We start from the raw sequence: 72089 nt of genomic DNA on the forward strand, positions 1-72089 counted from the left end.
TGTTGTATTACACCTAATGCAGACTAAATCAACTTAAGAACTTGGCCATGAAATTCTTGGTTATGTGGTCTATGATGTCTTATGTCATGTGAACTAAATTATAGAATAAAATCAATTGGGCCTGATAGCATGTTCAGCGTAGCATATTTTGAAATTTTGGATCCTACAATTGCATGTGTATGAAGAACAAAGGTCACATGACCTGCATAATGACAACAGTTTCTATTCAATGCTAGGTTGCAGTGGGATATGGGCCATATACAGGCAAATGGGACTAGCGCAGATGGAGCAATTTGGTTTGCATGGATAAGTGAGGCCGAAGGGCCTGTTTACATGTTATATGTCTATGACTCTACAACTCTATTTTGGATAAACAAGAGACTGCAAATGCTGAAAACATGAGCAAAAAGCAAAATGCTAGAGGGACACTGCAGGTCAGGCAGCATTGTGGAGGGAAAAGGACTGACAGTGATTCGGACTGGGATCCTTCTTTAGATTGATAGAATAGGAGGGAAAACACTTAAAAGAGATGGGGATGGGGCCAACACTGGAAAGTCATAGATGCACACAAAGTTGGAAGAATTGCAAGTGAATGCCTGTCTCACCTGAATGAAAGTGAGAGAGAAGATGGAGGGCCAGGTATTACATCTCCTGCAGTTGCAGGGAAACGTGCTTAGGGCCTTCCCTTGTGAGTTTTTGTCCCCCCCCCCCCCCCCCCCCCCCCCCACCCCCCCCACCCCCCCCCCCCCCCCCCCCCCACCCCCCCCCCCAGCTTTCTCCCATCTCCTCCATCAAACTAAAAAAGGACCCCACACCGAAATATCAACTGACTATTTCACTCCAAATATGTTGCCTGACCCACTCTGTTCCTCCAGCACTTTAATTTTTGCCCTGCCATGCTTTGCCTGGAGATAAGTTCATAGGTTCATGTCATAGGAGTAGAATTAGGCCATTCAGCCAAATGAGTCCACTCTGCCTTTCAATCGTGGCTGATCTATCGTTCCCATTTTCCTGCCCTCTCCCCATAACTTTTGCAGATACTTCCTGTATTTCTTCCCGAAGGTCCCCTTTGTAATTATAAAATCACTTCCTTTGTCCCAGACCACAGGACAGTGGTAAAATATTTTCTCTATCTGCATTATCAATGCCTTTCAAAATCCTAAAACACTCAACCAGAGTCCTGACAGTTAATTTTTGGGTAATAACGACAAGATGAATTGTGGACAATATACGTGTTGAAAATTCTATTAACCTTCAGAGAATTTTCAACACTTAAATGGCCCACTCAATCCATCTTGTCGAGGCACTGAAGAGAAAACATTTTACCACAGTATTGCAGTATATTCCAGGGAATATATGCTCTTCCACACTGTCCAGCCCTTTGAGTCAGGTAACAATATGTAAAATTTGAACAATTCTCCTTTCACCCCTAATGTATTCCTTTAAATGTGCCTTGCTCACAATTTTATACAGTGACCCAGATATGGACCAAACAGTATGTTTTCTATAGGTGTAGCGGCACAGTGGGTGACACAATGGTGCAGCTGGTAGAGCTGATAGCTCACAGCACCAGAGACCCTGGTTCGATCCTGACATCGGGCGCTGTCTGTGCAGAGTTTGCACTTTCTCTTTATTTCCTTCAGGTACTCTGGATTCTTCCCACATCCCAAAGACACACAATGTTTCTCAGTTAATTGGCCTCTGCAAATTGCCCCTAGTGTGTATGGAGTGGATGAGAAACTGGGCTAACATGGAACTAGTATGAACGGGTGATGGAGGGTTGCTGTGGGTATGGTGGGCCGAAGGGCCTGTCCCATGCTATATCTGTAAACTCTAAACTAAGCAATAGTCCTTTTATGTTATTCCATATAAAGGATAGGTTTTGAATAACCTTCTTGACGATATGTTTATATCTGAAACCAATGTTATAAAGATCAGTATATTTCAACCACCGCATCACTATGGAATTCTACTACTCCTAGCTTTACTTTTGAATGCTCCAAAATGGACGGCATTATACTTTGCTGCATTGAGTTTTATCGTTCAGAGTTTTACTCATTTACTTTTTCCCTCGCTCATCTCCATCCTGTCACTAATGCCACTAATCTATTGTGCAACTAAGAAACATAAGAATATGACTCGTTGTCTGTTTTATGTGGGTTATTCAAGATATTAATAAGCAATGATGTAACTGATGTTATCCTGTGTCTTGGCATTATAACCACTCTATTACACTTTGACATTTGTTTTTAATTTCCCACAGAACACAATATAGTTCATGTAGGAAGGAACAGCAGATGTTGGTTTAAATTGATGATAGACAAAAAATGCTGGAGTAACTCAGCGGGACAGGCAGCATTTCTAGAGAGAGGGAATGGGGAACAATATAGTTCATTGTGGAACATCATTGATCAATCCGTTCCAATTTGAGTATATAGTCACAATCCCTCCTTTGATCTTCTTATGCATAACAAATCTCTTAACCAAGCCATTCATTTCCCTTCAGTTGCAACAGCTTTAATTTAAAGAATATTCTCTTATCTGGAAACTTATTGAATGAAGTTCATATAAACGACATTTCTCCAAAAATTCAATGAGAGTCATTAGACATAACCTATCCTGTACAATGCACTTTCTCTCTCACTAATCAGCTCAGATTTCACTAAATAGCCAGTCAATTTGTCCTTAATTATAGATTCCAATAATTTTCACACAACAGATGTTAAACTAACGGGTCAGTAATTGCTTGCTTTCACTTTCACCTTCCTGTAATGATGAAGTAACATTTGCAATTACTCTAATCTAAAGTGGGAATTCCTGATTCAGCATATCTTTGGAAGATTATGGTCAAAGCTTCCCATTTTCCAATACACCCTTTAAACCTTCAGGTGGAAACCATCAGTTACTGTGGAATCTATGCTATTATTTTCTCTTACTGTTTTCACGTTTACATTAACTTTAATGAATTCCACTCCTTGATTTACTATTAAGTTCCCTGGAATATTGAGTACATTACCCTTTCTTCACCTACTGTGAAGAATGAAACAAAGTAATTATTCAACAATTAAGCCATATTTCCATTTGCAATACCCACAACTGATTTTAAGCACTGTTCACACCTCTTCCCTCCATAGCAAACATTCTTAAAAAACCCAACTCTTTGAAGAATCTTTTTGTTAATTATATTTGCATATCCTTCTCTGGCTTGACATCAAGTTTGTTCGATAAAGCTCATTTGTATTCCCAGAAACATTTCCTGGGTTAAAGTTGCTATATCAATACAAATTTACATGAAATCGACTACGAACCAAGAAAGTTGAACTTCATTACACACAATCATGGTCAGTATATTTCCAAAGCACTGTGTACGATGCACACTCACCCTCTTCATACACTCCTTCAGGACAAATTTGCAGTCAAGATATGGAGCTGTCGTTGATTCGTGAGGGGCATCTGGAACAATGAATTCCCTAAACGTTGTTATAAATGGTGCAACTATCACTGAGGTGATGCCAGGAGCAAAGGTACATTTACTGAAGGGGTTGATAACTTCATATTTATATGCCCCTCCTCTCTGAATACCCACTTGTACGACTTTGGAGTATGGGAGAAAACCGGAACACCCGAGGAAAACACATGCAATCACGGGAAGAACGTATAAACGGCATACAAACTGCACCCATGATCAGGATCGAACCTGGGTCTCTGGTGCTGTAAGGCAGCAACTGTACTACTGCACCATTGTGTTGCCAGATTAATGTATGCTACTTGGGTAGGTTGCTTATCCTGGCTGATGTTAAATTCATATGCTTTTTGTTGCAAGAGATTTCACAGAGAAACATAGAAACATAGAAAATAGGTGCAGGAGAAGGCCATTCTGCCCTTCGAGCCAGCACCATCATTCATTGTGATCATAGCTGATCATCCCCAATCAATAACCCGTGCCTGCCTTCTCCCCATATCACTTGATTCCACTAGCTCCTAGAGCTCTATCCAACTCTCTTAAATCCATCCGGTGATTTGGCCTCCACTGCCTTCTGTGGCAGGGAATTCCACAAATTCACAACTCTCTGGGTGAAAAAGTTTTTTCTCACCTCAGTCTTAAATAGCCTCCCCTTTATTCTAAGACTGTGCCCCCTGGTTCTGGACTCGCCCAACATTGGGAACATTCGCCTTTGCAAACGGAGAATATTCTTGGATGTTTTGGGAGATGTAGATACCTAAATGGGTGAAGGTCTTGCATTTCCTTCTCCTCTGTGGGTAAACTTCTGTTATCTTCCTTATAAACGGGGGGTCTTCAAATTGAGATGTCTGCAACATCTGGCTGGAATAAATGAAAATAACCGGCCTGAACCGAGCTGCCTTGCATTGCGTGACTTATCCACGATTCTATGACAGCAGTCCTGCCACAGAAAGTGGCTGATCGCACAGTTCTTTGTCTCCTTGAGCCTCTTACCACACTGCTACTCTGCCAGGTTCCCACATTACCTCGGCTCATTGAATACGTTCGGTTGGCACCTCGTCCCACTCTGCTTTATACTTGTTTTGCTGAAATGGCTGTGTCGTCGAGCCCCACCCTTCTACTCCCAGTAATGCTATGGCCCCAACAAGACGGTCACTGAATCACGTGTTTAAACAGAAGGCACTTGTGGCACAGACAAATATCTCAACTATTCAAACAGATGGGGTATCTCAGATGGGGTATTTTGGTGCGTCTGGACAAGCTGGGCTGAAGAGCCTGTTTCCGTGCAATGGGATTCTACGTGTCTACCGTGAAGCTCTTGTTTTGCACAATTCTTTTAAACTACTGACCTCGTAATCAATCCCCAAATCCCCAAGAGTTTTCAGGATCTCTAAGCAGAGGGTTTTGGAGTGCATTAGCTTGATGGTTGCAGGCCAAGTGTGCAGAACACAAAACAAACTAGTGCCACCTGGGTCATTTCATCACCAGCCACACATTTTCATTCCATTCATTTGACAAGTAGTGACCAAAGCACCTCAAACGTGCACTCACAATTTATAATCAAACTTCTGAGCAACCTGGAGCCTGTGTTTGTGCAAAAAGTCTATTTGGGAGACTGGATTTCATATTCAGATTTGATATTTGTTGCCCATGGCCTTAACTTGTTATTTGCTTGGAGTTGCTAGTCCAGAATCTCCAGCAGGTTAGCATTTGAGCATTCATTGGAGGCAACTTACATGAAGCCGTGTGTCTGGGCTCTGGTGAACACTTCCAATGGGTTCCAACTCCTAATTGTGTAGCGAAATAGTAAGTGAGGGGAAAGGCACGCGGGCTCTCAGATATGTCAGTGGAGAAGCTGACAGAGGAGGAGGGATATCCCACACCTGTCAGAATCTTCATCATTAACTGCCTCCACTCACTCCTTCCGAGGCAGATGATGCTGCTTTCATGTCCTCCTGCCATTCGGTGGAAGTTGGCCAGTCATGACCAACCTTTTTCTTGCATATAGTAAATCCCATTAGATATAATTACTGTTGGTAATATCTCGTAAAGTGCTTCAATAAGTGGCTTAATGTGGATCAGTAATCCTCTTCACAGCTCCAGCAGCAATAAAGAGGAAATATTGGCTATTGCTTTAGAATCAACACCAATGCCTCACATTTATTCCCCAAACACTTTGCTGGATATCTGTTGAATTACCCACCATAAAAGTACTGCATAACTCTTGAATGAAGGCTGGCGGCTATTTCAAATTACTATACATTGTTCAGCAGGCCTCCACACAGTCATTTATAAGCCTAGCTTTAACTAATTTGAACTCATCTGTCTATTTCTCTCCACAGGTGCTGCCTGGCCAATTGAGTTCCTCCAGCAGTTTGTCTTTTGTTCAAGATTCCAGCATCTGCAAACTTGTGCCTTTATTTATCCTAGGGCAATAAAGAACCAAAGGACCTAGGTTTAAGGTGAGCGGTGAACAATTTAATAGGAACCTGAGGGACATTCTTTTCAGGGGGGTGGGTATATGGAACGAGTGCCAAAGGAGGTAATTGAGGCAGATACTCTAACAGCATTTAAAAGACACAAACAGGTTAAGCTAAACTGTTAAATGAGATGAGATAAACTCAGCTAAAATAAGCTAAACTAAGATGTTAAAATAAGCTATACGAAACTAAGGTCAGCTCAGTTCAGCTAAATTAAGGTAAACTAAGGTCAGCTAATCTAAGCTCTGCTAAACTAAACTCAATAGATAATAGAGAATAGATGAATGAGTAGGCCATGCGGCCCTTCAATCCAGCACCGCCAACTCAGCTCAGATAAACTAAGATACATTAGGCTAAGCTAAACTACACCAAAATAAGCTAAAATAAGCTAAAACTAACCTAAGCTAAACTAACCTAAGTTAAGCTATGGTATGCTAAGATAAAATAAACTATGCTAAAATAAGGTAAACTAAAATAAGCTGAGTTAAGGTGAACTGAGCTGAGCTAAGATAAGGTAAGATAAAGTTATTTTATCTCACCTTAGCTTGTATTATCTTTAGCCTAGCTTAGCCTAGTGTAGTGCATCTTAGCCTAGTGTAGTTCATCTTAGCTTAGCTCACCTTAGACTAGCTTAGTTCATCTTAGCTCACCTTAGTTCATCTCGGCTCAGTGCAACTCGCGTCAGCTTAGTTCAGTTCAGCTTAGCCTACCATAGTTTATCGTAGGTAGACAAAAATTCTGGAGAAACTCAGCGGGTGAGGCCGCATCTATGGAGCTAAGGATATAAGCAACATTTCAGCCCAAAACGTTGCCTGTTTCCTTCGCTCCATAGATGCGGCCTCACCCGCTGAGTTCCTCCAGCATTTTTGTCTACCTTCGATTTTTCAGCATCTGCAGGTCCTTCTTAAACATAGTTTATCGTAGCTTAGTTTAGCTTACTTTATCTAACCTTAGCTTAGTTTAGTTTAGTATAGTTTAGCTTAGCTTAAAGATACAGTATAGAAAAAGGCCCTTCGGCCCACCGACTTCACGCAAACCATCTAAAATATGCTTTAGTTTAAAAAAAAAGGATTATTTACATTTTTGCATAAATCGGATCTGTCATACAAGGTCCACGCTGTATCTCTAAAACTAAAACGAAAACTCATCACTATGTGGTATGGACACATTGCTTTCCAAAGGTATTAAAATAACATTTTTTGCAGCTAATTTGTCTCTATTATAGTAAGGTTCACTCAATTTGTTCCAAACAGCACCTTTAAAACCCAACAAATATTTGGAGCACCACTTTATATACATTGTAAATTTAAGCAATCAAACTGGCTAATGAAATTATTGTTATCTGACCTTGACTGCAGTAAAAAAAAAAAAAATTTCACATCAACTGTTTAGTATGACCCCATCAGAAAAATTAAGACATTCTTTTGATTAATAATAGTGAAATTATTGATCGTGATAGAGGGCAATGTTCAAGTTAACATTTCAAAAATGAAATAGGAAATAATGTTTCTACAAAGCACCAATAAGATTGGCAGAATGAAACTTTCAGCAGTTACGCTGACGTCCGCTAAAAATTATACCTAATTCAATTAATTCAACTCCCCTAGTTATAAACTCCATTTTATTCAACCTCTCAATAAGACTTCCTCATCTCTGTATTCAATCGACAAATCTCTGCTCTATATCTTCAAAGGCAAACACATCCTTCCTTGGCTAGGTAGAATAAACTTCTACAGAGGTATTTTCATCAAAGGCACATGTAATTCCACCAAGACGTCATTACTGTTTCACTGCAATCTATTTGTAATCAAAGATAACACACCATTTGCCTTTTAACTGCCTGGTTAACCTGCATGTTCATCTGTTACACTCAAATACGCTAAATCCCTCTGAATACCAGTTTTTATTAATCATTCACTTCCTCAAGTTTTTATTAATTTGTCCCTATAATGGAGATAATTTCATTTTTTTGCTACACTATATCACATCTGTTTGCCCATTCACTTAATCAATCTGTATCCCTTTGCATTCTCCTCTCAGCCTTCTGCCTCCAAACTTTATATTATTAAACTATAATATCTATGGTATCCGTTGTTCAAGGTGTGGACTCTTATACATTGGCGAGACCAAACACAGACTGGGCGATCATTTCTCTGAATACCTTCACTCAGTCTGTCTGGACCTACCTGATCTCCCGATTGCCAAACACTTTAATTCCCACATTGACCTGTCTGTCCTAGGCCTCCTCCGTTGTCAGAGTGATGCCAAACATAAATTGGAGGAACACCATCTCATATTTTGCTTGAACAGCTTATAACCCAGAGGTACGAATATTGATTTCTCTAACTTCAAGTAATCCTTGCATCCCCTCTCTCTCCATCCCTCCCCCACCCAAGTCCCACCAGCTTCATAGTCGTCTTGTTGAGTTTCATTGTCTGTAACTCGTTTTCACCTGGCACACAGCTAACAATGGCCTGTCTCCTTTATTATCGTAACTTTTTTTGCATACATTTAATTCATTTGTTTTATATCTCTCTACATCACCATCTATATCTCTCATTTCACTCTCCCCTGAATTTCAGTCTGAAGAAGGATCTCAACATGAAATGTCACCTATTCCTTTTCTCCAGAGATGCTGTCTGACCCACTGACTTACTCCAGCTTTTTTTGTCTATCTTACCACATTCAAGTCATTAAATTGCTTGTATCCACAAGTTATTAATCACATATGTTATCCATCAAATCATACTGAACAACACAAATTTATCATTTTAAGTTCAATGCTGTCTTGGTCATCAATGCATCATTAAAAACAATGGTCTCACGTGTCTGTTCTATATTCCCATATAGAATGTACGCGTTTATATAATCATTCAAAACTGTCACAACTAAAGTGAAGTCAAACTGATTAACGAAAACTTGTTCTGAATTTATTTCAAAGTTTATTTTGAATGTTCAGATGTATAAACTGAACAATAGTGAGTTGACAGCCTTAAATGCAAGGGAAATCAACATTGAGAGGGATGTGAAAGATGATCTCAATATGATTGTATGAAGTCAAGATCTAATGCTTGAGATAAACACAAAATGCTGGGGTAACTCAGTGGGACAAGCAGCATCTCTGGAGAGAAGGAATGGGTGACATTTCAGGTCAAACCCTTCAGACCCAACCCAAAACATCATCCATTCATTATCACCGGTAATTGAATCTCTGGTAGGCGGCGCGACTCCCGTCAGCAGCGGCCTCTGCAGCCCGTCTGCGTTTTTATTATTTTTTGTCTATGTTTCTATGTAGTTTTTGTTATTTTTTGTTGGGGTGTGTGTGTGTGGGTGGGGTGGGAGGGAGGGGGTAACTTTTAAATCTCTCCCTGCACGGGAGACCCTTTTCTTGTCGGGTCTCCGTTGTCGTTGGGGCTGCAACGAGGAGCGGCCTCCAACAGGAGAAGACCAGGGACTCTGGTGCCGATGACTCACCGTCACCGTCGCGGAGCTGGCTGAGTCCAGAGCGGGTGGAGCAGTGGTGGAGCGCTGCTGCTGCGGCGGCCCGACCTCCAGAGATTCGGAGGCTGCAACTGCGGGTCTGGCGGATGGCGGCACCGGGAGCCCGCGGGTCCCTGGAGGAAGACCGCTTTTCAAGGCTCTCGCAATGGCGACTTCTCCCGCCTGAGTTGCGGGGTTGAAGAGCTCCTGGAGCGGGGCCTGACATCACCGCCCCGCGCGGCTTGGAATGGCCGCGGGACTATGCGAGCGCACGCCGGGGGCTCTAACACCAAGACCCGGTGTGCGACCTCACACCACCCGGCGTGGCTTTAATGGCCGCGGGACAATCACCATCGCCAGCCAGGGGCTTTGACTTTGACTCTGACATCGGGGGGGGAGAGTGCAGTGGAGAGATAAGTTTTCTTGGCCTTCCATCACAGCAATGTGATGGATGTTTATGTAAATTATGTTGTGTCTTGGGTCTATATTTGTTTGTAATGTATGGCTGCAGAAACGGCATTTCGTTTGGACCTCAAGGGGTCCAAATGACAATTAAATTGAATCTTGATCTTGAATCTTGAATCTTGATCTTGATCACAGAGATACTGCTGAGTTACTCCAGCATTTTGAGTCTATCTTCTGTTTAAACCAGCATCTACAGTTCTTTCCTACACATCTAATGCACGCGTTTCCAATTTGGAGATGCTGATCTATACAGCACCCACAATCTATTCGAACAATGTAAGTAATTGAGTTGCTATAAACCAGATATTGCATTTCACAGACTACTGCATCTGACAATATCCAAATACCTGGTGGAATATGTCCAGGCTAGACAACAAGAAGAATTTAGGGAACTACATCTACCAATTTGCTTTGAGTTCAGAACTGTTTTATCAGTTGCAAGAAGGCCAGCAGACAAAAGCGATAGAAATAGCAGTGCCAGGGTAGCCATCAGGTTCACTACTACTTTCAACCATTATGCCCAAGGCTCCTTCAAGATATTTCAAATTCAATTCACATTGGACACATGTCATCAATACATTATTCAGTAAGGTCAGCTTGTCCATTACTTTCCCACTGAATGGATTCAGCAGCCTGACAGCCTGCCCGATTTCATTGCACTGTTAGCTCTCCTTTAGTGCCGTGGTACTCGTGTGGGCCCCTAGCAAAAGTAATTTGCCTATGTGAATCTTGAAGGAATTCCACTCCATCACCATGTAGCTGGTCAGCATTGAGCAAGATTGAATCAGTCAGATTTTCAGGCTGCAGTCTCAGTGATTTCATTCCAAAGTGCTCCTGTTGCTATAAAAATCAAAGTAGGCTTAAGGCATGATTTTCAGGAGCCAAAACTCCTTTCTTCAGAACTGATTACCCCCACCCCTTGTGAAAAACATAGACAAAAGCCCAGCATACATGCAACAAAACCTTTGGTGGAATCAAAATTAATCCATCTTTAAATCAGTAACTATCCTGACAGCAAACTGAAATCATCATCAACTTTTTTGTTAAAATATGCATTAATTCTCACAACATAGTGACCACTGTTGGTGGTAGACTTGCTAGGCTACTTTAGAGATGACCAAGTTGGAAAAAGTCTGAAGAAGGGTCTCAACCCGAAACGCCACCTATTCCTTTTCTCCAAAGATGCTGACTGACCTGCTGAGTTACTCCAGCTTTTTGTGTCTATCATCGACCATGTTGCTGTGTGTCGTGAGTTCACATGTACAGTAGCTTGCAAAAGTTTTCATACCCCTTGAACTTTTCCACATTTTGTCACGTTACAACCACAAACGTAAATGTATTTTATTGGGATTGTATGTGATAGACCAACACAAAGTGGTGCATAATTGTGAAGTGGAAGGAAAATGATACATGGTTTTCAAATTTATTTACAAATAAAAAACTGAAAAGTGTGGCGTGCAAAAGTATTCAGCCCCCCTGAGTCAGTACTTTGTAGAACCACCTTTCGCTGCAATTGCAGCTGCAAGTCTTTTGGGGTATGTCTCTACCAGCTTTGCACATCTAGAGACTGAAATTTTTGCCCATTCTTCTTTGCAAAATAGCTCAAGCTCAGTCAGATTGGATGGAGAGCGTCTGTGAACAGCAATATTCAAGTCTTGCCAGAGATTCTCAATTGGATTTAGGTCAGGACTTTGACTGGGCCATTCTAACACATGAATATGCTTTGATCTAAACCATTCCATTGTAGCTCTGGCTGTATGTTTAGGGTCGTTGTCCTGCTGGAAAGTGAACCTCCGCCCCAGTCTTAAGTCTTTTGCAGACACTAACAGGTTTTCTTCCAAGATTGCCCTGTATTTGGCTCCATCCATCTTCCCATCAACTCTGACCAGCTTCCTTGTCCCTGCTGAAGAAAAGCATCCCCACAGCATGATGCTGCCACCACCATGTTCCACAGTGGGGATGGTGTGTTCAGGGTGATGTGCAGTGTTAGTTTTCCGCCACATATAGCGTTTTGCATTTAGGCCAAAAACTTCAATGTTGGTCTCATCTGACCAGAGCACCTTCCTCCACATGTTTGCTGTGTCCCCCACATGGCTTATGGCAAACTGCAAACGGGACTTCTTATGGCTTTTTTTCAACAATGGCTTTCTTCTTGCCACTCTTCCATAAAGGCCCGATTTGTGGAGTGCACGACTAATAGTTGTCCTGTGGACAGATTCTCCCACCTGAGCTGTGGATCTCTGCAGCTCCTCCAGAGTTACCATGGGCCTCTTGGCTGCTTCTCTGATCAATGCTCTCCTTGCCCGGCCTGTCAGTTTAGGTGGACGGCCATGTCTTGGTAGGTTTGAAGTTGTGCCATACTCTTTCCATTTTCGGATGATGGATTGAACAGTGCTCCGTGAGATGTTCAAAGCTTGGGATATTTTTTTATAGCCTAACCCTGCTTTAAACTTCTCCACAACTTTATCCCTGACCTGTCTGATGTGTTCCTTGGGCTTCATGATGCTATTTGTTCACTAATGTTCTCTAACAAACCTCTGAGGCCTTCACAGAATAGCTGTATTTATACTGATATTAGATTACACACAAGTGGACTCTATTTACTAATTAGGTGACTTCTGAAGGCAATTGGTTGCACTGGATTTTATTTAGGGGTATCAGAGTAAAGGGGGCTGAATACTTTTGCACGCCACACTTTTCAGTTTTTTATTTGTAAAAAAATTTGAAAACCATGTATCATTTTCCTTCCACTTCACAATTATGCGCCACTTTGTGTTGGTCTATCACATAAAATCCCAATAAAATACATTTACGTTTGTGGTTGTAACATGACAAAATGTGGAAAAGTTCAAGGGGTATGAATACTTTTGCAAGCCACTGTACATAATCTGCTTTCTGTCCAAGAGAACATTAGTAAATGAAAAACAACAATCTAATAGTCTCCTGATTATAGCCCTGTTACTGGCTTTCTATCTCCAGATTACTCATATCAATTCATTTACTGTAAATTCCTCATCTTGCTTGCTGGAATTTGAATATTGGCCACAGAGTATTAATCCAATCAAATGGATGATCAGTCACGTAAAGGTTTCAACCAAAGGATTAACTCACAACACAACATCAATTTGGTCAGGGACTGCAGATGTTGGTTTAAGCCAAAGCTAGACACAAAAACCTCAATGGGTCAGACAGCATCTCTGGAGAAAAGGAATAGGTGATGTTTCAGGTCTTGACCTGTCTATCGCTCGACTTAGGTGTGATTCTGCATCTTTTGGCTCCGATGTGAAAAGAAGAAACTGAGCACTATCAATATCACAACTCCATTTCCAGCCACTGTTAGAAAGTTAGATTACAGAATTAGAAACATAGAAACATAGAAAATCGGTGCAGGAGTAGGCCATTCGGCCCTTCGAGCCTGCACCACCATTCAATATGATCATGGCTGATCATCCAACCCAGTATCCTGTACCTGCCTTCTCTCCATACCCCCTGATCCCTTTAGCCACAAGGGCCACATTTAACTCCCTCTTAAATATAGCCAATGAACTGGCCTCAAGTACTTTCTGTGACAGAGAATTCCACAGATTCACCACTCTCTGTGTGAAAAAATAAAATGTTCATCTTGGTCCTAAAAGACTTCCCCCTTATCCTTAAACTGTGACCCCTTGTTCTGGACTTCCCCAACATCGGAAACAATCTTCCTGCATCTAGCCTGTCCAACCCCTTAAGAATTTTGTAAGTTTCTATAAGATCCCCTCTCAATCTTCTAAATTCTAGCGAGTACAAGCCAAATCTATCCAATCTTTCTTCATATGAAAGTCCTGCCATCCCAGGAATCAGTCTGGTGAACCTTCTCTGTACTCCCTCTATGACAAGAATGTCTTTCCTCAGATTAGGAGACGAAAACTGTACACAATACCCCAGGTGTGGTCTCACCAAGGCCCTGTACAACTGCAATAGAACCTCCCTGCTCCTATACTCAAATCCTTTTGCTATGAATGCTAACAAACCATTCACTTTCTTCACTGACTGCTGCACCTGCATGCCTACTTTCAATGACTGGTGTACCATGACAACCAGGTCTCGTTGCATCTCCCCTTTTCCTAATCGGCCACCATTCAGATAATAGTCCACTTTCCTGTTCTTGCCACCAAAGTGGATAACCTCACATTTATCCACATTATACTGCATCTGCCATGCATTTGCCCACTCACCCAACCTATCCAAGTCACCTTGCAGCCTCCTAGAATCCTCCTCACAGCTAACACTGCCCCCCCCAGCTTCGTGTCATCTGCAAACTTGGAGATGTTGCATTCAATTCCCTTGTCCAAATCATTAATATGTATTGTAAATAGCTGGGGTCCCAGCAGTGAGCCTTGCGGTACCCCTCTAGTCATTGCCTGCCATTCTGAAAAGGACCCGTTTACTCCTACTCTTTGCTTCCTGTCTGCCAGCCAGTTCTCTATCCACATCAATACTGAACCCTCAATACCGTGTACTTTCAGTTTGCATACTAATGTCTTATGTGGGACCTTGTCGAAAGCCTTCTGAAAGTCCAGATATAATACATTCACTGGGTTCTCCCTTATCCACTCTACTAGTTACTTCCTCGAATAATTCTATAAGATTTGTCAGACATGATTTACCTTTCATAAATCCATGCTGACTATGACCAATGATTTCACCACTTTCCAAATGTACTGCTATCCCATCTTTAATAACTTACTCTAGCATTTTCTCCATTACCGATGTTAGACTAACTGGTCTGTAATTCCCCGTTTTCTTTCTCCCTCCCTTTTTAAAAAAAGTGGGGTTACATTAGCTACCCTCCAATCCTCAGTAACTACTCCAGAATCTAAAGAGTTTTGAAAAATTATCACTAATGCATCAATAAGACAGTTAACTAACCATTCCTCATTACTCAATACCCAGTCTAGAATAGCCTGCTCTCGAAATAAAATAATTGGATCTTATTCTCCATCCCCAGATGATACTTCACCTACCGAGTATTTCCAGACTTTTCTGCTTTTTTTCAGGCTTCCAATGTTTGTATTCAGTTTATTTTCAAATTATGTTGATGCTTGGTTTATACTGATATTGGTTCTTTGTTTTTTTTGGAAGAAAAGGCGAAAATGATCAAAATGACAATTGACCCATGTCAACATGAGCTTTGTAGAGACTGACATTGGTTTCTCCAGCGGTTAATGCTTAATCTTTACCAACATGCCCCTAGTCCCCATGAAACTAAACTGTGTTGTGACAGCACAGTGTATAATGCTTTAATGAAATCATAATGTCTGGTGATATTTAGCTATTGGATGTATGTAGCTGAGAATTACTATCTGCACGACCACATAAATGAGAAACCAAGCAAAAATGGGGGGAGGGAAAGGAGCTAAGGAGAGTAGACAAAAATGCTGGAGAAACTCAGCGGGTGAGGCAGCATCTATGGAGCGAAGGAAATAGGCAACGTTTCGGGCCAAAACCCAAAACGTTGCCTATTTCCTTCACTCCATAGATGCTGCCTCACCCGCTGAGTTTCTCCAGCATTTTTGTCTACCTTCGATTTACCAGCATCTGCAGTTTCTTCTTAAACAGCTACGGAGAGTAGTTTTCTGACATAGAAGCTCAATTGGTGGTGACACAGATTAAGAAACATTGTAATTAAGTCTTTAGAACCCAAATCAAACTCCAGCCTTCTTGCATTTCATGTGAGTGGAGGTAATTATATAGAGAGGAAAAGCAATGAACCTTTTATTCTTACTGAGCACTGCATCAGGATGATGTGTCCTCTGGAAAGCATATGTTGAAGGAGGCGACCCAGGTCATTTCTGAGCAATGGCAATTCTGTCCGAGTAAACTTGAAAACATTGGGTAAGACAGCATTTATGTCAAACTAATATTAAACCAGTATACAATTAATTCCAGTCTTTTTCGAAAAGAACAAAAGAACTTGACATAACATTTTTCACATGTTCAACACACTCCAATGCAATTGGTAGATAGTGCATTATTTTGCTTCCAAAGTGTTGTAGAGGCAGATTTAACAACTTTTCAGCACAGATTCAAAACTTCAGGGAAACAATAAGATGAATGATCAAATAATTTGCTTGCTGAGTTTGTGAAAAGCATACCAGCCAGAGTTTATAAAGATTCAATTTATACCTTCCTTAACATAACACTACACCCCAGGGATTTTTGTGTGCAATTGCTCTATAATTTACTTGAAGACATTCTGTGGTTCATGGCGTTTTGTAATGTTTTGAGATCAACATCAGCATACAGCATATTTAAAAGCCAACACTCATGACAGCAACAAATTCTCTTCCCCTTTTTATCGTAATCTGTGTATAGATTTTGAAGAAGACGTCATGCTAAAGGGAAGATGCCTGCTGTTAAGATGCAAGATTAGCAATGTGGACTACAAACGGGTGTCAAGTGTTATGGGGAGAAGGCAGGAAAATGGGATTAGGAGGCAGAGATCAACCATGATTGAATGGCAGGGAAGACTCGATGAGTCAAATGGACTAATTCTATTCCGATAACTTGTGAACTACTGCTAACAATCCAAAATAGTAACACAGGTGTGAGCCCACACTGAAATGCAGTTCCCATCAAGATCATATCAACCTTGTGATGCAGGAGGGGAGTAACATCAAAACATTTATAATTCTGCAATCTGGCTAAACAGTAAGAATTTAAGGTCATAGTCATAAGTGATAGGAGCACAATTAGGCCATTGGGCCCATCACATCTGCTCGGCCATCAATCATGGTTGATCTATCTCTCCCTCCTAACCCCATTCTCATGCCTTCTCCCCATAACTCCTGACACCCATACTAATCAAGAATCTTTCTATCTCTGCTTTAAAAATATACATTGATTGTATTAAAAAAGAATATTTAAACAAAACTTTGTTCTTAGAAGAAAATTAACGGTAGTTTGCATGATTTTCAGATTTTACAGGATAATTTACAGTACTTCATTTTCATAATTATGCAATTAATTGATATGAATTTCCAAGAAAATTAAGTTATTTCACCTTGCATTTCCATAAAGTGCCTGAATTTGTTTGGCATGACATTCAAAATGAAATGCAACTATGAAAATAATAATAAGCCATGCTGCTGAAGAGGTTCACGTGTTGTATAAACACTCAGTATCATAATTAGTACAAAAGGGCAAGATGTGTGTGTTAATGTGTTGACTGTGATGTGAAGACTAGCTCCCTAGTCCGTTGCACCCCGCCCCGTTTCCCACCCAGGTTGGTGTTGATTGGTCGGTCCAGATCATGCCAGGTCCACGCGGGTGCTCGAGCTCGACGGACAACGGTTCGAGACGAAAGTGGCTCGGCCCGACACACTGTACTGTTCTATGTGCAGTATTCAATGGGCAGGTATTAATTAAATTACTCCTTTCTGTACCATCTCAAAACGGAGATGAAACAATAAGGAACATTCAGTTTGCTTTGCTGCTTCCTCTCCAAATTGCTACAGTCCATCAAACCTTCATGAACTGGTTCTCTGGAACTCTCAGAGCTACAAAATATTCTAAAGTGGCCAAAATCAATCAAATCCGACTTCTAGCAGCAGCAATGTTGATTTAAGAATACATTATAAATAAGAGAAGAAAGGGACGAAACATCTATAGCAACCTGCTCCAATATGAAGCAAAGTAAAGGAATTGTCACAACTTCACTTCATTTTAAATGATCTTCTGCTCTCTTTAACCCTGCATGGGACAGTGGAGGGGTGGAGAGTTCACCAGGGCTTGTGACCTTTAGAAAAACATTCCAACTTTCCTGGGTTGCTGCTTTGAAGCTTTGTGAGCATAAGAGTCATGTCATATGCAATCTTTCAGGCGTCATTTCAGGTTTTGCTGGGGGGGGGGGGGAGCAAGCTAGTCTCCCAAGAGAGTCAAGCAAGATTATAGCCTATCACTACATCCCAGTGTATAGCTAGTACAATAAAACATATAATACTTAATTTAATAATATGACAAAAGGCTGCACTCGCTAATTATCATGAAATATAATTATCAAGCAAGTAAAGAAAAAGACGGGGATCATGTATTTTTACAGAAGTACCGGCCCGGACTTGCCCTGACTCTCCCACAGCTTTGGGCCTTCACACGCACTCACACTCACTCACACTCACACACTCACACTCACCCACTCACCCACACACACACTCACCCTCCCACTCACCCTCCGACTCACCCACACACACACTCACACACACTCACACTCACCCACTAACTCACCCACACACTTGCCCACACACTCACCCACACACTCACCCACACACTTGCCCACACACTCACCCACACACTCACCCACACACTCACCCACCCACACTCACACAGAGTTGTCACCTCACCAGAGTTCCAGGCTCAGCACCAGGCCCCCAACCTCCACGATGCAGACAGCACGTGGTCTGACTGCTGGGTCCTATTGCTTCCCCCCCACCTACAGGGAACCTCAATAGTGATGGGTCTTCCCCTTCCCCTTCTTTTAATCAAGTTACCCCAACCACACACCCGTTAGTTAAAATTGTGTTGGCTTTTTTTACAGAGGTGCCGGAGCGGCGCTCTGGTGAGCTCCGGCAGCACTGCACCCCTGAACGAAGTCCAGCAATCCCTGCATGAAAAGCTATTTTCATCAGTTGTTTCTTTGGTCAGACAAGAGCCTCCAAGAAGGAGAGGGCCAACCTAATTTTCTGTCTGGACTACCCGGAATCAAACTCCACAGCAGTATTTTTCTTCCCTGAGTGCAGTTAAACTTCTCCTCCCAATTTAGTGCACCATGGCCAGGCAAGTCAAAGGCAAAGAAGATGACCAATTAAAGAACCTCAGCAGATTACTGCAGGTGAGGAAGACTGGGGATCGTTTCCTCTCCTTCAAACACAGCTCCCTTTTTATGGGAACACAGCTTATTGTTGGGACTGGGTTGCCTGGTACTGGCCATGTTGCCAGGGAAGGCATTGTCGTCATCTCCGAACGGAAAGATCAGCCAGCTGTTTCAAACATGCTGGAAAGCACTCTAATTGAGAGCTTATTTACTTCAATGGGCTAGTGACTCTCCGGCAGTTTCAAGCTCGATGGTTGAGATTGGCTACCAGTGGCCCATCATTATGTGACAAAATTACTATAGTCTGTCCATCTAATTACCAGGAAATATTAGCTGCACCATTTTGTATTTTGGGAACAATTCCCACCACAGATTGTTCTTAAGATCGGATTACTTTGCCAGACTTGTTCTCATATGGATCTTATATCCCTGATAAATGAAAATGTATCTTTTCCTCTATAATAAATTGGTAAAGGTAAAAAGATTGCGAATAAATGGGTACCTTTCATCACTGCATTTCTTTTTACAAGAATCACTTTGTATTGCTAGCTTCAGAAAACGAGGAGGATGTAAGCTCATATCAGACTGTGACTCAATCGAAAACCTTTACAACTTTAACAAACATTAGACAGCCTTGCACCATGTTTGATCCAAGAGCAAATTTGCTTAATTATAAATCATTTTATTTTCCAAATATCAATGTGAGAAAAAATGGAATCATTTAACACAAAATTGATCCTCGAAGCACACTGAATTGAAAACATGAAATATTTGCACGTTTTTTTTCAGGACAATTAACAACCGATGAAGTACTTTGAAGTATATTCATTGTTCTGTAGCAGCCAATTTGCACATGACTGCCTCCCACAGACAGCAATGAAATCGTAACCAAATAATCTGTTTTGACCAATTTAGTGTAAAAGAAAAAGCAAATCACTGGATTAGACGCTAGGTACTACCCTCCTCTGCTTCTCCAGAATGATACTATGGGGTATTTCCTATCCACTTGAAAGAACAGGAAGGGCCACAGTTTTAACATCCCAGTGGGAAGATGACACATCTGACAGTACAGCACAGTCAACACTGCACTGTTGGTCAACTTCGGATGAGCTTGGATGTCTCAAGTGTGGTTTGAAAGGACTGATTCGCTGGTGAGAATGTTACCTAATTAGCCACGGGTCATGTATTTCTAATTATTTTTATACTACATAACTATGCAAGCATTGCATAAATATATACTATGCTGGAGGATGGAACTGCAGATGCTGGTTTCCACCAAAGATAGATACAAAATGCTGGAGTAACTCAGCGGGACAGTTTGAAGAAGGGTCTTAACCCAAAACGTCAGCTATTCCTTCTCTCCAGAGATGCTGCCGGTCCCGCTGAGTTACTCCAGCATGTTGTGTCTATCTTCTCTACTCTGCTGAAGTTGTCTGATTAACCGTGTACAGACTGAATATTCCCTGGCTATAAATCACTCAAGGTCCAGTTCAAAATGCTTTGAAACTGGGTCGCAAAAGTAAAATTGTATTGATATTTGTTGAGATTACATTGACCAGAATAACTGCAGATGTAATTAAAGGTGTTGCAGGTGTCCAAAGCAATGCTGGTAAGTGAATGGAAAGGCGTGATCCATTGATCACCATCCAGTGCCTTAATCAATCTGTGATTGTAGGATATTATCAATTTTTCAGGCAGTGATTAAGGACACTGCAGGACCATTTAACTCTATACGCCATAACATAGAACACATTAACCTTATCTTTGCTCTGCAAAACAACCCCCAAAACAATTTAAAGGCTCACAATTCCAGATCATTGTGCTGATATCTTCTTCAGTTTGAATAATTAATGAACAGTTTCCAATTTTATTCTCATTGGTGACCCAAGTAAAAATAATCAAATAGGCAAAATACTTCATTTCCAGTGCACTGCCTCAGGTCCTCTGACATTTGATTGTGTTAATCCTGGCTGAAATCGAGCAGCCATGGTACCCACACTTTAATAAGGACTCATGTATTACTAGGCCATTTTGGTCAAGTTTGGTGTTCTCTGTAGAAATGGGACAAGCTTCTGAATGGTGAGAGCAAGTCTGGGGCCCAGATCAGTATTGCATCTTCAGTTGACAGATGGATGAGATTTTTGCAGAGGACATTTAGGGAAATGTAAAATGCATGAGGTTAATTGGTTCTCTGCAAGAGTCTTGTATATATTGTAAATAATGTTGCAAGACAGTTACCCTGTTAAGTGTTGATTGGTTGAAATATTAAGCCCTCTCTGGTTTGTTTGAGTCCCAGGGTAAATGTTGCATATTCAAGGTTCTGTTAGCCTCTTCTGCAAGCTTCTCCTGCAACAATGAAAGAAGATTCTGTAATTGGCCTGTGTACCTGTCAGTAATGTATTATTGTAATTTGTTGTACTTGATTGGATTGTAAATATATCACCCCTCTGTAGTTCGGCCCCTCAAGGTTTGGGGACCTATAAAAGGCAGCCCCCACGAGGTCCGTGGTCGATCTTCTGGAAGAACGCTCGGGACTGCATGACCTTTTGGAATGTTTCTGCTTGCATGAGGCTAAAGGGCTTGGCCAGGCAGATACAAGGATCAAACCTGCAGTGGTTTAGATATCGTATAGGGTGATTTGTTGTGCTTTCTAAAAATAAAGTTTATTTGTTCCAGTGCTTGAATCAGTGCTTTATTGACTGAACTAGACTGGGGGGAAGCTTAGTAAGAGCTTAATTACATTGGGGGCTTGTCCGGGATCTCAACGGAACCCCAAACACAAGTTTGCGATTAAGGGTGTTGAGCTGTTCCCGATCGCGAGTGTCGAAATCGGCGCCACAGTGCTGTTTTTTCATTGATTTTCGTCACTCCGCTAGTCGGAGCAGATCGATCATTTGTGGGCTTGGGAAAGGGTCCCAACGAAATCGAGGAACAGTCTAGCAATCACTGAGGCCGTTAGTTCCTTTGGGGTTAGAGGCCCTACTCGGTTAAAGGCCCAAAACATAACATCAGGCTTGGGGTAAAGGCCCTTTCCACTTGGTTCAAGGCCCATGAAAATATTGGTCGAGGTTAGTAGCTGCTGCTGAGACCAATCTAGGGTTGGGTTCAAGGCCCTCTCCTTTGGGTTAAAGGCCAGTAAAACTCGGGTTAGAGGCCAACCCCAGAATTGGATATCTGATTGATGGGATATTAAAAGACAAAACTGGGACCAAGCAGTGTGAAGCAACAAAGTACTGCGTCGATGCTGGGGGTGCGAATTGGAATCGCACACTAAAATTCGGCATCGACTGTCATACCCGATATTTAGCAGGTATGAAAGGTAGCCAGTTGCAAAGGTGAACCTAGGTGAGTTCAAGTCCCCACCTGTGCAAGATATCTGGATCACTGTAAAACGGAAGGAGTCTCGAAAGATATCGGGAATTAAGTGATTAGAGTATAAATTGGTCAAAAATACTTTAATCAATCTGAAGATTTCCTAAAGACATTCCATACAAATTTTGAATTCGAACTAGCGTAGAAAATTTTCAATTGGATAAAGATTAACGAACTGAAAACTCTCCAATTCAAATGTAATAATATTAAGAATCTCATATTGAGGTGCTGGTTAATTCCGAGTGTATAGATCTTTCTTTCCAAGTTAATTGTGTATAAATACTTTGTAAAGACTTGTTAATAGTTTACAATTTGTAAAGCTCAGGTCTATTTAAAATTGTGAATCGATTTCGATTTAAAGTGTATATATATTTTCTACCAGATTAATCTGGGTATAATAAAGTTTTGTAGTAGTTTAAAGTGTATTAGGATTGCCAGCTTTGCATTGTATTTACTGCGTATTGTATATTGTCTTTGAGTTAAATTTTGAAACTTACATACACTGTTGTGATATCGTTTTGAATCGACTGTAGAGATAAATAGTTGATTAAGACTGTTATTATAATTGGGGTCCAAATCGTGGCTGATCAACCAGGAAGGAGTTCGTACCCCCTCTTATCGATTGTTGATTAGTACCTGATAGCGAAGAGTAACTGAGAGAAGGGAAACTGATTTTCTTAGTGAAAAGTATCCAGACGGGAAAAAGTACCCTAAGTCTGAGAACTTAGAGTGGAGGGATAGGTCCTCCAATAGAAGTCTGAGCACTTATTGAGAGGATAATTATCTGAAGGGGAAAAATGGCTAATGAAGAAGTAGTACCCCTCAGCAAAGAGCACCCTAGGAAGGGGGATGTCTTCTGTATCAGAGGGAGAGGTTCACTGGTTGATAACAGCACGACGCAGGATACATATTGTGATTTGCTTTTGGAACTGTTCAGTTAATGAATGTGATATTAGATGAATGCTTGTGGTTTACAAACAAATGTGGTTGTGCACAATAATAATAAAAGGTGTAGTTTCTTGTCTGTGTACGGTTTTGCTTGCGTGTTTGGAGCTCATTATCATGTGCTTAGATTGTGGTTGTCTTGGGTAAACAGGCTGCGGGAGCGAGTTTGGTTGCGATTGACTGTGTTTGATTGATCCCTGGAGCACCTTGATCTTTAGATGACAGGATTGTGGAAATTGTGAAAGTGTGTGGACTTGTGGGAAATAGGAGAAGAATTTGAATAGAAGATTGGAAAGATTGATTGTGCAATTGTGTAAAAAGAGGTGGGAAAACGCTAGCCCTTTGAATTTAGCCACTATTCAGCGAGTTTGATAACCTTGGAGATTAATAGGGAGGAGTGAATTATCAAAACATTGTGAAGGGTTTAGGAATTTTGGCTCGGGTGTCCAAAGACATGGGAAATAGACTAGACCGAGATATGACAGAAGATGCTCGGAGCCCATTGTAGATGATATGCAATGAGTTCCCACGCAAGAAAGAGAAATTGAGAGACTTGTCAGGAGCTCTAAATAAGAAATTGGGAAGCAAACTATGGCTGTTAGGGGGCATTAAAACAGTGAAAGGATTGAAGTACATAGAGCGAATCATTTGGCAGTATAGTAATAGTGAAAGTGCAAAGGAGTTAATAGGATTATGGAAGAAATATTATGAGGAACGAAAGACAAATAAAGAGGTTAGAGAATGGCATGTTGGGAAAAATCAATTTCAAAACTCGGAATAGAACTGAAAGAGGATAAAGTAGATCGACTTTCAGGCAATAGGAAGGACAGGAGTAGAGATGAAGGAAAGCACACAGAACAGGAAAGGGATGGATCTCCTGAAAGGAAACTAGTCCCTGTAAATTTAAAGTTTAGAGATCCGATGGTTAGTGGAAGAAGTTGAATATTTGGAAGATTGATCAAATGTTAAAACTAGTAGAAACTTACAGCTTCCACCATGCTCCTCTTACATTCCCCAGGCTTCACTTACACCTTAGAAACATAGAAACATAGAAAATAGGTGCAGGAGGAGGCCATTCGGCCCTTCGAGCCAGCACCGCCATTCATTGTGATCATGGCTGATCGTCCCCTATCAATAACCCGTGCTTGCCTTCTCCCCATATCCCTTGACTCCACTAGCCCCTGGAGCTCTATCTAACTCTCTCTTAAATCCATCCAGTGATTTGGCCTCCACAACAAAAGGCAAAGTCAAAATGGCGGTGGCGCGGGCACACCGCGACGCCCTGTGTCTCCCTAGAATGGGAAAAATAGCAACGATCCCCTTACCTGCTTCAAGGCTGCTCACTCGGAGCAGTCTTGTACTCATCTCGTACAGCCGACAGGAACTTCTGGACTTCGGTTCCTGCGGCTGCAACAACTTTTTGGACAATTTCCCTCTTCCGTCTGAGCTCATCAGAGCAACAGAGCACCCGACTGGAGACCGCCAGGTGAGTCGCGGGGTTGGAGACCGCCATCCGACCCGTGGAGCCCACCCGACCCTGGGTCCTCACCGGATCCCTGGCCCTCACCCGACTCCCGGTCCTCACCGGATCCCCGGCCCTGACCCGACCCCCGGTCCTCGCCCGACTCCCGGCCCACGCCCGACGCCCGGTCCTCGCCCGACTCCCGGTTCTCGCCCGATCCCCGGCCCTGACCCGACCCCCGGTCCCGCCCGACTCCCGGCCCACGCCCGACGCCCGGTCCTCACCCGATCCCCGGTCCTCGCCCGATCCCCGGCCCTGACCCGACCCCGGCCCTGACCCGACTCCCGGTCCCACGCCCGACTCCCGGCCCACGCCCGACCCCCGGTCCTCACCCGACCCCGGCCCTCACCCGACCCCCGGCCCTCCCCCGACCCCCGGTCCTCGCCCGACTCCCGGCCCCCGCCCGACGCCCGGTCCTCACCCGACCCCCGGTCCTCACCCGATCCCCGGTCCTCACCCGGCCCCCGGCCCTCGCCCGACGCCCGGTCCTCACCCGATCCCCGGCCCTGGCCCGACCCCCGGTCCTGGCCCGACTCCCGGTACTCACCCGATCCCCGGAGCCCAACCGTCCCGCGGAGCTGGAGAGAACGCCACCCGACCCGTGTGGAGACCGCCCGACCCGTGGAGCTGGAGACCACCACCCGAACCGTCCCGTGGAGCTGGAGACCGCCACCCGACCCGTGGAGCTGGAGAATGCTACCCGACCCGTGGAGCTGGAGACCACCACCCGTCCCCCACCCGACCCGTGGAGCTGGAGACCACCACCCGACCCGTGGAGCTGGAGACCACCACCCGACCCGTGGAGCTGGAGACCGCCACCCGACCCGTGGAGCTGGAGACCGCCACCCGACCCGTGGAGCTGGAGCTGGAGAGACCGCCACCCGACCCGTGGAGCTGGAGACCACCACCCGACCCGTGGAGCTGGAGACCACCACCCGACCCGTGGAGCTGGAGACCGCCACCCGACCCGTGGAGCTGGAGACCGCCACCCGACCCGTGGAGCTGGAGACCGCCACCCGTGGAGCTGGAGACCACCACCCGACCCGTGGAGCTGGAGACCACCACCCGACCCGTGGAGCTGGAGAACGCCAGGTAAGCCCCGGGGCTGGAGACCATCAGCAGAGCCGCGGGGCTGAAGACCGCCTGCGGAGTAACGCAGACGCGGAGCAACGGAGCGGCAGAACACCAGCGCGCACCAAGCCAGCTCGGCCCACCAGAAGCACCAACAGACGGCGACGGGTACGAAAACACCGCCGGGGACGCAGAGGTGGGTTAAAGGCCAGGTTAGAGCTAGCCCCACACAGGGCAGCGATTCCTAGCCTTTTCCTCGCCAACGTGCGCTCACTGGCAAACAAAATGGATGAACTCCGGCTAAGGATCACCTCCCACAACCGGATCAAGGACTGCAACATCTTGATCTTCACTGAAACTTGGCTCAACACTGACGTTCCTGACAGCGCCATCCAGCTATCGGGGCGTCATTTACTCCGAGCAGACAGGACATCAGACTCTGGTAAGACCAGAGGGGGGGGTCTGTGCATTTATGTAAACAAAGCATGGTGCACGGACTCCACCATCATCGAGAGTCACTGCTCAGCTAACCTTGAATTCCTCTTGGTTAGATGCAGATCGTTCTATCTGCCCAGAGAGTTCACCTCCACTGTTGTGACTGCAGCCTATATCCCTCCTGATGCTAATGCCAAGCTTGCAATGAAAGAGCTGCATACTGCCATTAGTAAACAACAGACGCACAACCCTGAGGCAGCTTTCATTGTTGCGGGTGACTTCAATCACTCCAACCTGAAGACTGTACTCCCCAAATTCCACCAACATGTATCCTTCCCCACTAGAGTAGACAAGACACTGGACAAAGTCTACACCAATATGGCTGAAGCTTACAAAGCCATCCCCCTCCCCCACCTTGGTCAGTCTGATCACGTCTCATTGTTCCTGCTCCCTAAGTACTCCCCACTCATCAGACGGGTTAAACCAACTGTAAGGACAGTTAAAGTCTGGTCAGAGGAAGCGGACTTCACACTTCAGCAGTGTTTTGGAAACACTGACTGGAAGGCGTTTGCAGCCCAGGCCACCCTTGACTCTCACACGGACATTGATTCCTATACATCCTCTGTTCTGGACTTTATAAACTCCACCATCAATAGTGTCACCTCCCTCAAACAGGTGACCATATACCCGAATCAGAAGCCATGGATGAACAGCGAGGTCAGGCTACTGCTGAAAGCACGGGACACCGCTTTCAGGTCAGGCGATGCTCAAGCCTACAGTTCATCCAGGGCTAACCTGAAGAGGGGCATCAGGAAGGCCAAGCACTGCCATAAGCTCAGGATTGAGGAGCACTTCAACAACAACTCCGACCCCCGACGCATGTGGCAAGGCATCCAGGCCATCACGGACTACAGACCCTCCAACATCACCCCCACATCCAGCGACGCCTCCTTCCTTGAGGAGCTTAATCACTTCTATGGCCGCTTCGACAGGGACAATCTAGAGACAGCCATCAAGGCTGTGCTACCTGCCGATCACCAACCCCTCACACTCACCCCCTACGACGTGTACGTGGCACTGAGTAGGACTAATGCACGTAAGGCTGCTGGCCCTGACGGCATCCCCGGGCGCGTGCTCAGTGCCTGTGCTGCGCAGCTGACAGACGTCTGGACTGACATCTTCAACCTGTCACTTGCCCAAGCAGTTGTCCCCACTTGCCTTAAAGCCACCTCCATCGTGCCAGTGCCAAAACACTCCACTGCGGCAAGCCTCAACGACTTCCGCCCAGTTGCACTTGCCCCCATCATCACCAAGTGCTTCGAGAGGCTGGTCCTGGCACACCTCAAAAGCTGCCTACCCCCCACACTGGATCCCTATCAGTTTGCCTACCGCAAGAACAGGAGTACGGAGGATGCCATCTCAACGGCACTTCACTCCGCCCTCTCCCACCTTGACAACAGAGACACTTATGTAAGAATGCTGTTCATCGATTACAGCTCAGCATTCAACACCATTATTCCATCAAAACTGATCACCAAACTCGGTAACCTGGGCATCGACCCCTCCCTCTGCAACTGGATACTGGACTTTCTAACCAACAGACCCCAGTCTGTGAGGTTAGACAAGCACACCTCTTCAACCCTCACCCTGAACACCGGCGTTCCTCAGGGCTGTGTGCTGAGCCCCCTCCTCTACTCCCTCTTCACCTATGACTGCACACCTGTACATGGTACTAACACCATCATCAAGTATGCAGATGATACAACGGTGATTGGCCTCATCAGCAACAACGATGAGCTGGCCTACAGGGAGGAGGTCCAGCACTTAGCAGCATGGTGCGCTGACAACAACCTGGCCCTTAACTCCAAGAAGACCAAGGAGCTCATTGTAGACTTCACGAAGACCAGAGGCGGCACGCACACCCCCATCCACATTAACGGGACGGAGGTGGAACGTGTTTCTAGCTTCAGGTTCCTGGGAGTCAACATCTCCGATGACCTCTCTTGGACCCACAATACCTCTACTCTGATCAAGAAGGCTCATCAGCGTCTCTTCTTCCTGAGGAGACTGAAGAAGGTCCATCTGTCTCCTCAGATCCTGGTGAACTTCTACCGCTGCACCATCGAGAGCATCCTTACCAACTGCATCACAGTATGGTATGGCAACTGCTCTGTCTCCGACCGGAAGGCATTGCAGAGGGTGGTGAAAATTGCCCAACGCATCACCGGTTCCACGCTCCGCTCCATTGAGTCTGTCCAAAGCAAGCGCTGTCTGCGGAGGGCGCTCAGCATCGCCAAGGACTGCTCTCACCCCAACCATGGACTGTTTACCCTCCTACCATCCGGGAGGCGCTACAGGTCTCTCCGTTGCCGAACCAGCAGGTCGAGGAACAGCTTCTTTCCGGCGGCTGTCACTCTACTAAACAACGTACCTCGATGACTGCCAATCACCCACCCCCCCCCCCCCCCCCCCCCCCCCCCCGACACTTATTTTTTTTTTTTTATTCAAATCGTTTGCTATGTCGCTCTTCAAGGGAGATGCTAAATGCATTTCGTTGTCTCTGTACTGTACACTGACAATGACAATTAAAATTGAATCTGAATCTGAATCTGAATCTGAATCACTGCCCTCTGTGGCAGGGAATTCCATAAATTCACAACTCTGGGAGAAAAAGTTTTTTCTCACCTCAGTGACCTCCCCTTTATTCTATGACTGTGGCCCCTGGTTCTGGAGTCACCCAACATTGGGAACATTTTTCCTGCATCTAGCTTGTCCAGTCATTTTATAAATTTATATGTTTCTATAATATTCCCCCTCATCCACTGTGATTGATGAACTGCTGGTGAGGGTCCAGTCATTCAGGACACACCCCCAGAATGACTGGACCCTCACCAGCAGTTCATCAATCACAGTGGATAAAAGGAAGGTTACATCTATACTGGGCCGCATCAACCCTCACAAAACTTCTGGTCCGGACAGGCTCAGGGGCAAGGTGCTGAGGGAATGCTCAGTTCAGCTGGGTGATGTTATCACTCAGCTATTCCAGCATCTCCTTGACTCCAGCTGTGTCCCACAGATGTGGAAGGAGTCCACACTCATACCGGTGCCGAAGAAATCTAACGCCAGGGAGATGAAGGACTACAGACCGGTGGCACTCACATCCATTCTTTCCAAGTGTATGGAGAGGGTGGTAAGTGATCACCTCACTGCTATGGTGGTGGACAGGCTTGACCCACTCTAGTTTGCCTATAAGGCAAGGCGTGGGGTGGAGGATGCCTGTTTGACTCTCCTGGACACAGTTAGCAGACAGCTGGACTCCCCACACCCCCACACACGGATTTTATTTATGGACTTTTCTTCAGCTTTTAACACAGTTAACACGGTCACCCTCTGCAACCGCCTTCTGGATCTACAAGTCAACCCATCACCTATCCTGTGGATAAAAGACTTTCTGCAGGACCGGCCTCAGCATGTGGTGGTAAATGGTTTTAAATCCAAGAACCTGATTTTAAACACTGGTGTTCCCCAGGGTTGTGTCTTATCACCGATTTTATTTTCCATCTACACAAACAACATAACAAACAATAACAGTGACATTTCCCTTTTTAAGTATGCAGACAATGTGGCCCTGGTGGCCCACATCAAGGATCACACTTCTCTGGCTGCCTACTATCAGCAGGTCAACACCCTGATGCTGTGGATCAAAGAGAGCTCTCTGGAGCTTAACATCTCCAAGACCAAGGAGCTGTGTTGTGGGGGGAGGCGAACATCTTCCCCCCCAACCTCTCTTTGAACCTCTGAGGCTGAATGGGCAGACAGTTGAGCAGGTAGAGGCCTTTAGATACCTGGGCACAGAGATTGACACCCGCCTGTCCTTCTCCCAGCACACAGATTCTGTGTACAAGAAGGCACAGCAACGCCTGTTCCTGCTGAGGAAACTCAGGAGCTTTGATGTCAGACACGACATTTTAACAGCTGTCTATAAATCACTTATAGAATCTGTACTCGCCTTTAACATCACATCCTGGTTCACCCTCACCTCTGTCAAAGACAAATCAAAGCTTTCCCGGATCATCAATCAGGCAAGCAAAATAACTGGCAAAACTCAAAATCAATTATCAGTACTCCACACCCAGGCAGTTAAAAGGAAAGCCAACCTCATTACGCAGGATCCCACCCACCCCCTGCACAAGTCTTTCCAACTTCTGCCATCAGGCCACCGATATAAAGTCCCCCTATCTAAGAAAAACATTCACAAAAACTCATTCATACCCATTGCCATAAACAGCTTAAATAAAAAATGAACAATGGACAAATTAATCCTGACGCATTGTCACTTTACACGTATCCACACCTTTTATCTTGTCTATTTTTACAGTTTTTAATCTTTATATTTGTTTTTAAGATCGATACACACTGTGTGTGCTCGCAGAAATCTGTGTTGTATGACTGCTTATCAGTACATTGTCCTGTCTGCATGTTGAGCCACGTCAAAGAAGATTTTCTGTTACGACAGACAATAAAGTTTTCTGAATCTGAATCTGAATCAGAATCCTTCTAAACTCCAGTGAATACAAGCCTAGTCTTTTCAATCTTTCCTCATATGACAGTCCTGCCATCCCAGGGATCAATCTCGTGAACCTACGCTGCACTGCCTCAATCACAAAGATGTCCTTCCTCAAATTAGGAGACCAAAACTGTACACAATACTCCAGATGTGGTCTCACCAGAGCCCTATACAACTGCAGATGAACCTCTCTACTCCTATACAGAAATCCTCTTGTTATGAAGGCCAACATTCCATTAGCTTTCTTCACTGCCTGCTGTATTTGCACGCCAACTTTCGGTTGTATGACTTGTGTCCATAATAAATATCCTGAGTCTGCAGAACTGATAACAACTCCTGCAGATTCCACTTCGGGGCAAACACTACCGATAGCAGCAACTGGGGTGCCAGAATTTTTAACTCCATCAACCATTAATAGATCGTCCAGTAGCTTACGGTACCAGAAGTAGAATAAAGACGTTAGCCCTGGTATTTAAAGAGAAGGAGGGTATGATGGATATAGTACAACCGCCAGAATATTTTTGCGAGCCTCAACCTAGACAAATTAGACGAGTAGCGAGAGGAAGAAACAAATCATTTCGAAAGTACCATGGACCCCATAGTGAGGAGGAAAATTCATCTGAGGGTGAGAGAGTGATTGAAAATACAGAGATATATTTTGATTTGACAGAAAGTCTACAGACTGAACAGATACCCCATAGACAATTCCCAGTCAGGGAAGTGCAGAATCCTGCCTTTGATTTGACCGGCGCAGTAGGTGTAAATAATCCCCGCACCATTGATGTCCATATTACATAGATGTCAATAGCTGTGTTAAATAAAATCCTTGATAGGAAAAAGTCACCTGTTTCTTTTGTAGATTATTTAAGAAACACAATGCATGTATATCATGCAGACTCCCAAGACCTATGGGCGACTATACAACAAATAATTACTCCTGCTGAAAACACTAAATTTTTAGCAGCCCCGGGACACCCGACACACAAAGCATCGGCAAACATAATAGTGGATGATAGTGCAAGAGAAGAGGCTGTTTAAACGGCCCCTGCAAACATCCTTCTGAAGCCAATTGATTTAACACGAATTTTAGAGATAAAACAAAAAAAGGGAGAGGCAGCAGATGAATTTTTAACGATTCTCAAGATTATACATGGATCAATCAGGTGATCTAAACTATCAAAATGGAGTGTGTTCCTCACAATATTGTGCCATCTTATTAAATTGTCTCCCCACTATAGTAGCTGATTCAATTAAGACTAACAACAGGGACTGGTCTGAGAATCACGCCAGTCAAATGGCCAGAGCTGTGAGGCACAATTGGAAGGATAGTAGAAAACAGGACAATTACCCTGTAACTGGAAGAAGAACTGAGTATATGGTTAAATAGGAGGGACCAAGCTCTGGCTCAGCACCATGGAGTCCTCGAATGTTAACAAAAAATGGATTGGGAGAAATTAGAGTCCCTGACTACCCAGATTGTTATTACCATTATACTCCTAGTTTAGAACCAATTCTACTGGAATCCAGTGGGGATAGAAATTCAACAACATTACCTAATCAATGTTATACTTGTGGGGGAATCGGACATTGGAGCCATATAACCATATAAACCATATAACAATTTACAGCACGGAAACAGGCCATCTCGACCCTTCTAGTCCGTGCCGAACACATAATCTCCCCTAGTCCCATATACCTGCGCTCAGACCATAACCTTCCATTCCCTTCCCGTCCATATAACTATCCAATTTATTTTTAAATAATAAAAACGAACCTGCCTCCACCACCTTCACTGGAAGCTCATTCCACACAGCCACCACTCTCTGAGTAAAGAAGTTTCCCCTCATGTTACCCCTAAACTTCAGTCCCTTAATTCTCAAGTCATGTCCCCTTGTTTGAATCTTCCCTACTCTGTGGGAAAAGCTTTTCCGAGCCTGTCCGACAGGGGAGTGAGTGAAAGAGAGGGGTCAAGAAAATAATTTCCGATATCATGGGGAAATTCAGGATTCTAGAGGATATAGAAACATCCGAGATCCCAGGAATTATAGGAGGTCCTTCAATTCAGGAGACTACAACAACATCAGTGAGCAGCAGAGGGAACATCCAAATGCTTTCTTCATGGCAGCTGGGGATTTCAACCAGGCAAGTCTTACATCTGTTCTGCCTAAATTCTACCAGCATGTGAACATTGCAACCAGGGGGAAGAACAAACTAGATCTGGTATACACCAACATTAAAGATGCATATAAAGCAGCCCCCCTCCCCCATATCGGCAACTCTGACCACCTCGCGGTTATGCTCACACCTGCATACAGACCCAGGGTGAAACAGGACAGGCCAACGGTCAAAGAAGTCAGAACATGGCCACAGGGAGCTACGGCAGCACTACAAGACTGTTTTGAAACCACACAGTGGGCCATTTTCAGAGAGGCAGCAACAGATGACAGTGGCACCAACCTCCAAGAATATACAGAATCCGTCATCGCATACATCAATAAATGTATTGAGGATGTAACGGTGGTAAAAACCATCAGGAGGCGTGCCAATCAGAAACCTTGGCTAACTGGGGAAGTGTGTTCCCTACTGAGAATCCGGAATGCTGCATTCAAATCTGGGGACAACGCAGCATACAAACTGGCAAGGGGTAACCTATCCCGGGGGATCAGGGAAGCGAAGAGGCTGTATGGACAAAAACTTAATAGCCACTTCGCAAATGACAAAGACACACGTCGCTTGTGGCAGGGATTTCATACCATCACTGACTACAAGCCCCCACCGCTGCGCATATGCCAAAATGACCCCTCTCTACCAGATGAACTGAACGAGTTCTATGCACGGTTTGAGGTTAAAAACAGCACCCAGACACGTGCACTACTGCCATCTCCCAGTGACCAGTCGCTCAGGCTGTCCACAGCCGGAGTTAAAAAGGCCTTTGCCAGCGTCAATCCACGCAAAGCTGCAGGGCCGGACAACATTCCTGGATGCGTTTTAAGAGACTGCGCCGAGCAACTGAAAGATGTCTTCACAGACATTTTTAACATCTCACTCAGCCAGGCAGTAGTGCCCAACTGTCTTAAGAGTGCCACCATCGTTCCTGTCCCGAAGAAACCAAACCCAGCCTGCCATAATGACTTTCGACCAGTGGCTCTAACACCCATAGTAATGAAGTGCTTTGAGCGACTGGTTATGCAGCATATCAAAAATAGTCTACCTGCCGACATAGACCCACTGCAGTTCACCTACAGAGCCAACCGATCCACAGAGGACGCAGTCTCAACAACACTGAATCTCGTACTGTCACACCTTGATCGGAAAAATACTTATGCCAGGATCCTCTTCATAGACTTCAGCTCTGCTTTTAATACAATCATTCTGCAGCAGCTGGTGGAGAAGTTGGAGCTATTGGGGGTTGATGCTGGCACATGCAACTGGGTCCTGAACTTTCTGTCGCAACGGCAGCAGACAGTCAGGGTGGGCAGTAGGACATCAAAAACCATAGCCATGAGCACTGGCTCACCCGAAGGCTGTGTCCTAAGCCCTCTGCTGTTTAGTCTGCTGACACACGACTGTACTGCTAGACTCAACAACAACTTCATCAACAAGTTCGCTGATGACACAACAGTGGTGGGTCTCATCAGTGACAATGATGAATCGGCGTACAGGATGGAGGTGGAGCTGCTCACAGGTTGGTGCAAATCCCACAACCTCATTCTCAACGTGGGAAAAACTAAGGAGATGGTGGTTGACTTCAGGAGGGCGGGGAAACAACACCATACACCTCTGCACATCGATGGAGCTGATGTGGAAAGCGTCAGCAGCGTGAAGTTCCTAGGACTACACCTGTCTGATGACCTGACGTCCACGGCCAACACCACAGCACTGGTCAAGAGAGCCCAGCAGCGACTACACCCTCTCATAGAAACATAGAAACATAGAAATTAGGTGCAGGAGTAGGCCATTCGGCCCTTCGAGCCTGCACCGCCATTCAATATGATCATGGCTGATCATCCAACTCAGTATCCCGTACCTGCCTTCTCTCCATACCCCCTGATCCCCTTAGCCACAAGGGCCACATCTAACTCCCTCTTAAATATAGCCAATGAAGTGGCCTCAACTACCCTCTGTGGCAGAGAGTTCCAGAGATTCACCACTCTCTGCGTGAAAAAAGTTCTTCTCATCTCGGTTTTAAAGGATTTCCCCTTTATCCTTAAGCTGTGACCCCTTGTCCTGGACTTCCCTAACATCGGGAACAATCTTCCTGCATCTAGCCTGTCCAACCCCTTAAGAATTTTGTAAGTTTCTATAAGATCCCCTCTCAATCTTCTAAATTCTAGAGAGTATAAACCAAGTCTATCCAGTCTTTCTTCATAAGACAGTCCTGACATCCCAGGAATCAGTCTGGTGAACCGTCTCTGCACTCCCTCTATGGCAATAATGTCCTTCCTCAGATTTGGAGACCAAAACTGTACGCAATACTCCAGGATGGAGGTGGAGCTCCATCCTGGAGTCCATCCTGGAGTCCTCTCCGAAGACTACGTAAAGCAGGTCTCCCCACTACACACCTACGGACTTTTTATAGGGGGACAATCGAGAGCACATTGACCTACGGCATCACTTCCTGGTTCGGGAGCTGCAAGGCGTATGAACGGCACCAACTAGACAGGATTGTGAAGACCGCCAGCAGGATTATTGGTGCTCCACTCCCCTTCCTGCTGGACATATACAGGAAGAGATGTATCAGCAGAGCCATCTCCATCATCAAAGACCCCTACCACCCATCACATCACATATTCTCCATCCTGCCATCTGGGAAGAGGTACAGGAGCATTAGCTGCAAAACCAGCAGGATGCTGCTCAGCTTCTTCCCACAGGCTATAAGACTGCTAAACGGACTTTGCCCCCTGCCAAAGTATCGCGCACCAACCACCAACGTGGACACACTGTAGCAGAGCCGCTGTCGTGCCGCTGCCGATCGGAACGCCTGTTGAATGTTTAGTAGAGTGTTAAGTTTGTTCATGATATATGTATTTTTATTTCTATTTATTTTTAATGCACACTGAATGGACACTGGTTGAGCAACGTTTTTTTGTTTCCTCTGGGTATGTGAATACTCAGGAAATGACAATAAAGATATACAATACAATACTGGGACCCAATAAACCAGAGAGAGAGCTGGCCAGAATGTCAGGCACCAAGAAGACACACACCATTTACTCAAACCAACCCATTATTTTGGTCCTGACTTATCAACGCATCCAGGAACTGTGGATATAGTAACATGACCCATATCTTTGAACCTACTTAAGTAATTTACCAGAATGATAGAATTGGATGTACTATCATAGTAAAAACTGAAGATCACATAAGAAAAAATTGTAAGCAATTCTATAACTGCCCACGGAAACGCTTTAAAGCAAAGAACACTGTGAATTTGGGAGCTTGTTATAACTGTACACAATTAGGTCATTGGAGTAAGGAGTGCCCATCTAGAAGACAGAATATAGCAGAATGGAGGAGAAATCAAGGAGCAATAAAGAAACTAAGGAAAAAGAGTAGCTGGTGTCAAAGAAAAAAGAACTGAAGGGAACTCAGATTGGCACTATGGAAAGGAGTAAGGCATAGGAGCAGTTATAAACTTGGTTAATAACTTGTTGCAAAGGTGCTGTGCCTCCAGGACAGTGTCACCTACAACACGCCACTATCTGGGCAGTGATGTCAAAGAGTATGTGGACCCTCAAGAACGGGCGGAAGACACAGCTCAGGTAGGATGTGTAGTCATCATCTCCATCCAGGTCGCTCCTCAGAGATAGGGACAAACAACAAGGAAGAAGTGATACTGTCCTGTCCCTTTAATATATACCATCTTGGAAAGACCAATCAATCAATCAATCAACCTTTATTGCCATCTTGCAAAGCAACAGTTGTACTGTGCAAAATGAGAAGATGTTTCCCAGGGAATACCGGAGCATAGCACATAAAACTTAAACATTTCACACATAAAATAAAAACAACAAAAAATCCAGTCCCTTAAAAAAAACAATACAAATCGTTTTAAAAAAGTGCAGGTGTAAACAGCAACATTAAATTACAAGTAAAAACAGTTATAAATTGTCCAGGGCAGCTGATTTAAGTGGCCAGTGCCAGAGTTGTTATTAAATTGTCAATGCAAAAAAGCAGCGGAATCAGGTGGAGTGACTGTTTAGCAGCCTCACAGCCTGTGGAAGAAAACTGTTTAGCAGTCTGGTTGTCCGGGCTTTGATGCTACGTTATCTCTTGCCTGATGGCAGGAGATCCAGATGTGTGTGGAGGGGGTGCAGTTTGTCCTTAGCTATGCTCAGTGCTTTTTTCAGGCAGTGGCTCTGGAACAGTTCTTGAACCGAGGGTAGGGAGACGCCAATGATCCTCTCTGCTCCCCTCACTACTCTCTGCAGAGCCTTCCTGTCTGAGCAGTTACAGTTGGAGTACCACGTGTTTATGCAGTACGTGAGTACAGACTCCACCGTACCCCTGTAAAAAGTCCTGAGGATGTTGGTGGGAAGTGAGGCCTGTTTTAGTTTCCTCAGGAAGCGCAGTCGCTGATGGGCTCGTTTGACAATCCCGGTGTTGTTCCTGGACCAGCTGAGTGTCTGTGATTTGCACTCCGAGGAACTTTATGTTCTCCATTCTCTCCACCGTGGTGCCACTGAAGTTGAGGGATATGTGTTTGGGCTGCGACCTCCTGAAGTCGACAATCATCTCCTTGGTTTTGTCGACGTTTAATTCTAAGTTTTGTTGCCGCACCAGTCCACTAGTTGTTTCACTTCCTCCCTGTACATTGTTTCATCCTCTCCACTGATGAGTCCCACCACTGTGGTGTCATCTTCAAATTTAATAATCCTGTTGTCCCTGAATCTGGCAGCACAGTCATGTGTGAGCAGTGTGAACAACAGCGGGCTGAGCACACAGGTTTGTGGGGAGCCGGTGCTCAGCGTGATCGAGCCTGAGGTGTTCTTGCCAACACGGACTAACTGCGGTCAACAGACAAAGATGGTTGCTCCTCGGTATTCCTACTCCTTCAGAATTAACATTGAGAAGGAAAAAGAAGATACATACCCTAGTGCCCAACTTTAACATAACATAATATTTGACACCAGTGAAGGGAAAAGAAAAGAACAACATCCAAAACTTTCTGAAGAAATACAGGCAGCTTCCAGAGACCATTGAGGCAAGCTAAAAGAAGTAAAGAAGAAGACCCGAGAATGAGGTCTGTGGTTCGGGGACACCTACTTTGCGCCTACATTTTAGCTACTAGGAATAAATTGAGTATTTAAAGATGGTCTATGGGATATAGTAAAAACATAATTGGGAATTTGATTGTTGATTTGGCATCTTTTCTTGTCTCACCCATTCGAGAACAATTGGAGATGGAACGGGACTGTTTAGTGACTATCAAGGAAAGGATAGACACTATGAGATATTAGAAATTACAGTGTGAATTTAATAATTGGATACCCAGTGAACATGATGGTGTAGAATGATGAGGTAGACTGAATGTTTAAATGACGAGTTCCCCTTGGACAGGTCAATACTAACCATCCAAAAGTTACTCAGTGGTACGAGGAGACTAGTCATAAGAAAGAATCCCTATTGCCTGTGAGTTGTACAATGGACTAGAAAAAGTGTCATTGGATTAGAAGTACTGGGGAGTGGGTACTTGTTGTCAGAGTTGATGTATTTGACCAGTGGATCAAAATGTATCCAAGATTGAGGGGGGATGTTATAGAACATAGACAAACATAGAAAATAGGATTACTAAATTTGCAGAATTATAGACAAAATTCTTAAGGGGTTGGACAGGCTAGATGCAGGAAGATTGTTCCCGACGTTGGGGAAGTCCAGAACAAGGGGTCACAGTTTAAGGATAAGGGGGAAGTCTTTTAGGACTAAGATGAGAACTTTTTTTTCACACAGAGAGTGGTGAATCTGTGGAATTCTCTGCCACAGAAAGTACTTGAGGCCAGTTCATTGGCTATATTTAAGAGGGAGTTAGATGTGGCCCTTGTGGCTAAAGGGATCAGGGGGGATGGAGAGAAGGCAGGTACAGGATACTGAATTGGATGATCAGCCATGATCATATTGAATGGCGGTGCAGGCTCAAAGGGCCGAATGGCCTACTCCTGCACCTATTTTCTATGTTTCTATGTTTGTAAATGTTGCATTATTCAAGGTTCTGTTAGCCTCTTCTGGAAGCTTCTCCTGCAACTATGTAAGAAGATTCTGTTATTGGCCCGTGTACCTGTCAGTAATGTATTATTGTAATTTGTTATACTTGATTGGATTGCAAATATAACACCCCACTGTAGTTGGGCCCCTCAAGGTTCGGGGACCTATAAAAGGCAGCTCCCACGAGGTCCGTGGTCGATCTTCTGGAAGAGCGCTCGGGACTACATGACCTTTTGGAGTGTTTCTGCTTGCACGAGGCTGAAGGGCTTGGCCAGGCAGATACAAGGATCGTACCTGGAGTGGTTTAGGTATCGTATAGGGTGATTTGTTGTGCTTTCTAAAAATAAAGTTTATTTGTTTCACTGCTTGAATCAGTGGTTTATTGACTGAACTAGACTGGGGGGAAGCTTAGAAAGAGCTTATTTACAATTGCAGCAGGTAGTGAAAGACTTGAATAGAGTGGATGTGGAGAGGATGTTCCCACTAGAGAGAGAGCCTCATCCACTGAATAACCTCAGAATTAAAGGACGTTCCTTTAGGAAGGAATTGAGGAGGAATTTCTTCCGTCAGAGCGTGGTGAACCTGTGGAATTGTTTGCCACAGAAGGCTGTGGAGGCCAAGTCAATGGATATTTTTAAAGCAGAGAGAGATAGATTCTTGATTTATTATGTGTGTCAGGGATTATGGGGAGAAGGCAGGAGAATGAGGTCCGGAGGGAACGATAAATCAGCCATGATTGAATGTTGGAGTAGACTTGATGGGCCGAATGGCCTAATTCTGCTCCTATCACTTATGACCTAATTACAAATTCTCCTCTGGTGCATTGGCAGCAGCTGATGTTGCTCTATTTCTCTGCCTCAGCTTCTGCCATATATATGCTGCTGCATCTCCACCAATGCCCACAATCTACCCTTGCAAAGGTCAGGCGAAATGTATCTCTTTGTCAGAAATCTGTGGCACAAAAGCTTTGTAATAACCTTTGAGAAATAATATCCTTTCTTGCAAAATATCTTTTGACGGCATTGTCACAGTATCATTCGATTCTTTACATTTCTGTTTACACAATGACAAGATGCCTGATAAACCTGTATATCTCTGCTATGAATTATTAAATGGATGATTTGCTTCAAAATGTAAGAATTTCATGACATCATATCCCATGAACTAACATATGACAAGTATTAATAAAATGTATTGAAGGAAAGATTGACACAATGCAATGCACAACCAAAGGATGTCTGAGTGATTGTGAAATATAGACAATAGGTGCAGGAGTAGGCCATTCGGCCCTTCGAGCCAGCACCGCCTTCAATGTGATCATGGCTGATCATCCCCAATCAGTACCCCGTTCTTTTCTTCTCCCCATATCCCCTGACTCCACTATCTTTAAGACCCCTATCTAGCTCTCTCTTGAAAGTACCCAGAGAACCGGCCTCCACCGCCCTCTGAGGCGGAGAATAAGCAGACTCACAGCTCACTGTGTGAAAAAGTGTTTCCTTAGCTCCGTTATAAATGTTCTAAGTGTTTGCTTATATTCATTCTCTCAGCATATGACAGTCCCGCCATCCCTGGAATTAACCTTGTAAACCTACGCTGCACTCCCTCAATAGCAAGAATGTCCTTCCTCAAATTAGGGGAACAAAACTGCACACAATACTCCAGGTGTGTTCTCACTAGCGCCCTGTACACTAGAGTCATACAATCATAGAGTGATACAGTGTGGAAATAGGCCCTTCGGCCCAACTTGCCCATACCGGCCAATATGTTACAGCTGCACTAGTTTCACCTGCCCGCGTTTAGTCCATATCCCTCCAAACCTGTCATGTCCATGTACCTGTCTAACAGTTTCTTAAATGTTGGGATAGTCCCCGCCTCAACTATCTCTTCTGGCAGCTTCTTATATACACCCATCACCCTTCGTGTGGTAACAGTTACCCCTCAGATTCCTATTAATTTTTTTCCCCTTCACCATAAACCAATATCCTCTGGTCCTCGATTCCCCTACTCTGGGCAAGAGACTCTGTGCATCATTGTTGTAATGCAGGAAATATGACAGCCATTTTGTGCACCATGAGGTCTCAACCAGAGCAAGGCAGGCAGACAATTTGTAAGCTGCAAGGGCTCACAAACAGCATGAAATAAATGCAGCTATTTTTTACTCCTCTTCTTTAAACAATGCTGTGAGAACATTCACCTCTATCTGACAGGTGGTTCTATTATTTCATGCAATGGATAGCATGTTTAACCTTTCAACGTCCCCTTCATACTGCACTGTAGGGTCAATCCCGATCACACCTTCAATTCTCTGGAGTGAGCCTATCAATCTTTGAGGTCAAGGGCAGGAGTGCCTTCTCTGATTCATCAGACACCTAATGGAGTGGGAGAGCTCTTTAAATAACGAGAAAATCCCAAATAACTCGCTGAGGTAATCTGGCAATGGCCCAAGAATGGCAACATCAGTTAACTTGTTGTTTGTGCCCTGACAGTGCGAGAATTAGTCAGGCTGATAGATGGCCCATAAGCCTGAACTCCGAGCTGGCTGGCCCAATGAACACCCTCAGCAAGTGGAGGCCATTTGCAGGACACCAATGTCCTAAAGTTGCACATAGGCAAAGCTGTGACATTGAAACCTATATGTAAATAATATGAAACCTTCTGCTTATCAGTTTAAACATTAAGCTCTTCGAGGCGCAGCATGGAAACAGGCCCTTCGGCCCACCGAGCCCACAACGACTAGCACTCACGAACCTGCACACACTAGGAACAATTTTACAGTTTCTGGAACCCGATTAACACACAAACCCGCATGTCTTTGGAATGTGGGAGGAAACCAGAGCACCCGGGGAAACCCCAAATGGTCACCGGGAAAACGTACAAACTCCATACAGACAGCACTCATAGTCAGGATCAAACGCGGGACTCCGGCGCTGTTAGGAGGCACCTCTACCGTCGCGTCGACGTGTCATTCCGAATATTGAAGAGTTGAATATTTCTCTCAAGCCATGACACAGTTTTAGTTCAAACTCCATGTTGGCGTTGATTGAATTTACTGGAGGTTTGCTGACTTGCCCAGCAACCACATGACAAATAGTAACTGTAATGCATGGCATCATCAGCAGATTCTATCATACAATTTGCTGAGAACATAGATCATAGATCATACAGCACAAGAACAGGCCCTTTGGCCCACAATAAGTATGCAGAATATGGTGCTGAGGCCATATCTTTCTGCCTACCTCCATTCCCTTCATATCCATGTGCCTATCCAAAAGTATTTTAAATCCCACTATCAGATTCTCCTGAACCCCATGGCAGCACGTTCCGGGCACTCGGCTCGCTCTATGTAAAAGACAGCCCCTTTAACCTTTGCCCCTCTCACCTTAAAGCTATACCCTCTACTATTTGTTTTTGTCCATCCTGGGAAAAAGGTTCTGACTGTCTACTCTATCTATGCCTCTCATAATTTAATTTACATACATCCATCAAGTCTGTACATCACACCATCTCTGACATTCCAGAGAAAACATACCAAGTCTGTCCAACCTCTGCCTGTAGCTAATACCCCATAATCCAGGCACCATTCTGGTAAACCTCCTCTGCACCCTTTCCAACGTCTCCACATCCATCCTGCAATGGGATGACCAGAACTGCATGCCATACTCGTTATGTAGCATAAACAAAGTCTTATAAAAGCTGCTGCATGACTTCCTGATTCTTATACTCAATGCTCTGACCTATGAAAGCAAGAATATTGTCTGCCTTCTTTACCACACTATCTACTTGTGTTACCACTCAGGGCGTCATGGATCTCCCCAAGATCCCTTTGTATCTACAGACTATGCTTATGACAGAGTGCACTTTTAGGCAAGCTAATACCCAGCAAAAAATGTAGATGGATTTTTTTAAATGTCTGATCTATCACAGGATGTGCCATTTGGCAGTCTCCAATTGACACAAACTGGCCATGAGATTGAAACGGGGTGACAATTTGTCTAGAACTCTGTTCCTTGAAGGTGAAAATTCTCAGCATCCCTTAAAAAATGAATATCTCCTCAAAATGCAATGATAACTGGCAAAGATATCTTTTAAAACATATTTCCAACTATTTACATCTGACTCTCATTTTAGAAGCACTCCAATGTATTGTTCATTCATTTCACAGCTGGGTAAATGGGATTTTTTCCAACTCCGGTGCAGCTCACCATTTTAGATAATGCACTGGAGCATATTTTGCAAGAAGCCAACATGGCTAACTTGAACTGCATGACCCTGGAGTTCAGGAGCAGAACAATTTGTAACAATAAGGTGCCACCCAGTGGCTGCTCTGCACCAGCATTACAACCAATGTCACTCGGGTTATTTATTTGTGCTTATAAGCAGTTTCATTTTTATGGGATATAAATGTGCAGACAATGCAAATGGGTCAAAAGATGAAACTTCAGCCATGCTCCAGATGAATGTTGCTCTTTTTTTTGCTGTACGAGGAATTACATTGAATCTTCATTGCTATTCAGAATCTACCTCCACATTTAGATTAACAGCTTGAGCACAATGACAGAAACGAACAAATCCGCTTCGTGAAATGGAAGTGCTTTTTTTTCCGTAGTAGTGCTACTTTATCTTGTATAATGAAGGCTCTGGAGTGCATTTAAATATAATATCCTTTAAAAAAAAAATCCTCCAGCGTCATAATGTTCACAACACAGAGGGATTACTTTAAATGTAGTAATTTCTTTTGTTTTTTTTGTTCCTGGTCACAATAATTACTTCCCTGTGCTGCATCCAGAAGAGGCAGCACTAATTCATGTCAATTTTCAGTTGCTCGAATCATAATTAAAATGAAATGGGCAATGCTACACTTTTTAAAGCACTTGAAATGTGCTGTGTTTTGCCCTGTGTGATTTAGCACTACATTCAGCAGGCACTGTTGAGGCAGTATGTGTCAGCTTACTGAAGCTTATTATTGTGTCTCCTGTTCTATTCCATCACAGTAATTGGGGTTTCAGTAACAAAGAACCCATACACTAAAAATACAAGTGGGCTTTAAATTCATCTGACTGGTTGTTTCTGTGAGGAAGTACTTGTTAAATTTGAAAGTAAGCATTAGAATATAAGCCAACATACAGTCTCAGTTAATGTTATACATCACTGAAACAGGGTTGCAAAATGACAACATTAACCTCCGGCCAGTATCAATGGGGTCGGTCCAGTGGGTAGCAGGAACGCGATGGGAATAGCCCATTCCCAAGGTTTGATGAAACAAGCCCTGACAATAAAGGAAGATGACCGGTTGGGGACAGATTACTTTGATTATACCTGCTCCATCAGACCAAGAAGGAGAGCCGATCAAAAATAATCAGACTACTTTTTTTTTCCCCGGAAAAGCTGGCATCGGATTTCAATCACTGAAGACAAGTCAATATGACAATGAATAGGGTCCAAGTGACATCCTCAGAGCACAACCACTGTTAAGGCCATACACACCTGTCAAGTGCAAGGGCCTCATAAGCTGTCTGAAAGATGGTGTTAAAATGGCACAGGAACAATCTTGTCAAATACTCAGGTTGCACATCTTGTTATGGCAGCTCTGAAACATTAAAGTGAGGGAGATATCTATTAATACATCTGAAACTCTGCAGTTCTATTCCCCGAAATGATGGCCAGCGCTTGATTTTCCATGCAGTTTCCATACATAGTATTCAAAATCCCACAAAAGGAGAAAGTTTACAAGGATTACTCCAGGAATGCCAGACTTCAGTGATGTAAGGATTCTCCAGAGACCGACTTCTCACCATAGGTCGGAAACATTAATAGGAGGTGTGATGGTGAAGTTGGTAAAGGGATCTTCATTGGTTGAAAGGTTGAGTATGAGAGTCAGGAAGTCATCTTGCAGCTTTATTGAACTTTTGTTGGTCTGAAGAAGGGTCTCGACCCGAAACATCACCTATTCCTTTTCTCCAGAGATGCTGTCTGACCCACTGAGTTACTCCAGCTTTTTGTGTCTCTCTTTCACATGGCCACATTTGCAGTATTGCTTGCAGTTCTGGTTGCCACGTTACAGGTAGGATTTAGAGGCATTGGAGAGAGAGGATAGGAGGGTATTAGTTATAAGGAGTGGTTGAACAAACTTAGATTGCATTTTTTCTGGAACACTGGAAGCTGAGGGGGGCACCTGATTGAAGTATTTAAATTTATGAGAGGCACAGATAGGGTAGACAGTCAGAACCTTTTTCTAGGGTGGAAATGTCAAAGACGAGAGCATAGCTTTAAGGTGAGAGGGGAACAGTTGGAAGGCAGGGCAAGTGTTTGTTGGGTGCTTTGAATGCACTGCCAAGGGTGGCAGAGAAAGCATATACAATAGTGGCATAGAAATATAGAAACAAGGTGCTGGAGTACGCCATTCGGCCCTTCGAGCCAGCACCGCCATTCAATATGATCATGGCTGAACATCCAAAATCAGTACCCCGTTCCTGATTTTTCCCCATATCCCTTGTTTCCATTATCCCTAAGAGCTAAATCTAACTCCCTCTTGAAAACATCCAGTGAATTGGCCTCCACTACCTTCTGTGGCAGAGAATTCCACAGATTCACAACTCCCTGGGTGAAAAGATTTTTCCTCATCTCATTCCTAAATGGCCTACCCCTTATTCTTAATAACCTTGGATTGCTCTATGATACTAAAGAATCTATGTAAAGAATAGGACACAGAGTGCTGGAATAACTCAGCAGGTCAGGCAGCATCTCTGGAGGACATGGATCAATGGCGTTCCAGTTCGAGACCTTTCTTCAGAATGGGTCTATGTAGTAATGATAAAGCTGCACCAGAGAGGATTTAGCTATATGCGCACTATTAAACATGGAATATTGCTTATTGAGGTAGCGCTGCTCTTCATATTGCATATTCATATTTTTTTTATCTACTCTTTTCAGTAGTGTCTAAAAAAGAAATCAGTTTAGAGATTTAGCAGTATATCTGCCAATATTATCTCTTGATCAACATAATTTTTTCTGGTCATATATAATGGTTTTTAACCTTAGCTGTATACCATTTAGTCAGTGTTTTCTACACTGCAGCATTTAAAAAGTACTTAGAGCTATAGTGTCGTACAGCATGGAAACAGGCCTTTTGGCGTAACTTGTCCATTCTGACCAACATGTCCCATCTTTGTCCCATCTAAGCTGGTCCCATTTGCCTGCACTTGGCTCACATCCCTCTAAACCTTTCTTATCCATGTACCTTTTTAACATTAATGACTTTTTAACATTAAGCTCTGATAGGGCATTCCCATATACCCCGTGTGAAACATAAAATCCCTGCAGATTCCTATTACATCCCCTCCCATCTCAAACCTATGCTTTTGATTTCCCTAATCTGGAAAAAAAAACTGTGCATTCATCAGATCTATTTCCCTCATGATTTTATACACCTCTAAAGATGACTGCTCAGCCTCCTGCACTCCAAGGAACAATGTTTTAGTTTGCTCAAACTCTCTCTATAGCCCAGAATCTGGCAACATTCTTGTCTGAAGAAGGGTCTCGACCCGAAACACCACCTATTCCTTCTCTCCAGAGCTGCTACCTGGCCCGCTGAGTTACTCCAGCATCTTGTGTCAACGTTCTTGGAAATGTTCTCTGCATTCTTTCCATCTTAATGACATATTTTCAATAGCAGGATGACAGAAACTGAACAAACACTCCAGGTGCGGCCTCTACAATCTATCTATCTATCTATCTATCTATCTATCTATCTATCTATCTATCTATCTATCTATCTATCTATCTATCTATCTATCTATCTATCTATCTATCTATCTATCTATCTATCTATCTATCTATCTATCTATCTATCTATCTATCTATCGCCATCTTGGGGAACGGCTGCTGTCCAGCAGCCGTCCGTTTAATTCTTTTTTTTTTTCCGTTTTTAGTTAGTTTTGTCAGAGGTTATGTGGCGAAGGCAGGAGAATGGGGTTAGGAGGGAGAGTTAGATCAGCCATGATTAAATGGCATAGACTTGATGGGCCGATAGGCCCAATTCTACTCGCATTACTTATGACCTTATGAAAATATTAACCAATGGATCTCAGTGTCTGTGTGCCTGTTAATTGATTCCAATCTCCCCTAGCCAAGTGAGAGAATGTACGCTTTACAATTGAGACTGCTGACTCTGATGCAAAAATCCTCCAAACTGTACACTAGAGTGCCATAATGTGACTTGCACTCGCACAATAATAGTCAGGCAGAACTCGTTTGGCATTTTAAAAATGAGGTTTTGATGCTCGGCCATCACAGGGGAGCAATCATGACGACAGACGTGGACAGATTGTGCATGTACGTGTTGACCGTTCCTTGTGCAGCAGAGCAATACACACTATCACTGATGATCTCTCGCAGGAAAGAATACAAGGCCAGACCGCTGGAGACCATCAGTGATCTAATAATGCCATTGTCCATAATCACCCTGTGTAAGCATTTTTGGAAATGAATGTCAGTACATTTCATTGTAATAGATAAGAGGCAGTGCACTGTGTCAACAGCTTCAATTGTCAGCCCTGCTTTTTAATATAATGCTTCTTTGTTCCATTTGGTTACCAACACTGTGATGTGTATCTTTCCCTCTTACTGTTTACTGTTGAAATGAAATTTCCACTCCAGTGGGGTGTCTCAACAATGTGATTTTCTTCACACGCTTTGAGTCAACGTGACATTCTGAAGATTTTAATACCCAGTTCGGATCCCACTTAGTCATTTTCAATAGTTACATTTAATATAAAAATTTCACTCACTATCCATTTTCATAGTGCATTGTCATTGGCTTTGAAGTAATACTTACCAGTTCAACAATATTTAGAAATTCATCACATCTTGACACAAGCTAGATTCTGTTCATCACATATAGTTTAACTACAAACAAATCATAGAATAAAATAAAGACTCCATTTATAGAGAACTTTTCACAACTTCTCGGCATCCCAAAGTCTTTGACAGCAAATGAGCTGGTTTTCAAATGCAATTAGTGGTGCTAAGTAGGTCAGCACAGCAGCATTTTGAATAAGAAACAAAATGCTAGAGGGACTCAGCAGATCACGTAGCATCTGTGGAGGGAATGGACTGATGAAGTTTTGGCTTCTTCACACTGATGGTAGTAGTGGGGGAAACACTGGATAAGGGAAAGGTTAGGCAGGACAAAGCCTGACAAGTGATAGGTGGATAAAGGTCAGTGGCAGATGAATGGAGTAAGGGACAAAGGCTAGAGGTGTAATGGAGACAAAAGGATGTCGGATCGGGAAAGCAAACAGTGAAATGTGAAGCAAGAGGGAGGGATATGAGTGGGAGGGATATGAGTGGGAGGGATATGAGTGGGATGGATGGGGGAGTGGAAAGAGGAAGGTCAAAAGGGAAATATGGGACGGGGATGAGAGATGATTTTACGAATGAGATGAAAGGATTGGGGTGACAGGTGATGGGAGGTGGTGTGGGAAGAAATGTGTGCACACTGGGTTTGGGGGGGGTGGGGGCGGGGTGGGGATCAGTGGAAAGGAAGGTGAAGGAGGATAGAGAGGTCTTACTTGAAATCAGAGAATTCAATGATCTTATCATTGGGTTGTAAGCTGCTCAAAAGGGTTAATGTGTTGACTTTTTCAAATGCAGTAGTGTAGTGGTTTGGTGCTCATGATTAACATGGTAAGACAGGGTTATGAAATGAATAAAGTGTAAGAAGGAACAGTAGATGCTGGTTTAAACCGAAGATAGACACTAAAAGCTGGAGTAACTCAGTGGGACAGGCAGCGTCTCTGCAGAGAAGGAATGGTTGACGTTTTGGGTCTGACTGAAGAAGGGTCTTGACCGGAAATGTCACCCATTCCTTCTCTCCAGGGATTCTGCCTATTCCGCTGAGTTACTGCAGCTTTCTGTGTCTATCTTCGGTTGTGAAATGAATGACCATTTAATAAACTGGAGTAACAGGTAGGCCAGGAATATTAAAGATGACAACTTTTCTTCATAAAAGTAAGTGGTGAAAAACTCTACAGTTTTATGGGTAATTTCTTGATGCCACATTTTTAACATTCAAGATATCACATTCAAGCATTTTAATTTAGTGAAAGAAAATCACATCATCTGGATCATCAATGTGCAGGAAAGGACTGTAGATACTAGTTTAAATCGAAGGTAAACACAAAAGGCTGAAGTAACTCAGCGGGACAGGCAGCATCTCTGGAGAGAAGAAATGGGTGACGTTTCGGGTCAAGACCCTTCTTCAGTCTGATGTCAGGGGTACCCAGACTCCAGTCCCCCGCGGGCCTCCACCAGCAACTCCGCCAACCCTCACCTCTCCACCGCCCACCAGCGGGCCGCAGCCATCATCTCACCTGAGTCCCCAGCTCAGCACTGGGCCCACAGTCGTCACGATGCAGACTCCCACACCATCTGGTCTGCTCTGCTGAGTCCTTCTGCTCCCCCCCACCTCCTATAGGGAACCTCAGTGGGGGTTCTAGTCTGTCTTCCCCTTCTCCTTTTAACCAGGTGGCTCCAGGTACTCTCCATCCATACAATAGTCCTCATGTCCCCCTCCTCTATGAACACCTACCAACCCCAGCAGACATCGCCTCGGTATCCATCTACTCACCTGCCTTCCTCCGACCCCAACCCCCACCCTTGCCGTGTGTTTACCATCCCCCTTGACCTCCTCCTTTCTGATACCAAATGGTCTGTCCTCAGCAGAGGCCTCACCTTTGTTCCCCTCTGTCCCCACCTCAATGAGTTCCGGGTCCACCACGGTGCAGAGCTCTACTTCCGTCGCTTCCGCCTCCGTGCCTTTTTCTATGGGAAGGAGTCCTCGCCACCCAGTGATGACCCCTTGTCCCGTTTCCAACGGACCCCCTCATCTTGGACTCCCCCGGATGGCCATCTACTGCCGGCAGGACATCAACCCACCTCAACTTTTCCACTCCCCTTACTTACTGTAATCTCTCCCCCCCCCCCCCCCCCCCCCCCCTGAATGTACCGTCCTCCGCTCACTCTGCAACAACCGCGACTGGGTGACCAAACCTGCTGACAAGGGAGGTGCTGTGGTAGTCTGGCACACTGACCTCTACCGCTGAGGCCAGGCGACAACTCTCAGACACCTCCTCCTACTTATCCTTGGACCATGATTCCACAGATGAGCACCATCTTAATCTTAATCTCAAAAACCATAATTGATTTTATCACTTCCAGCTCTCTGCCCACTGTAGCCTCCAACCTTATTGTTCCCCAGCCCCGCACGGCCCGATTTTATCTTCTCTCCAAAACTGCCCAGGCAGACCTATTCTTTCTGCTTGTTCATGTCCCACCGAATTACTTTCCACATACCTTGACTCCATTCTATCCCCCCTGGTCTAATCCCTCCCTACCTATGTCCAAGACACCTCACATGCTCTTTGTCTCTCCAACGACTTCTGTTTTCCAGGTCCCCACTCCCTCATATTTACCATGGATGTCCAGTCACTCTACACTTCCACCCCCTACCAGGAAGGTCTTAAAGCCCCCCGTTTCTTCCTCGACCCCAGAGCCAGCCAATTTCCATCTATTAATACACTTCTCTGCCTAGCAGAGTTGGCCCTTACCCTCAACAACTACTCCTTTGACTCCTCCCACTTCTGCCGAATCCAAGATGTATCTATGGGCACTCACATGGGCCGCAACTATGCCTGGCTCTTTGTAGGGTACGTCAACCAACCACTGTTCCAGGCCTATATTGACGACTGCATTGGTGCTGCCTCCTGCACCCATGCGGAGCTCACTGACTTCATCAACTTCACCACTAATTTCCATCCTGCACTCAAATTCACTTGGACCATCTCCGACATCTCCCTACCATTTCTAGAACTCACTATCTCTAGCACAGGAGACAGACTATTACCTGATGTCTACTACAAACCTACTGACTCCTATAGCTATCTAGACTACACTTATTCCCACCCTGCTTCCTGTAAAGACTATGTACCCTACTCCCAAATCCTCCGTCTACGCCGCATCTGCGTCCAGGATGTGGTTTTCCTTACTAGATCATCGGAGATGTTCTCATTCTTTAGGAAGCGGGGATTCCCCACTTCCATTATTGATATCCAGTAGCTCCGCTCTTGCACCCTCACCCCCCATTCGCAACAAGGACAGAGTCCCCCTTATCCTCACCTTCCACCCCATCGCCCGTTACATACAATCCTCCAACACATTTCCCACCTCCAACGGGATCCCACTACTGGCCACATCTTCCCATCTCCACCCCTTTATGCTTTCTGCAGATAACGTTCCCTCCGCAACTCCCTGGTCAACTCGTCCCTTCCTACCCAAACCACCCCCCCTTCCCCAGGTACTTTCCCCTGCAACTGCAGGAGATGCAACACCTGTCCCTTTACCTCCCCCCTCGACTCCATCCAAGGACCCAAATTGTCTTTCCAGGTGAGGCAGAGGTTCACTTGCACCTCCTCCAACCTCATCTACTGTATCCACTGTTCCAGGTGATAACCTCTGTATATCGGCGAGACCAAGCACAGGCTTGGCGATCGTTTCACTGAACACCTCCACTCAGTTATCATAACCTACCTGATCTCCCGGTTGCTCAGCACTTCAACTCCCCCTCCCATTCCCAATCTGACCTTTCTGTCCTGGGCCTCCTCCATTGTAAGAATGAGGCCCAGTGCAAATTGGAGGAATAGCTCCTCATATTTTGTTTGGGTAGCATACACCCCAGCGGTATGAACATTGACATGACTCTAACTTCAAATAGCCCTTGCTTTCTCTCTCCATCCCCTCCCCCTTCCCAGTTCTCCCACTAGTCTTACTGTCTCCGACTACATTTTATCTTTGTCCCGCCCACTCCCCTGACAACAGTCTGAAGAAGGGTCTCGACACGAAATGTCACCCGTTCCTCTCCAGAGATGCTGCCTGTCCAGTTGAGTTACTCCAGCATTTTGTGTCTACCTGGATTAGTAATCCAGACTTCTGGATCATTAGCCCACAATTGTTCTTCCCGCTGTAAGACAGCTATCAATAATGTGCAATTTTAATAATTTGATCTATTAAAAGGACATGTTCTGTCCTTTTTTGATTTTCCAGATTGTCACTGGCAGAGGTAAATCACATATCAGGTCTTCAATGCTCCACTCTGAGAATACAACAGGAAGCACTTTTGATTAAAGGAAGAGTTAGCTCCATTGTTCAGTTCAGTCAGTTTAGTTCAGTTTAGTTTATTGTCACATGTACCGAGGTACAGTGAAATGCTTTTGTTGCATGCTAACCAGTCAAGATAAAGACAATACACAATTATATTTCAGCCATTTACAGTGTATAGATACATGATAAGGGAATGTACACAAAAATGTTGGGGAAACTCAGCGGGTGCAGCAACATCTATGGAGCGAAGGAAATAGGCAACGTTTCGGGCCGAAACCCTTCTTCAGATAACATGATAAGGGAATAATGTTTAGTGCAAGGTAAAGCCAGCAAGGTCTGATCAAGGATAGTCCGAGGATCATCAAAGAGGTAGATAGTAGCTCAGAACAGCGCTCTGGTTGTGGTAGGATGTTTCAGTTGCCTGATAACAGCTGAGAAGAAACTGTCCCTGAATCTGGAGGTGTGCGTTTTCACACTTCTATACCTTTTCCCTGATGGGAGAGGCGAGAAAAGGAAGTGGGCATTTGCGACTCGTCCTTGATTATGCTGCTGGCCTTGCTGGGCAGCGTGAGGTAAAAATGGGGTAAATCAAAAAGAGGTAGGTTTGTGTGATAGTCTGGGCTGCATCCAAAATTTGCTGCAATTTCTTGCGGCCTCGATTCAGATTAAGATTCAGATTCAGATTCAGATTCAATTTTAATTGTCATTGTCAGTGTACAGTACAGAGACAACGAAATGCATTTAGCATCTCCCTTGAAGAGCGACATAGCAAACGATTTGAATAAATAATAATAAGTGTCCGGGGGGGGGGGGGGGGGTGGTGATTGGCAGTCACCGAGGTACGTTGTTGAGTAGAGTGACAGCCGCCGGAAAGAAGCTGTTCCTCGACCTGCTGGTTCGGCAACGGAGAGACCTGTAGCGCCTCCCGGATGGTAGGAGGGTGAACAGTCCATGGTTGGGGTGAGAGCAGTCGTTGGCGATGCTGAGCGCCCTCCGCAGACAGCGCTTGCTTTGGACAGACTCAATGGAGGGGAGCGTGGAACCGGTGATGCGTTGGGCAATTTTCACCACCCTCTGCAATGCCTTCCGGTCGGAGACAGAGCAGTTGCCATACCATACTGTGATGCAGTTGGTAAGGATGCTCTCGATGGTGCAGCGGTAGAAGTTCACCAGGATCTGAGGAGACAGATGGACCTTCTTCAGTCTCCTCAGGAAGAAGAGACGCTGATGAGCCTTCTTGATCAGAGTAGAGGTATTGTGGGTCCAAGAGAGGTCATCAGAGAGGGAGGGGTCGATGCCCAGGTTACCGAGTTTGGTGATCAGTTTTGATGGAATAATGGTGTTGAATGCTGAGCTGTAATCGATGAACAGCATTCTTACATAAGTGTCTCTGTTGTCGAGGTGGGAGAGGGCGAAGTGAAGTGCCGTTGAGATGGCATCCTCCGTACTCCTGTTCTTGCGGTAGGCAAACTGATAGGGATCCAGTGTGGGGGGTAGGCAGCTTTTGAGGTGTGCCAGGACCAGCCTCTCGAAGCACTTGGTGATGATGGGGGTAAGTGCAACTGGGCGGAAGTCGTTGAGGCTTGCCGCAGTGGAGTGTTTTGGCACTGGCACGATGGAGGTGGCTTTAAGGCAAGTGGGGACAACTGCTTGGGCAAGTGACAGGTTGAAGATGTCAGTCCAGACGTCTGTCAGCTGCGCAGCACAGGCCCTGAGCACGCGCCCGGGGATGCCGTCAGGGCCAACAGCCTTACGTGCATTAGTCCTACTCAGTGCCACGTACACGTCGTAGGGGGTGAGTGTGAGGGGTTGGTGATCGGCAGGTAGCACAGCCTTGATGGCTGTCTCTAGATTGTCCCTGTCGAAGCGGCCATAGAAGTGATTAAGCTCCTCAAGGAAGGAGGCGTCGCTGGATGTGGGGGTGATGTTGGAGGGTCTGTAGTCCGTGATGGCCTGGATGCCTTGCCACATGCGTCGGGGGTCGGAGTTGTTGTTGAAGTGCTCCTCAATCCTGAGCTTATGGCAGTGCTTGGCCTTCCTGATGCCCCTCTTCAGGTTAGCCCTGGATGAACTGTAGGCTCGAGCATCGCCTGACCTGAAAGTGGTGTCCCGTGCTTTCAGCAGTAGCCTGACCTCGCTGTTCATCCATGGCTTCTGATTCGGGTATATGGTCACCTGTTTGAGGGAGGTGACACTATTGATGGTGGAGTTTATAAAGTCCAGAACAGAGGATGTGTAGGAATCAATGTCCGTGTGAGAGTCAAGGGTGGCCTGGGCTGCAAACGCCTTCCAGTCAGTGTTTCCAAAACACTGCTGAAGTGTGAAGTCCGCTTCCTCTGACCAGACTTTAACTGTCCTTACAGTTGGTTTAACCCGTCTGATGAGTGGGGAGTACTTAGGGAGCAGGAACAATGAGACGTGATCAGACTGACCAAGGTGGGGGAGGGGGATGGCTTTGTAAGCTTCAGCCATGTTGGTGTAGACTTTGTCCAGTGTCTTGTCTACTCTAGTGGGGAAGGATACATGTTGGTGGAATTTGGGGAGTACAGTCTTCAGGTTGGAGTGATTGAAGTCACCCGCAACAATGAAGGCTGCCTCGGGGTTGTACGTCTGTTGTTTGCTAATGGCAGTATGCAGCTCTTTCATTGCAAGCTTGGCATTAGCATCAGGAGGGATATAGGCTGCAGTCTGAGTTCTGAGGTGAACTCTCTGGGCAGATAGAACGGTCTGCATCTAACCAAGAGGAACTCAAGGTTAGCTGAGCAGTGACTCTCGATGATGGTGGAGTCCGTGCACCATGCTTTGTTTACATAAATGCACAGACCCCCCCCTCTGGTCTTACCAAAACCAAACTGTGATGCATCCTGATAAAATGCTTTCTATGGTGCATCTGTAGAAGTTGGTGAGAGTTGTGGGGGACATGCTGAACTTCCTAAGCCTTCTAAGGAATTAGATGCATTGGTGTGCATTGCAAGAAATTGGTCACTAGTGCTACACGGAGAAGGAGCTTGTCTCTTTAACAGGGAGTAACTGGCAGGATTAGCCCAGATGGTGAGCTTCCTTAAGGCTCAGAGAATGTTAGAATGCATTCATAAATAACTCAGCTTTATGTAAACAGAATGTATAACTGCTGCTTGAATGTGCAAACTGTGAAGGATCAACACCAAAAGGTATTCATGATTAATAAGGACACTCAGAAAGTTACTTGAACATTCATTCTGAGGAAATTTCCTTTGTCTTCTAAAAATTTTAACAGTATGGTAACTGCACAGCTTTTGTGTGGACAAATCCATGGATCTTTAAATCCCCAGTGCTGGATTTTGTAAATACTGGAGGATGTAGTGAAAGACTGATGTTGTGCTTCCAGGAAGATCTCTGCCGACTGCCTTCTATGTCTCGTTTAGTTTAGTTTAGAGATACAGCACAGAAACAGGCCCTTCAGCCCACTGGGTCCGCACCGACCAGCGATCTCCGCACATTAACACTACCCTACACACACCAGGGGCAATTTACATTTATACCAAGTCAATTAACCTACAAACCTGGATGTATTTGGAGTGTGGGAGGAAACTGAAGATATCGAAGAAAACCCACGCAGTCACAGGGAGAATATACAAACTCCGTACAGACAGCACCTGTAGTCGGGATCGAACCCAGGTCTTTGGCCCTGCAATGCTGTAAGGCAGTAACTCTATCGGTGCGCCACCATGCCGCCCATCATATGGTCTAGTTGTAATGAAGGTTCATTTATGGTCATAGAGTCATGCAGAACAGAAACATGCCCTTCAGCCCGCCATGTTCATACTAGCCATCAACAAATTCATCCACTCTAACTCAATTCCTCAACACTTGGTCTGTAGCCATCTATGCATCGGCAAATCAAGGTCTCTTCTAGGTTATTCTTACATATTGTTCGACAATTTGCTTCCACCACCCTTTCAGTTCCAGATTCTAGCTGGAAAAAAAAGTTCGCAAATTCCCTTTAAATATCCAATCCCCACCTTAGACATAAGCCTTGCAAAGAGGAAAAGGCTCTTAATAGGTATCCTATCTGTGCTCCTCTTAGTTTTGTGAATCACATTTAGGTCTCCTCTGAAGCTCCTCGGCTCCCAGAAAATAAACCCAATCATCCCCAGTCATAACTAAAATACTTCATGCCAAGTCACATCTTAGTGACGAGCCTCTGAACCCTCCGTTTCTTGTCCACTTCTTGTCCAGTTTCAGGATGAGGGGAATGTGGACAAGGAGTCATAAGAATAGGAAAGGAACAAGAAAGCACAGGCGGGCAGTTGTTCCTCTCAAAGGTATCAAAGGTATTTTTATTAGTCACATTCACACACACCTAGGTGTAGTGAAGTGAAATGCTTTTTGCCAATTTGCAGCACACAAAAAAAGAATACAGACATAACACCAATGAGAGTCTTAAACACATAGAACATCCCCCACAATGGCTCCCACCATGAGGGAAGGCACAAAGTCCAGTCCCCAACCCCAGTTCACCCATAATCGGGCCCATTGAGGCCTCCACAGTTGCCTCTACAGAGGCCCGATGTTCCTGGCCGTTCTCGCCGGGTGATGTTGCTCCGGCGTAGGGAGAGTCCTCCAAGCGGCCTGGGAACCCTGGAACGGCCGCTTCCGCACTGGAGGCCGTGGCTTCCGAAGCCAACAAGGCCGCGCCGGTTGGAGCTCCACAACTGGCGATCTCGTTGCGAGATCCCAGGTTCCCGGTGTAAAGTTCAGCGCCGCTGCCCGCAGCTGGCCGTTCTACAGACCCGTAGCTCGGCGATGTTGTTCCTGGCGGTCTCAGCTCACCGGAGCTCCAGCGCGGCGTCCCAGGCAAGGCATAGCCCGCTCCGCGATAGTGCTCCAGCGCTATGCCGCCACCGAAAGCCGTGGTTCTGGGCGGTCCCCGACAGGAAACGCCGCTCCAGGCCCGCTGGTAGGCCGCGTGGACGGGTCGAAGCTGCAGCCCGGAGAAAAGCCGCCTCTCCGACCAGGTAGAGACCCTCATAGGTAGTTTCCCCCCTTCCCCCCCACCCCCCACATAAAAAAATTCTAGACCTCCAACAAAACACTTTAACTAACTTAAAATAAAAATAAAAAAGATGAAGAGACAGACAGCTGCTGGCTGGGCAGCCGTGCACAGGACAGCGCCCCTCTCTGATCTTGGACCGATAGTTCATCTGAGGCTTCCGGTCCATTGGAATTGATAAAGAAACACTTGCACCGTTATAGTATGTTCCACCATCGTTTTGCAAACCAAGGAGATAGTGGGTGCTGTGAGAAGGAGGATGATAAGTGAGCATGGTCTCTTCTCTACCGCTGATGATGGCTCCTGTGCCTCCATGATTGTCAATATTCTCACCTCCTGATCTCTTCACCTCTGGATACTCCAATGTGCTGCTGTAGGCAGGAGTTGAGTGCTACCTTCTCTTGAAGAGAAGAATCTCTTGGACCTGTGTCTTGCTCCTACAAATAGTTAATTGTTTTGAACTGTGCATGATTGCTGAAGCAGTGGCAAATATGTGAAGGATGCTGGGTGAATGAATGAAGTGGGTATTGAGGGGGGCTGCTATGCACTGTGACATTGGACCAATGGTAATATCATGCATGGTGGACATGATCCGCAGATTTTGGTGGACATGATCTGTTGACGTTTTTGTTTGACCGGTTCTGTAGAGTTATTGATATCTTGATTTATTGTTTGTGACCAGTAACTTGGGAATTATTCCTGCTACTGATAGGACCAACGAGTCATACAAAATTGTGAAAGGCCCTTTGGCCCATCTAAGCGAAGTCCATTTGTCCATGTTTGGCCCATGTACCCCCAAACCTCTCCTATTAATGTACCTGTCCAAATGTATTTTAAATGTTGCTACAACTGCTTCTTCTGGCTGATCTCTCTGGCAACCATGTCTAACTGATCTACCTCTGCTCTTAGGAACCAAGTGGTTCATGCCTGCTCCTATTTTCTCTCTCCATCCCCTCCCCCTTCCCAGTTCTCCTAATAGTCTTACTGTCTCCACCTACATTCTATCTTTATCCCGCCCCCTCTCCTGACATCAGTCTGAAGAAGGGTCTCAACCCGAAACATCACCCATTCCTTCTCTCCAGAGATGGAGTAACCCGCTGAGTTACTCCAGCATTTTGTGTCTACCTTCTTGTATTCTGATGTTCCCCTCACACCATTCACACACTTTCAACAAAACATGTCCACGCATTATTGCCAGCAAGATACCAGCACAGAATTTATACATTTAGATACTTGGGAATCCAGATAGGGAGTTCCGCAGAGGACATAAATGATAAATGAATTAGGCCATTCGGCCCATTTAGTCTACTCCACCATTCATTCATGGCTGATCTATCACACCCTACAAACCCCATTTTCCTGTCTTCTCCCCTTAACCCCTGACACCTGTACTAATCAATCTGCCTTAAAAATATCTATTGAGTTAGCCTCCACAGCCTTCTGTGGCAAAGAATTCCACATATTCACCACTCTCTGACTAAAGACATTCCTCCTCATTTTTCAAAAGGAACGTCCTTTAATTCTGAGGCTATGCCCTGCAGTCCTAGACTCTCCAAACATCCTCTCCACATCCATTCTATCCAAGCCTTAAACAAACGTGCTGAAGAGAAGTTAGGTATTCATTAAAGTTCATAAAATCCATTCTGATGTATTAAGATAAAACATTTCAGTATGTAGACAATTTTTTTGCTTGTGATATTTTCCATTTTGTTGAAACACATGCAATTATTTCTAAAAAGTCCAGATCTTATTATTGTTGGGTAGAATTGACAAAAAAAAGGCAACCTCTTTGCGATTTACTCACTGACATGTCATTGGAAAAAGCTGAAGGAAATTGAATGCTTACTCCAAATGCTAATTGGTGGAAAATCACATAGTCTTCAAAAAGAGCTAAATGAAAGTGGTGCACTGTAAAAGGCAACAATAGCTGAAATAATGATCACAGGAATGCTACAGGAGTAGACATGATGTTATTTTAATAAGGTCTGGAGCTTGTTATCTAGGAGTTTAGCTTAAAGATTGATGCTATTATTTGATGCTAGGGAATAACAGAATAACATAACAGATGAGACTCAATAGGTTAAACAATATGAGCAGTGAGCTGAGATGCAAACAACCTTCAACTGTTCTTTTAAAAACTAGGTCCTTGGGTATAATTCCACACTGGATTAATGTTTGACAAGGCATTCTTTTTGCTATTTAGGCTTGGGAATGCTTGCAATAACAAAACTGGCTGTTCCCTTACTTAGCTGTCTCCCAGCAGGTTTTCTTTACAGCACGGCTAAAACTGGTGCACTAAATGCTGTGAAATATGAAGTCGCATTTAAAATGTATACGACAAATAAATGGCCTGAAGTAATGGAATATATTAAATTAGCCGACTGGTCTCATTGGTTCTACATAACTCATGAGCTTGATGGAGATTGATTGCAGAGCAAGTCACAAGTGGTTTATTTAGCGTATTCATGTGCTTCTGACTATTGATCATAGTCGGTTTTAGAAATAGGGCAAGCAACATTTTATTTTTCATGTAATTAAAAAAATTGTTATTCCCGATCTGTTTTCTGGCAGCAATGTATATTTGTATTTGTTGATCATAAAATGAATGAAGTTAGGAAGTAGCTGTAACTTGTACATAATCTGTTAATGGAGAACAAAATAGCTTTCTATCCTACAGCTGATCAAATTTCACTCATTATCTATAATAACAGAAATTATGTGCCTGTGCAGGTTCTATGTTATAGAATCAATTCAAGGACATTGCCATCAGATAAGTCAGAAAGAAAGAAGAACATGCATTTATATAATGGGTTTCACAGACTCAGAGGATAATAAAGTGCTGAAAGCAATAAAATATTTTTGTGTGTTTATCCACTATTGTAATGTATGAAATATGAAATGCAATTTACAAAGGGCAAGGTCCTGCAATCAGCATTATAACAATAATGAGATAATCATTACTGGGTTAATTGAGGGATTATTATTCACCGAAGCACTACAGTTCGTGTTCAAATTGCATAGGTAATATTCCTTGTTTGCTGCAGGTGACAGGGAGGGTACTTTTAACTTTTAAAAGTTGCTCTAATAATGCAGAATACCGCTTTTGTGCTCACCCTGAGGATTTGAACCCTCAACTTCAATCTTGAAACTGGCAGAGTTACTAATGAGCTTCATCCAAAATGGCAAAGGTCAACTAAAGGGATCACTGTCCCATCCTTCCATTGTCTCCAGACAATCAGATCTGGGAAATGAGAAACATTCAGTTGCAGATCCATGTTTATATAATCCCAGTTTGGCGACATCACATTTGAAAATGAATTATTTGCCATTGATACCCATGACATTCCATTGTCCATTCCCGGTGCATCCTGAGATAATTTACAACTTGTCTTGAAATATGTTGCAAATGCACATAAGGAATTATAATATCCAGAAATGGTCTGGGTATGAGTGAAAAGATCTTAAAATTGGAAGATTGAAATGGAGAAGATGGACTGGTCTACCCTTTAGGACTGTGAAGATCTAGTCATTTATTGCATTAAAAATAGAAACTTTTGGATATTATGGGACTCAGGGTTTCAAGGGGTAAAGCAGAAAATAGTATCTATGATAAAACATCAGCTATGGCCTGGTTGAATGGCAGATCAGATCAGAGGGGCTGAATAACCTATTTCTGCTCCTAGTTCTTATATTCTCATTAGGTCATTTGGCCCATCAAGTCTACTCCGCCATTCAATCATGGCTGATCTATCTCTCCCTCCTAACCACATTCTCCTGCCTTCTCCCCATAACCTCTGACACCTGTACTAATCAAGAGTCATCCATCTCTGTCTTAAAAATATCCACTGACTTGGCCTCCACAGCCTTCGGTGGCAAATAATTTCACAGATTCACCACCCTCTGACAAAATACATTTCCCTCATCTCCTTCCTAAACGAACGTCCTTTAATTCAGAGGCTATGACCTCTAATCCTGGACTCTCCCACTAGTGGAAACATCCTCTCCACATCCACTCTATTCAAGCCTTTCACTATTCTGTTTCAATTAGGTCCCCCTCATTCAAACTCCAGTGAGTAACGGCCCAGTGCCGACAAATGCTCATCATGTGTTAACCTACTCATTCCTGGGATCATTCTTGTAAACCTCCTCTGGATCCTCTCCAGAGCCAGCACATCCTTCCTCAGATATGGTGCCCAAAATTACTCACAATATTCTAGTTGCGGCCTTACCAGTGCCATATAGAGCCTCGACATTACATCCCTGTTTTTATATGCAAGTCCTCTTGAAATAAAAGCTAGCATTGGGTTAGCTTAAGGATAAGGGGGAAATCCTTTAAAACCGAGATGAGAAGAACTTTTTTCACACTGAGAGTGGTGAATCTCTGGAACTCTCTGCCACAGAGGGTAGTTGAGGCCAGTTCATTGGCTATATTTAAGAGGGAGTTAGATGTGGCCCTTGTGGCTAAGGGGATCAGGGGGTATGGAGAGAAGGCAGGTACGGGATACCGAGTTGGATGATCAGCCATGATCATATTGAATGGCGGTGCAGGTTTGAAGGGCCGAATGGCCTACTCCTGCACCTAATTTCTATGTTTCTATGTTTCTATGTTTCTTTACTAGCAATTCGACTTGCAGATTAACTTTTTGGGAATCCTGCACCAGCACTCCCAAGTCCCTTGGCACCTCCGATTTCTGTATTCTCACCCTGGTAAGTTCTTTATTCCCACTACCAAATTGCATGACTCCACACTTCACTACACCATATTTCATCTGCAACTTCTCTGCCCACTCTCCGAACCTGTCCAATTCCTTATGCAGAGTCCCTGCTTTCTCTACACTACCTGCCCCTCCACCTATTTTCGTATCATCCGCAAAGAGATGAAAAGAGATGATGTCTGCTGGGTTCAGCAGGGATCTGTCATTCTGGCACTTCTCGTGAGTCCACAAGAATAAGAATGTTTCTTCCTTGAATTGCCTGAAAAAAAGTAAATTGCTATCTTGAAATTGGATGATATTTCTCCTAACTGGGATTATACCATCATGCCACCGGAGACTTCCCTCCAGTCAGCAGGAACTCCTCTCTGAGAATCTTCCACAGCGATACTCTTTCTGAGCTCTGAGCTTCCTAGTTTGACCTCTGTGCTCCATCCCTGTCTTTCTGATCACCTCCCAAGTTTTACTAGTTCCTCTGTGGCCTCTTTCATAGAGTCGCCTTCTGGTATTCCCAGTTCTTGGGCTTCCATCAGTGCTTGGCTTCTCGCTATCTCATTAACCATTGGGATTCAAGTCCAGTTGCAATCAATCTACTTGGGCTTCCTCAGGTAACAAAGATTCATGGACTCACACAAACATCAGAGCAAGAAGGCTTAGAACTGACTCTAATGGAGCAGTTACTTCTTACATACTGTATATAAATTCTCTCAAAACCCCCTCACATTGTTGAACATCTCTATTAAATAAGACCCTCGTCTTCACTTTATCTTCTCAACCTTGTCTCACAATTTTGTAACATGATTGTCTGTTATCAAGATGAGTTCAACAGACTTGCCTCATCCCCATACAAGATTTGGACTTGGTTAGCACAAAATACTGCAAACCTCTGCAATGTAAAAGGCCATTGGCAAATGATGTTGTTATTCACAGAAGGCTAACATTCAATTTCCACAAACTGTACAGCATGTCACTGAAATAAATGTCATGAAGCCTGTAGGATTAAAATAACTCAATTATAAAGGCTTTGTTTGCATTTGAAATCTTTAAGAATTTAAAACCAGCAATACTGGTCCGGAAGATTGCCTGTAAAAAGACATTGAAAGAGAGGAGTCTCGTTTATACTTTGAATTATTGTGCAAAGTGGACAATAGCAAGTTTGATTTTATTGTCTATTGACTTCTGCAAAAGAAAGAATATTAGGCAACTAATCATGTTATCTTTCATGCTGTTGCCTAAAGTTAACATAACATGTTACATTAATTCCAAAAGGAATGACAGTGTGGCAAACTCTTCTCCGTGTTTAAAATATTGCACTATTAAACAATAAAAGAGTGCTAGGAAATTATAGCAAAATGTAAAATGCAAATCTTTGTAGATATGACATAAAATGTCCTAAATTAAATGATCAAATGGTGCATGAGGGAAGAAAGAAAGGCAATGCAAGTGAGTGAGGATAAATAGGAAGACAAAGTGAAGTGTTTCTGAAGAATGATTGAGAAACTGTGTTCAGAAGGTGGACACTCTTCTATTTATTGCCCTCCATGCCAGTCGCCATGAATAATCCATCGCAAGTTAAGATTCAATGGGTGCCGTTGTTAATATGTAAGTCTTCCTGGATTCATGGGAGGTGGGCTTGGAGGGGAGGATGCTCCTCAAACTGTGGAGCATCTTGGACAATACAGCTCACCCCCTCCATGACACACTGGTCAGCCCAAGGAGCACCTGAGAGACTGGTTCCACAAAGATGCAGGACAGAACGCCACAGGAGATCCTTCTTCCCTGCAGATATCAAACTGTACAACTCCTCCCCCTTTCTGTCAAGGGGTAGACCATGGGAGAAATCCCGGGGGGAGGGGGTGACGGGGCGCGGGGGGAGGAGTCGAGGATGGGGGGGACACGTCCCTTCCATATTTTGAGAGGTGGGGGACAATCCCCTGCTCCATGTTTCGTAATCTGGATTTTGAAATTCGGTGAAAAAAAATCTATTAAAATCTCCGCTTTCCACGAGACAGTTGGGGTGTCACTGTTAAGCGCTTGTTAAATGTCACTATTAACATCGTATTAACACGATGTGTCACCAATTGTGTTTTGACCTTCAAGTATTACTGAAGGTATTCACGGAGAATTTCTTAAAGCTGTCTGATGCGGGTACAATTTCCATTTGAACTAATTGGATGGATTGGTGGATGGGAAAGATTTAAATAGGTATCGGATTTATATGGGTCAGGTCATTAAGATGGCGGACTGCAGGGGTGATGCGCCGTTGTGTATGGCTGCTCTGCCTGCAGTCCGTCCTTTCACCCTTTTTTATTTTTATTTTTAGTCCTGTCACTACAAAATGTTTGTTGGAGGTCTTCTTTTATGTGGTGGGTGAGGGGAGGGGAAGGGGGAAACTATTTTAATCCCAGTCCTACCTGGTCGGAGATGCGGTTTTCCTCCGAACCGCATCTTCGTCCTTTCTGTGCGGCCTACCATCGAGCTGGAGCAGCGCTGGAGCGGCGTTTCCTGCCGGGACTACAGCTTCGCCGGCGGTGCAAATGCTGGGACACCAACACGGAGCGGGCGTTGCCTTACCGGGTAGCCTTGCGGTAAGCTCCGGGGCACTGTGACCGCCGACTGCAACATCGTTGAGCTGCGGCTGCAGAGCGTCCAGCCATGGGCGGGCGGCACTGGATTTAAAACACCGCGGAGCCTGGGATCCGAGATCGCCAGAGTCGGAGGTCCAGCCAGCGCGGCCTGAGAACTTTGGACAATGCAGTCTTCGGGGAGGAAGCGGCCGCTTCAGTCCAAGCCACTGAAGAATGTTCACCCGACGCCGATGATCCAGCTTCGCGGCAAGAGGGCCTGAAAACACCGGGTTGGCTGAGGAGGCCACATATAGACCCCGACCTCGGGTGGACTATGAGGAGGAGAACTGGATATTTTTAGTGCCTTCCCTCACAGTGAATTCTGCTGTGGGGGGGGCGTTCCTTGTTGATTTCTATAGTGTACTGTTCTGTGTCTTTTTTCTTTTTCTTTTTTATTTTATATGGATTTATTGACATTTAATCTATTCAATTAGTTTAATCAATCTCTGTAAAGCACTTTGGTTCAAAGTGATTTTGTTTAAAAGTGCTATATAAATAAATATTATTATTATTATATTATTATTAAGGGCTCCGGTCGAACGGGTTTCCTGGCTGGCTTTCAGGCAAGTCCCTGATTCACGTTCACTCACATTATTTAGTATTTTTTCCCCCATCTCTCTCCCCCCTCCAAGGTTGGTTCTTCTGTTCTTCTGTTTGCTTTTATTTGCTTCAGTTATATTTGTTTTAGTGTTATTTATCACATTGTGGCTTTTGAAATATTCAAGCAGATATCAGAAGCTTTCTAAGGGCTGAATCGGCCCGTTCGCGGGCCCTTTCATCACCTGGCACAGCTTAAAATCAAACTGCTGCATCAAGGCGATGGAGGCTCCCGATGTTGAAGCCCCTACTGGTCGATTTTAATCCGTGCCGGGCGATGAAAGGCCCCGCGACCGGGCCAATTCAAGCCCCACGATTTGGGGCGGAATTGGAGTTCGGAGTCGGTCACCAACCAGGTCAGCTACCGATGTTACTGTCCACAGCAAAGATCATAGAACGGACTTGTGCTTGAAATAGGTATGTTGCAAAACCTACCTGAATCGTCGCTGAGAATCTGCCCCAGCCCGTGTGCGCGATTTTGGCGCTGTTTTGAGGGTGCGGGTTTAAAACGCGATTTTTACTAGGCTGTTCCAATCGAAGATGTTCAGCCTAGTAAATCATTAACGAAAAATCGCTGAAAGACCCCGTCACAAAAGGTATTATTTGTTTTATAGGCCACGAATAATAGTTATAATAGTTTTAAAATCACTCTCTCAACCCGTGACCTCTCGCAGCCCCAGGGTTTTATAAAGCAAACAATTAAAGGTATGTACCTTATTTTTACATTAAAAGGGGCTTCTTAAGACCCCTTTATACAAAGTTTACTATAGCGAGTAGTTCATTTTGGGCTCTTTATATCCCGCAGTATTTTTCTGGGCATTTGAGGGCACAAATCCAGCGCAATGTGAACGTTCTAAACCAGCGCGTTCACAGGAACCCACTAGAAAGCTGATTTATAATGGACTTTAATTCATAACAATTGAACACTAAATTCCTTCCATTTGGCCTATAAATTGATGTAAATGAGATTTAAAAATCATGTTTTATTGTGAATTATTTGTGAATATTATTTGGATACTTAGGCTATTTAAAAATGTTAATCATTTATTAAGAAATGGATAGATGTTTAGATCTAGTAATTGAAGTTTTAAATTAGCTACAATTGGGTAACTAACTAATTATATGCTTTAATTTCAGGTCATCCAAGTAAGATTATGACCTATTTTATATTTGTTTCAGAATGGTTCAATCTATGATAACTGAAAATTTCATTCAGTTCTCTTAATTTTTAAGAAGCTTATGGGCTTTTGACTGTCCATGATCACAGCTTTTTTGTTATGACCATAGAAAATCAATAGGGAACAAGATGCTAATTTTCGAGTATGAAAATGGCCATAACTTTTTTATTACTTAAGATATGAAAGTGAATTAGATGTCAAATTAAACTTCTTTTTATGCTTTATCTGATGGGATAAATTGCAGACTATTTTTAAAATCTCAAAAGTTTGTAACATTGCTACTTGAAAGATGCAACATTAATCAAATTGATCCTGAAGATATTTCACAAAAATTCACTCACTAATTTCTACATCATAACAGTGACAATTATTTCTAGATTATAATTCACAGAGTGTGTGCATTTTCCACTACAATCCCATTCAAAAAAGTTTGCACTATGAATTAAATTAATTGCATGGTCCAAACGTGGGAGAAATTACTTCCTCGGAGATAACGCGGCAAGTTGACGGAGCTAGGAACGCTGTTGCTATGTTGCAAGCTGACTCGAATCGCATAATCATGGCTGCAGACTAATGGGGCCAAGCATTATTGTACCTTAATATAATAACATTAATGTGCGGCGCTGCCATTTCTAACGTGGCGCTGCGTACTCTGCACTTGCAGGCAAAGATACTTATCGCAAAGCTGGTTCCGAAGATGGCGCTAACATTTACCCATGACCTACTATGGCTATGTGTGTGTGTGTGTGTGTGTGTGTGTGTGTGTGTGTGTGTGTGTGTGTGTGTGTGTGTGTGTGTGTGTGTGTGCGTGCATACGCGCGCGGCCACCAAAAAATTGTGCCCCCCCCCTCCAAATTGCGTCCGTCCCATGTTTTGATAGCGATTTCCGCCCCTGATAGACTGACATCTTCGCACATCCCCCAAACCTTTCCACTTGTCACTTTAATTTTATGTTTCATGTATTTTGTGTTTTTATGATTGTGAGCAGATCAATTTCCCTCCTGGGATAAATAAAGTTCTATTTTATCATATCGCAACGTAGAAAACATTGTGGAAAAATTGCCTAAATTAGGGCCTCCAAACATTTCAGCTAGAATATTTCCGTCACCCAGACAGCTTTCTGGAAAGGTTTGGATAAAATAAACGCCACTGTCCAGTTCCATCTGATATCCATAGCCTTATAACATTGACAAAGAGCATGATGAAGATACTAAAATTATTTTGTGGTGAAATCTCAGATATAAAGACAATATGCCCAATATGTCGAAAGCACACTGACTGCTGAGAAGAAATTAATGATGCTTTGAAAGTTGGGGGAAGAGAGTGAAATTAACTTCAAGTACCTTGAAATGATGAGCTGGAAATAATTCAAGTTACAGCCAGCCCCAGGGTACAAAGAGCTGCTAGTTCATTCCAACTTTTTCAAAGTGTTCAAAGTCATGCTGACTAAGTTCACTTGAGTTCTGACTCGAATTGAAGCAGGACCACGAGCAGGCTGGTGGCCTGGTGAAAGGTGTTTTATTGCAAGATTACTTTGCTCACACATCACCATCTCCTCAGATTTGTTTATTAAACTTGATCAGCAGCTGTAAGATCTTTGATGCTGTGAAAAGATTCGAGCAGAAAGCAATCCAAATGTGTCCTGAGGTACTTGGCTTCACTCAAGTGCAAATAGTTTTCTTGGCTGCTTTAAAGGTTGCACACTTTGCAGAGACTGTGGTTGCTAATGAGGCAGAAGAAATAGGTGTATATTAGTTATGTTATTTTTTGCTTCTCAGCTGTTCTCTGATCTCACACTGAGAAATATCTGCATTCATTTATAAAATGCTTTGATTTACTGTAATTGTGCTGTCACATTCACTTATTTGATTGCTTTTGCCAGCTATTTCATGTCATTCGTTTTATAATATCCCAGATCATGATCTACGAATATCCCGAGGCATTGCTGGGAGATTTGTTATGTCCTTGGATACTGCTGTCAATTTAGTATTGACTGTTTTTTTTAAATTATACACAGACAATATGACATCGTAAGGTTTTGCCAACGGGCTGACTTCGATCCAGCCTGAGCATTTATATCCAATTAAAAAATGATGGCAGTGACTTCACAAAATGGAAGTCATTTTAGCAAGCCAAATTAGTTTATCCACATGAGGCATAATATTAGAAGATCAAGACACACTGTTTAGAAACCGAATAATTGCTGAGAATAACATTTTAAAATATGCCTATATTTAGTTAGCACCTTTTACCACTCTTAGGGGTCCCTGGGATACATTACAGGTGTAGTGAGACCAGGTAGGTTGAGTGAAATATTCTTTATTAACAAAAGTAAATGCTCGAAACACCGCATACCAACTTTAGAACTAATGATTACAGCTCCTGTCGATGCGAGGAATGCTAACGACTAATTGCTCTCAAAAGCCCATGAACAAACCCCCGGGTCACATGACAGACCCGACCAATGACGAGGGTTCTGAATTCCCAGTCCCACCACTAGGTGGTGCTATACAGGCATGAATTAATGAAAACGTTATTGGCATGTGTGACGTTACAGTAAAATTCTTTGCTTGCGTACCTTGCCAATGTATGCAATAGTCGCCCATGAAGGGCGCTTACAAAGTTACATACTTCCCCTCCCCCCTTTGCTCTTCCCTACCTCCCCCCTCCCCCACGCTGGGTCCCCGTTGTTCTTCCTCCTCCCACATGGCGGTCCCCCTCATGCTGCGTCCACCTTTGTTCCTTCCCCCGGCAGCGATATCCTTACTTCATGTGTCCATCCTCGTCCGTCAGTCGGTGCCATCATCGGCCGCCACACCATAAACGTACTTGATAGAAATTATTTTATGGAATACCAAGTTCTCTAGTTGATCATAAAGGATTCCATGACATTGTTCAGTGCAGAGCAGGCAAGTTCCCTCTGGTACCCCTGAGTTAAATTGAGTGTAAAGAAATGGATACAATACATTCTTTGCCATCTCAGTCATTTAACGCTTTCAGTTAAAAATCAGATATAAAAGTGGAATCAGACACTATCTTCATCTTTGTGAACTGAAAATTCTTGATGTGGCAGGAGGCACAATTTCAAGGAGGATCTGGGATGGGAAGTTAGTTCTGGGATGTGAATCAATATACATCCCAGAAAACCATCCAGAGAAGCAAGTATCACATTGCTGGGGATAGATGCAAAATGCTGGAGTAACTCAGCGGGTCAGACAGCATCTCGGGAGAAAAGGAATAGGTCAAGTTTCGGGTCGAGACCCTTCTTCAGACAATGGCTATCTTCGGACTTAAACCCGCAATCTGCAGTTCTTTTCTATTGCTGGTTTGTGAGCCTTTAAAATCTCAGCTGTTCTCCTGCAAAGGTACGGGCGGCCTTTATCGAGGCGCCGCAGTCTTGATGCCTCCCAGATGACCGAAGGAGCCTCGCCTCGTGGGTCAGAGCCCAGGTCAGCGGAGTGGCCAATGGAGTCCGCAGCTGGGGCCTGGGTCAACATTGCGGAAGCCTAAGGAGAGGACCCGGCAACGTTGTGGAGAGGTTGGTGCGGCGATGAAGATAGCGTCTGATTCCACTTTTATATCTGATTTTTAACTGAAAGCGTTAAATGACTGAGATAACAAATAATGTATTGTATCCATCTCTTTACACTCAATTTAACTCAGGGGTACCAGAGGGAACTTGCCTGCTCTGCACTGAACAATGTCATGGAATCCTTTATGATCAACTAGAGATCTTGGTATTCCATTTCTATCAAGTACTTTTATGATTTGATATAATCATAATCATAATCATAATTTAGTAGCCAAGTATGTTTTGCAATATACGAGGAATTTCATTTGCCATACAGTCATCATAGCAATAAAAAGCAAAAGAACACACAAAATACATTTCAACATAAACATCCACCACAGTGATTCATCCACATTCCTCATTGTGATGGAAGGCGAAAAAAAAAGTTCAATCTCTCCCTACTTTGTTCTCCAGTGATCGGGGACCTCTAACCTTCCGTTGATGGGCCAATTTTACTCCCGTAGCCGGCGACGGGTCTTCCTTGTTGGGGCTTTTGCATCGGGTGGGGGGGGGAATCTCAGCTCCCAGATGATATACCACAGGTCGTGGCTAGTTGATCGTCTTGTGGCTTTTTGAACTTCCTGATGTCGGGCTCAACCTGAAACTGCGAGCTCGACTTCATATCTAGACATGAAGCACATAGATTGCATACTGCTTCTCCGTGAAGGTGAATCCCAGATATATGACTAGCATCCAATGCAAATAATATGTAGACAATGTCTTATCAGCTCTGCACATCTATTTTTTAATCAAATCATCCATTACTTGGAGACCCATGGAGATTGGGTTGGCATGGAGGTCTCTGTAGTCTGTTACTGCTGCTTAGTCTTTAGTGCTTAGTTCTTTGTTAGTGGTCCAGTGCTGACGGAAGCAGGAGACGAGGGGCCAAAGACAAGCCCAATGTACCAGAAACTAGAAAACGGAGACAGAGGGCCATGGCTAATAAACCTATGCCTAACGGTCATCTGAAATACTGAACTTACTTCATGAATTAATGTTAATAAGTTCTAGGAGCAGAATAAGGCCATTTGGCCCATCAAGTCTCCGCCACGTTTCAATCATAGCTGATCTATCTTTCCATTCTCTTGCCTTTGCTCCATAACCCCAGACATGCATACTAATCAAGAATCTGTCAATCTCCACCTTAAAAATGTCGATTGACTTAGCCTCCACTGCCTTCTGTGGCAATAAATTCCATAGATTCATTGTCCTCTGACTGAACTGAAGAAATTCCTCCTCATCTTTCTTATGGTAAGTCCTTTTATTCTGAGGCTGGGGCCTCTGGTCCTAGACTCTCCCACTAGTGGAAACATCCTCTCCACATCCACTCTATCGAAAATTTACAAAGCTTTGGAGAGGTTGGAAGCTTTGTGTTCATTTCTGGTGACACTCTACAGAAAGCTCTAGGGAGGATGCAGAAAAGATATATAGACAATAGACAATAGACAATAGGTGCAGGAGTAGACCATTCGGCCCTTCGAGCCAGCACCGCCATTCAATGTGATCATTGCTGATCATCCACAATCAGTACCCAGTTCCTGCATTCTCCCCATATCCCCTGACTCCGCAAGCTTTAAGAGCCCTCTATCAAGCTCAGATGCTGCATGGGATGAAATGTTTCAGTTATGAGCACAGATTGGATTGGCTGGGCTTGTTTTCCTTGACAAGACTGAGGGACCTGTTACACGTATTCAAAATTATTCAGGACATAGGGTAGATAGCATGCAAGGTCTCCGCACCGTAGAGATGTCCAAATTTGGAAGGCATCGTTTAGAGTAAGAGTATATAGTTCGGGGAGGGTCTGAGGAAAAAATATTTCATGTAAATGGTGGCCTAAAACTGGAATGCACTCTCATATAGGTAGGTGATGGAGTCAGGTACTCTCACAACATTTACAGTAAGAGGCATTTATATGGCACTTGAATTGCCATTGCATGTATAACTATGAACCAAGTAGTGCCAAATGGGATTAGTATAGGCAGCTACTTTATGGTCAGCATGGACATGGTGGGTTGAAGGACCTGATTCTGTGCTGCATGACTCTGACTTTGTGTCCAAGGCTAAGAAATAAAATATTCTCTTCATGTGTCACCAAAACTCGCACGCTGAATCTGAACCTCCTAAGCAACAGCAAACTGCTACTCTTCCCAAAACCTACACATTTTGTGTGACCAGAAAAACATATCTGAAGATCGATACAATGCATGCAGGAAGCTCACAGGTGCATGTTTGCTCTACGGCAATGTATTATGCTGCATCGTGTAGACACAGGGCTCTGAAGAGACTGTAGTTATCTCTGTCCCTGCTGGTTCTCCCCAGGCTGGGTCCTTGGTGTGCAGGAAGTTGCAAGAATCCAATTACATCCAC

This window comes from Leucoraja erinacea, chromosome 6, assembly GCF_028641065.1.
Source record: "Leucoraja erinacea ecotype New England chromosome 6, Leri_hhj_1, whole genome shotgun sequence".
Taxonomy (NCBI): Eukaryota; Metazoa; Chordata; class Chondrichthyes; order Rajiformes; family Rajidae; genus Leucoraja; species Leucoraja erinaceus.